Raw genomic sequence first — 71569 nt, 5'->3', positions numbered from 1 at the left:
AGCCCCATGGCTGATGCTAAAATAAATCATTTTCTCTGCTGCCACTGCCACTTACAACTGGACGTCTGCAACAGCCTCCTGGTGAGTCTCCTCATTTGTAAGCTGGAGTCAATAGATGTGCTGTGAAAATTAAGTGAGAAAATACACATACAGAACCTGCATTTAATTAGGCCTTAGGAAATGGTAGCAGTTCTTTTTTCACTACATAAGCGGCACCATTGGAAACACCCACCCTTAGCAGCTGCTTCTCGTGAGTTGGGAGCTGGGGCAGAGAGAAGGCAGATGCTGTGAGAATTGAGAGAGCCAGAGGGGAGACAGCCGTGCCCAGGCAGCCAGCAGTGTGTCTGCTCTCTGCCGGGCCCTGCCTGCTGTTTGCATTTGCTGCACCCATCAGTTCCCACACCTGTTCTCTGAGGCAGGGAGCACGAGGACAGCTTGTCCTGATTGAGCAGAGAGTGCAGCACACACCCACGGCAGTATCCCTCAAAGTCAGCAGGTGAAGGCCCCGTAAGCTCCAGGTCAGTGAGGCCCTCCAGGTTAGCTACTTGGAAATAGCCAGCTCAGGGGCCTGCCAAGGTCAGTCCCTCCTTTCTGCAGTAAATCAGACTTTATAGGGTACTGAAGAAAAGAAAATCGGCATGCCTTTATTCCACTGTCCAAAGGAAAGACGTTTCACTTGCCTTTAAAGTGAACTGTAGTACCAGCTACTTTCATAGAACCCTTTCTCTTTGTAGTCATTGTACTAAGTGCTCTGTAATCTCATTTAACTCTCATAACCACCCTCACAATGTCCTATCCAGTTTACATATTGGAAAACTAAGACTCAGAGATTGAGAGACTTGTTGAAGGTCGCAGCTGGCAAATAGCAGAGCCAGAATGTGAATTGGGCTGATTTATAAACAGTACGCTCTTAACAACTACACTACTCTAAATGTATACCCATATTCTCCACTTTAAATAAAATGCTTTCGGTATCTTCATTTTCAGGCCTCTAATAAAGTCTTTTGCAGAACACATTTTCTAGATTCTCCTTCACCCGCTGAAACCAGGCTTCCTTCGCTAACCTTTTATTCATTGTAAGCACATAATACACGCATGCTGAATTGGTGAGCCTAGCACCATGATTGATCACCCATGCTAAGCAGAGTTTGGTTAGGGAATTCAGCTGCAAACCACCGGCTGCCCAGCCGAGTCCTCAGAGCGAAATCCGGGGGTACAAGGCCCCTCGGCTCTGCAGTTGCAACGACACCCTGATATGGCCTCCCTGGGTCCTGCCTCAGAGGTCCCTCCGTCCACCTGTTAAGTGAATGCACTTCCCCTTCCCCACCAGTTATTGGGACAAAATGTCCTATGCTTTCACCTTTATGGGGCTCCAGATGTTGGATTTAATTTTTTAAAAAATTCTGCAGCAGAAATGTGGCGGTGAGTCTGGGATGCGTGCGTATGTGTGTGCTCCTCTGTGTGTGAAGCCAGTCTCTCAGCAGCAGCTAAAAATGTGAAGCAGCCAGTCTGTGCTGGGAATTGAGGACACCGTATGCGTGCATTTCTAGGTCTTCCTAAGGGTTATATAACTACCCCCGAAGCCAGGGGGCAGGAGCAGGGCCAGCTGTGGGAGATGTCTCCAAAGAGGAATGCTGAGGAAGGACTGACCTTGCGAAGATGGGGAGTTGGCCAAGCCATGGAATGTTCCCAGCCTTGGGGCTTAAACAAAAACTGTATTCAGAGAGTGAGGGCTCTGTTGAGAACAAACCCTGTCTGTCTCCCTGCTTTGTCTTGGGGGCTTATCAAGGTGAACCCTTACCCTGTGGGGCACTGGATATTGAATTTAGATCTGGGCACAGCTGCCAGAGCAGAGCCCTGGTAATCCTCCCAGCCATCTCTAATTAGCAGACTTTAGGGCATCTCGAGGGCCCAGCAGAAGTGAGATAAGAGCTCCAGCCTCATCTATTCACAGAATTCTTGGGGGAGGAGAGCCGTGGGAGGGAACACAGCTAATCAGCAAAGGCTTATCAAGGGCTCACTCTGTGATCATCCTTCGGGGAGGGAGGTATCTGATTGGCCCCTTCCCCTTGGGGGCCTTGTAGAAAAAACTCTGTTTGCCACTCTCCCTGCCCACTGTCTTACTTGACGAATGCTTATTTTTCAGGCCTCAGCTCAGAGGGCTGAGACCTAGAGCAGCGTTTTTCAATCTGTGGGTCATGACCCATTAGTCGCTTGTATAATCAATTTAGTGGGTCACACCCAGCATTGAAAAGAATAGCATAGACCATCTGAGCACATCAGATGTAATAAAGATACCTGTTGTTTCAGTTACGTGTATGAAATGAATTCTCATTGGTCATTTCAAAAAATTGAAAGCCTTTGGCTTAGAGCTATATCTGTCCGTATCCTTCTCACCACAGACATCAGAAACCCTGGCTCAATCTAGTTTGGACAAGAAGGATATTTATTATTTCACTTAAAAGGAAGTCCAAAGGTGGGGCAGGCCTCAGGATACAGGATCCACTTTGATTCAGGCTCCTCTATGCCACCAAGGATGGCAAGCCTTCATGAGGGGTTGGTTGTCCTCAGGCTGGTAGCAACATGGCTACGGAAGCTTCATGTCACATCACGAGAACATCACGGAAAGCAGAGACTGGCTCTCGTGGCTCTGAAGAGTGAGGAAGTCTGGCTGACTTCTCTAGCTCAGTGGGGAATTGGTCACAACCGTATTCCTAAATGTATCACTGGCAAGAAGTATATGACTCCCATGAAGAGAGAGACTGAGCAGGATATCACCCTGGAGCTGGAGATGGGAGGGAAGGGGGGCTACCTAATCAAAGTAGCATTCTGACCATGGACCAGAGGACAGAATGGGTGAAGATGCTTGCAATATCGAAGCTGATTTCTAGGATATACAAGAAATTCCTACACACCCAGGAAAAAAGAGAGCAACCCCAAGAGAAAAATGGGCAAAAGATATGAACAGGGCTTCCCTGGTGGCACAGTGGTTGAGAGTCCGCCTGCCGATGCATGGGACACGGGTTCGTGTCCCGGTCCGGGAAGATCCCACATGCCGCGGAGCGGCTGGGCCCGTGAGTCATGGCCACTGAGCCTGCGCGTCCAGAGCCTATGCTCCGCAGCAGGAGAGGCCACAGCAGTGAGAGGCCCGTGTACCGCAAAAAAAAAAAAAAAGATATGAACATGCAATTTTCAGAAGAGGTAACACTAAAAGCTAAGAAACAGATGACAAAATATTCAAAATCATTGCTAATCACCAAAGAAATGAATTCAAATGAATTTTTATATACATTAGATTAACAATTAAAAAGCTGGGCAATTCTAGTTGTTGATGTGGGGACATGGGAACCCATACACGCTGCCTGTAGGAGTGTGGACCGGTGCAGCCATTCTGGAGGGCAGTCTGGTCTTCTTGGTCAAATTATGTAAATGCACGTACCACGTGACCAGCAATTCCACTTGCAGGCAAGTTCTCACAAAGGCCACTTTGTGAGAGGGGACGTGTGAGGGTATTCCCTGCAGCTTTGCCTGTGGTGGAGGGACGTTGTCCACAACCCCATGTCCATCACTGAGAGAAGGAAGAGGTCAAATGTGGGTGCACCAACAAGGCCCTAGGCAGCAGTTAGAAGTGATGGATCAGAGGTACCCATGGAACATGTGTGGATCTTAAAAACAATGTATTTGGGGGAAAAGAATTCTACTTGGTGGCTGTGAGTTTTTTAAAAGGTCATTTTCTGTTTGAGATGCCTACTGAAGTATAGCTGGATGAAATGACATGATGTCTAGAATTTGTCTTAAAATACTCCTCAAAGAAAAAAGTGAGCATGGAGCGGGGTAAAGAGATGAAACAAACTTGGCAAAATGTTGGTAGTTGTTCAAACTAGGTCATGGCTATGTGGAGCTTTGTTATATTATCTCTACTTTTGTGTATCTTGGAGATTTTTCATAATTAAAATTTAAAACAACACACAAAAAACAATACCCATGTTGTGGGAAGACATTGAAATAAAAAGATACACATTAAAATGGTAGCTATAAGGCAGAAGAAAGGAATGGGGGTTGGAGATGGTGAATAAAAGGGAGAGGAAAATAGAGAAACTATTTGGTGTTCCATCAGGAAGGCCCAGAAAACTCAGGATGCCCCCAGTGGAGCCTGGGATGCATAAGGGCAAAAGGGGGGGGGGGCGGATGTGTGTTTGCAGGCAAACAGGATCTGCGCAGCGCCCATGTTGATTTCCTCACGGAGCCTTCTTCCAACCACCAAGGCTTGGTTAGGCTCCTCCTGTGAGTTTCTGCAGCAAGTGGGTCGGGTGGCAAGGGCGCAGGAGTGGGGAGGGGTCTTTGTTGGCACTTACTTCACAATATCTTAAGATCTGCTGACTGCATGGTCTTCCCCAGCAGACTGGGGGTTACAGGGTGTGGGGCTGTGTGTTGTGTTTTGCACAGCAGTGCATCCCTGGCACGTGGTACAGGGTCCACCACACCAGTGTACTCTACAACTTCCGTTTATTAAAAAACAATAGCCAGGGCTTGTTGAGCATTGTCTCATTTTTATGTTCACAAACAACGCTATGAAGTAGGAAATAGTACTTTCCCCATTTGGTCAACAAGAACATGGAGGCTCAGAGAGGTTAAGAAACGTGTTCAAAGTCACACAGCTAAAGCTCGGCAGAGCAGGGCCCAGTTAGACCATCTGCCATTGGAACCAATACCCTCAATCACTGTACCACACTGTCTTGAGGGAGAGAGTGAGGCCACTTGTGTTACAAGAAGCAAACACACTTGCAGCACTTTGCAAGCACCAGAAGACACTCCCAAACCAAGAGCTAAAGGTGGTGGTAAGGCTCTGGGGTACAGGCATGGTTGAGAAGGAAAGAGCCTGATTAGGGAGATGGGAAACCAAGGGAAAGAGCTTGCTAAAGACAGCGGTGGGAGACCAGCACATGATTGCAATTGAACCCAAGAGCATCTTCTTCAAATTGCTGTGGGGCTGAGATGGTAGGCTGAGCCCAGCCCTCCCCCTTGGTGTGTCTCTTCCCTTCTAGATAGTTCTTAATCAGCGCTTCTGAACTGGGAGTGGCTTTGCCTTCCAGGAGGCATTTGGCGATACCTAGGGGGAGAGTGTGTGACTAATGGCATCTAGCGGGTAGAGGCCAGGGGTGCTGCTAAACATGCAATGGTGCCCAGGGCAGAGGACAGTCCCCACAAGCAAGAATGACCTGACCCGACATGTCAACAGCGCCAAGGTTGGGAAACCCTGCCCTGAATCTATCAGTCACTCTTAACCTGTAAGAAAGTTCTGACAATTCACCCCCTCTGCTTCCTACAGTCCCCCTCTCTCAGCTTCCAGAAGCTCTAAATACAAGGACTTGGCCAAGACAGGGTTTGTCAGAAAAACCCGAGTGCGGGCTGGGTCTAGGGAGCTTCACACGTTGTTGGCATTTCTCTTGACGGTTCATTACAGCCCAGCGTTGGGGCACCGTGCTGCCTTCTCATGCTGATACTTGGGCCTAACAGTGTGCTGGTTAATGTTTAACAGCCGGCACTCTGCGAAAACAAGCCATGGTTTGCAGCATTTGACGACTTCCATGGTGTAAATATTCTAGCCTCCGCCAATTTCAAGCTACTGTTAGACTTGCAAAATTCCCGAAAATGGATCAATCAAGTGAGCTGGTAGGAGCCAGCTCTCACATGCCACTGCTTGGTCCCACCTTCAGATCTTCCATTTTCTCTATTAAGCTTCGCAAACACTGACCTACTGAACCAGTGGCTTAACAAATCGAAGTTTATTTCTCACTCAGACTCCAATACGGGTATTCCTGATACAGCAGCTCAGGACCCAGGCTCCTTCTGTCTTGCAGCTACCTTCCCCTAGGGCAGTGGCTCTCAAACTTCAGTGTGCATCAGAATCAGCTGCAGAGGTGAAAACGTGATTCCCCAGAGTTCTGACTCAGCAGGTCTAGGATGGGGCCTGAGGATGTGCATTTTCTTACAAGTTCCCAGGTGATGCTGATGCTGCCGGACAGGGTACACATGCTGAGAACCGCCGCTCTAGGGCAATACCTCTTAACCTTGGCTACAGAGAGGAATCACCCAACTCCTGATGGCTGGGTTCCACTTCCTGAGCTCCCGATGTAACGTGTCTAGGAGGCACCCTGGTCCTGGAGATCATTAAAGCTCTCCAGGTAATTTCACTGTGCCGCCAAGGAGGAGAACCACTGCTTTAGGGCCTTACTGTCACTTCCTCCATGCGCAGGTGGTTGTGGAAAGAGAGTGAGGACTTTACATGGAAGCGTTTATGGGCCAGGCCCGGAAGTGATCTATTGGAGCCTGGCTGCATCTCACATGGCAGGCTGGGAAGTGTGGTTTCACTGGGAGCTCAGGAGGAAAGGGGGCATGGTTTGCTGAAAAACTAGTGAGTTGCTGCCGTAGCTACTTCCTACCTGCTGCTTTGGAACACGTATACCTGGAGGGATGCCCACACATCTGGATCCAACGAGTCTCTGTGAGCCGAGATGAGCGTGTAGGAGCCCCTGGCTTTAGGGTACGTCCGGATAAAATCTACCAATGGCAACATGGGGCGCTTTTATGTCCTTTGAGGAAGGCAGCCTGATGTGGTAGAAAGAATCAAGGCTCACCCACCTGTGCTCCCTTCCTCCACCGCCCTTTACAATTGACAAATCTCCCCGAGCCTCAGAGTCCCTGCTCTGTAAAGTGGGAACAGTATCTATCCATCTGCTTCAGAGGATTAAGTGAAATTAGTATAAAGCCCAAAGAGTGCTGTAGGCATATAGTATCTGTCCCATAAACATCAGTCCCCTTTCCTTTAGAAAATACTGCCCTGTTAGCACCAGAGATAAGGGAACTGAAACAGGTGACCTGCCGAGACTCTGGGTCTCTCCCCCAGCACACGCATGTGTGGTGAAGCACTGGCTGTGAGTGTTTCGCTCTCTGTTCTTTGGGAGAGAAACCCTCACAGAACTCATTATAGTAAAGGATGAAACTATATTTCTGGGACAGTATTTTGTTGGCAATCATGTCCTCACATGTCTGTCATTTTAGGAAAAAATTAAAACCCTGCAACTAGTTTTAAAGGGAGCAATTATTTACACTACAAAAAGATTCTTTGCGTTACTCAACAACCCCTTCAAACAGCTTTGCTTTCCTGCGCACAAATTAAGCACACCAGGGCAGCCAGGAATGCTGGAAGGGAGGGATCCTTCCTTTCTCCAGAAGGCAGAGCTGGGAAGGGCAGTCATCAACGCAGAGCCTGCAGGACGTAAGGGACCCGCCATCCTTCAGCTCACAGTTCTGCCACAGCCTGGGAAGCAGATCTGCCACTAGCCTAACGGGAGAGGCAGCACAGAGCTGGCCGGGATTAGAGCTGCCTGCCTTCATGCTGCCCAGTTACGCAAACTGCAGGTTTAGTTACCCAGCACCTCCTGGGGGCAAATCCATTTGAGTAACTGTTCAACAGTGTGTGCTTAATTTCCAAGAAACTTTCCACGATCTTATGTTTTAGCACCAACTCTAACCTTCCCTATTCTTTGTTTTCCATAAAAACTGCCCTTCTCCAGTTCTTGGCCCTGGCACTAGCCTTCTGTCACAATGCCAACACATCCGTAGCACTTGCTAAATATGGGCCAGGTACAGAGTCTTAGGAGTCTGGGCTCCGAGCTCAACTGTCTGGGTTCAAGGCAGACTCGCCCACCTCTGCCACTTCTTAGCTGTGTGACTTCAGGCAAGTGACTCCACTTCTCTGAGGCTCAGTTTTCTCATTTGTAAAATGGTTGTAGTTTGAGCCATTGCCTAGCCCACGTAGCTATTTCTGTTCCGGGAACACCAAGTCTGCTCTCCTAGGTTTGTCTTCAGGGGACACTTGGAGCACAGCGCAGATGCGCTGGTGGGCGAGTGTGGGAAGTGAGTTACCCTTTAATGAACGCTGATGAAGAGTCGGGCTCTTTTCATTTAATCTTCACAGCACCCTCATATGGTAGGGGAGGCAGTTGCCTCCATTGTGCAGGCAGAAAGAGAGGTTTGGAGAAAGTCCGTTACTTGTCCAGATCTCCCATTTAACAAGCTGAGGAAACAGACTTCCCAAACCACTGCTGAGACCACTTCTCTCTAGGCACACAGGCTGAGAGGGACAAGGAATAAAAAAGAAACCCGGGCTTCCCTGGTGGCACAGTGGTTAAGAATTTGCCTGCCAATGCAGGGGACATGGGTTTGAGCCCTGGTCCGGGAAGATCCCACGTGCCGCGGAGCAACTAAGCCCGTGCGCCACAACTACTGAAACCTGCACTCTAGAGCCTGTGAGCCACAGCTACTGAGCCCGAGTGCCACAACTACTGAAGCCCACGTGCCTAGAGCCCGTGCTCCACAACAAGAAAAGCCACCGCTCGCCGCAACTGGAGAAAGACTACACGCAGCAACAAAGACCCAAACACAGCCAAAAATAAAATTAATTAAAAAAAAACCAAACAAACAAAACAGAAAAAAAGAAAAGAAACCCAGCTCCTGAAACTCTCTGAGCCCAGATGCCAGGCAGCCTCACAATCAAACGCAAGCCCACCCAGGAGGCTCTTCACCTCTGCAGCTCTGCGCGCCCGGGTCGGCCTCCCGGAGGGCAGGGAGCAGGAGACCCACCAGCTAAGCCTTACCGCCTCTTCTCAGCTACACGAGATCGTGGCAAGTCTCTCTGTCTCTCTGACCTTCTCTTTATTTATGATACATCAAATGATTTTATTTTATTTATTTTTTATTGAGGTATAATAAACATATTATTAGTTTCAGGTGTACAACATAATGGTTCAGTATTTGTATGTATTGTGAAACGATCACCACAGTAAGTCTAGTTTATTTAGACTTACATAGTTACAATTTTTTTTTCTTGTTATGAGAACTTTTAAGATATATGATTAGCAACTTTCAAATATGGTCTACAATATTACTGACTATAATTGCCATGACATTTCTTTTATAACTGGAAGTTCATATCTTTTGACCCCTTTCACCCATTTCACTGCCCCCCTCCCCCACCTCTGGCAACCACTAATCTATTCTCTATCTATGAGCTCTGTTCACTGTTTTGTTTTGGTTTGCAGATTCCACATTTAAATGAGATCATTTGTCTTTGAGTCATTTCATGTAGCATAATGCCCTCAAGGTCCATGTATGTTGTTTCAAATGTCAAGATTCCACTCTTCTTTATGTCTGAGTCGTATTCCATTTGTGTGTGTGTGTGTGTGTGTGTGTGTGTGTGTGTGTGTACGATCGTGCATGTGTATGTGTGTATATCAAAGGACGCTTAGGTTGTTTCCATATATTACCTACCAAGTTGATCCTTGAACAATATGGGTTTGAACTAACTGTGTGGGTCCACTGACATGTGGATTATTTTTGCTAAATATGTGTACAGTACTATACCATCTGTGGGTGGTTGAATCCATGGATGTAGAGCCTTGGATACAGAGGAGGAACTGTGAAGTTTTATTTGGGTTTTCAACTGTGTGGGGAGTTGTCACCCCAAACCCCATGTTGTTCAAGGGTCAAATGTGGTGCTGCAGTGAACAAGGTTATGCATTTATCTTTTCAAGTTAGTGTTTTCATTTTCTTTGGATAAATACCCAGGAGTGGAATTGCTGAATCATATGGTAGTTCTATTTTTAATTTTTCGAGGAAACTCCACACTGTTTTGCATAATGGCTACACTAATTTACATTCCCACCAACAATGCACAAGGGTTCCCTTTTCTCCACATCCTTGTCAACACTTGCTATTTCTTATCTTTTTGATAATAGCCATTCTAGCAGGTGTGAGGTGATAACTTATTGTGGTTTTGATTTGCATTTCCTTGATGATGTTTCAGTGATGTTGAGTACCTTTAATAGTACATATAGGCCATCTGTATGTCTTCTTTGGAAAAACGTCTAGTCAGGTCCTCTGTCCATTTTATGATTGGATCATTTGTGTTTTTGCTATTGAGTTCTTTTTTTATTTTGTATATTAGCTTCTTATCAGATATATGATTTGTGAATATTTTCTCATTCAGTAGTTTCCCTTTTCCATTTTGTTGATGGTTTCCTTCGCTGTGCAGAAGCTTTGATGTAGTCCCACTTGTTTATTTTGCTTTTGTTGCCTCTGCTTTTGGTGTCAAATCCAGTAAATCAGATTGATGTCAAGGAGCTTACCACCTATGCTTTCTTTTAGGAGTTTTATGGTTTCCGGTCTTTTTCAAATATTTAATCCATTTTTAGTTAATTTTTGTGTGTAGTATAAAATAGTAGTCCAGTTTCATTCTCTTGCACGTGACCATTCAGTTTTCCCAACACCATTTGTTGAAGAGACTGTCCTTTCCCTACTGTATACCATTGGCTCCTTTGTTGCAAATTAATTGACCATATATGCATGGATTTATTTCTGGGCTCTCTATTCTGTTTCATTGATCTATATGTCTGTTTTCAATGACAATACCATACTGGTTTTATTACTATAGTTTTGTAATGTAGTTTGAAATCAGGACACATGATTCCTCCAACTTTGTTCTTCTTTCTCAAGATTCCTTTGGATATACCAGGTCTTTTGTGGTTTCTTGCAAATTTTGGGATTATTTGTTCTATTTCTGCAAAAAATGCCATTGGAATTTTGATAGGGATTGCATTGAATCTATTCATTGCTTTGGGTACTATGGACATTTTAACAGTATTAATTCCTGCAGTCCATGAGCATGGAATATTTTTTCATTTATTTGTGTCTTCTTCAATCTCTTTCATCAGTGTCTTATAGTTTTCCATGTACAGGTCTTTTACCTTCTTAGTTAATTTTATTCCTAAGTATTTTATTCTTTTTGATGCCCTTGTAAATGGAACTGTTTTCTTAATTTCTATTTCTGATAGTTTATAAGTGCATATAAACACAACAAATTTTTTTTTTTTTTTTTTGCGGTACGCGGGCCTCTCGCTGTTGTGGCCTCTCCCGTTGTGGAGCACAGGCTCCGGACGTGCAGGCTTAGCAGCCATGGCTCATGGGTCTAGCTGCTCCGTGGCATGTGGGATCTTCCCGGACCGGGGCACGAACCCGTGTCCCCTGCATTGGCAGGCGGACTCTCAACCACTGCGCCACCAGGGAAGCCCAAACACGACAAATTTTTTTATGTTGATTTTGCATTCTGCAACTTTATTGAATTTGTTTATCAGTTCTAACAGTTTTTGGTGGCATTTTTAGGGTTTTCTATGTATAGTATCATGTCATCTGCAAATAGTGACAGTTTTACTTCTTCCTTTCCAATTTGGATGCCTTTTTTTTTTTCCTAATTGCTCTGTCTAGAACTTCCAATACTATATTGAATTAAAACGGCAAGAATGGGCATCCTTGTCTTGTACCTAATCTTAGAGGAAAAGCTTTCAGTTTTTCACTGTTGAGTATGATGTTAGCTGTGGGCTTGTCATATACAGCCTTTATTATGTTTAGATACGTTCCCTCTACACCCACTTAGAATTTTTATCATAAATTGATGTTGAATTTTGTCAGATGCCTTTTCTGCATCTATTGAGATGATCGTATGGTTTTAACTCCTCATTTTGTTAATGTGGTATATCACATTTATTGATTTGTGGATGTTGAATCATCCTTGAATCCCTGGAAGAAATCATCCTTGATCATGGTGTATGATCATTTTAGTATTGTTTAATTCAGTTTGCTAAAATTTTTTTGAGGACTTTTGCATCTATGTTCATCAGGGTTGTTGACCTGTACTTTTCTTGTGGCATCCTTGTCTGGTTTTGGTGTCATGGTAACACTGGCCTCATAAATTATGTTTGGAAGTATTCCTTCCTCTTCTGTTTTTTGGAAGAGTTTGAGAAGGATTGGTATTAATTCTTCTTTAAATGTTTTGTAGAATTCACCAGTGAAGCCGTTTGGTCCTGGACATTTATTGGGAGGTGTTTGATTACTGATTCAACGTCCCTACTAGTAATAGGTCTGTTCAGATTTTCTATTTCTTTATGAGTCAGTCGTGGTAGGTTTATATTTTTAGGAATTTATTAATTTCTTCTAGGTTGTCCAATTTGTTGGAGTATAATTGTTCATGTCTTTTATGATTCTTTGTATTTCTGTGGTATTGGTTGTAATATCTCCTCTTTTATTTCTGATTTTATTTATCCAAGTCCTCTCTTTTCTCTTGATGAGTCTAGTTAAAGGTATACCAATTTTTTTAATCTTTTCAAATAACCAGCTCTTATTTTCATTGATCGCTTTTTTTTTTTTTTTTAGTCTCTATTTCCTTTATTTCTGCTCTGATCTTTGTTATTTCCTTTCTTCTAATAACATCAGGCTTTGTTTGTTCTTGTTTTTGGGGTTTTTTTTGTGTTTTTTTTTTTTGGCTGCATTGGATCTTTGTTGCTGTGCACAGGCTTTTCTCTAGTTGCTGTGAGCAGGGCTATTCTTCATTGCAGTGCGCAGGCTTCTCATTGCAGTGGCTTCTCTTGTTGCAGAGCATGGACTCTAGGCATGAGGGCTTCAGTAGTCGCAGCACATTGGCTCAGTAGTTGTGGTGCGCAGGCTTAGTTGCTCTGCAGCATGTGGGATCTTCCTGGACCAGGGCTCAAACCCTTGTCCCCTGCATTGGCAGGCTGATTCTTAACCACTGTGCCACCAGAGAAGCCCTGTTATTCTTTTTCTAGTTCCTTGAGGTGTAGAGTTAGGTCATTTATTTGAGACTTTTCTTATTTCTTGATATAGTGATTTATTGCTATGAACTTCCCTTTTAAAACTGTTTTTGCTGCATCTCATAAGTTTTGGTATGTTGTATAGCCATTTTTATTTGTCTCAAGGTATTTTTAAATTTCTCTTGATTTCTTCTTTGTCCCATGGTTGTTCAGTGGCATGTTGTTTAATCTCCACATATTTGTGAATTTTCCAGTTTTCTTCTTATAATTGTTTTCTAGTTTCATACCACTGTGGCCAGAAAAAATGCTTGATATGACTTCAATCTTCATAAATTTATTAAGGCTTGTTTTGTGGCCTAACATATGATCTATCCTGGAGAATATTCCACGTGCACTTGAGAAGATAGTTGCTTTTGGATGGAATGTTCTGTGTGTATTTGTTAACTCTATCTGATCTAACATGTTGTTTAAGTCAGTCTTTCCATATTGATTTTCTGTCTGGATGATCTAGCCATTGATGAAAGTGGGGTATTTAAAGTTCCCTACTATTATTGTATTGCTGTCTATTTCTCCCTTTAGGTTTGTTAATATTTAGGTGCTCCTATGCTGGGTACCTAAATATTTACAAATGTGTTGTCCTTTTGTTGGATTGACCCCTTTATATAATGTCTTTCTTTGTCTCTTATTACAGTCTTTGTTTTTAAATCTGTTTTGTCTGATACAAGTATAGCTACCTAAACTTGCATGGAATATATTTTTCCATCACTTTACTTACAGTCACTTACATCTGAAGTGAGTCTCTTGTAGGCAGCATACAGATGGGTCTTGTTTTTGTTTTAAATCCATTCAGCCACTCAATGTCTTTTGATTGGAGCATTTAGTCCATTTGCATTTATAATAATTATTTATAGGTATGTACTTATTGCCATTTAGCTAATTGTTTTCTGGCTGTTTTGTAGTTTCTCTGTTCCTTCTTTGTTCTCTTCTTTTATAATTTGATGATTTCCTTTAGTGCTGTGCTTAAAGTCCTTTGTGTTTTGTGTACCTAGGGCAGGTTTTTGCTTTGTGGTTACCATGAAGCTTACATACAAAGATTATAACAGTCTATTTTAAGTTGATAATAATTTAAGTATGAATGCATTCTAAAGCTCTACATTTTTAGTCTCCTCCTCTTGTATTTTATGTTTTTGATGTCACATTTTACATCTTTTTATTTTGTATATCCCTTAACTAATTTTTGTATTTATAGTCATTTTTACTACTTTTAACCTTTATACTAGCTTTATAAGTGATTAATCCACCATTTTTACAACATTAGATTATTCTAACTTTTACTATATGTTTACCTTTACTAGTGAGATTTATACTTTTATATGTTTTCCTGTTATAATTAGTACCCTTTTCAGCTTAAAGAAGCTCCCTTAACATGTCTTGTAAGCCAGTTTTGTGATGATGAACTCCTTCAGCTTTTTCTTGTCTAAAGAACTCTTCATCTCTCCTTCAATTCTGAATGACAACTTTACTGGATAAGAGTATTCTTGTTTAGAAGTATTTCTTCCAGCAATTCAAATATATCATGCCACTCCCTTCTGGCCTGCAAAGTTTCTGCTGAAAAATCTGTTGGTAGCCTTATGGAGCTTCCCTTGTACCAACACATTGTTTTTCTCCTGCTGCTTTTAAATTCTCTCCCTGTCTTTAACTTGTGACATTTTAATTATAATGTGCCTTGGTGTGGGTCACTTTGGGTTCATCTTATTTAGAACTCTCTGGGCTTCCAGGATCTGGATGTCCATTTCCTTCCACAGGTTAGGGAAGTTTTCAGCCATTATTTCTTCAGATACATTCTCTGCCCCTTTCTCCCTTTCTTCTCCTTCTTGGACCTCTATAATGTGAATATTAGTCCACTGGATGTTTTCCTATAAGTCCCTTAAGCCATTGTTGTTTTTGTTTCCTGTTTTTTCTATTTGCTGCTCTGATTGGGTAGGTTCCACTGTCCTGTCTTTGAGTTCACTGATCCTTTCTTTACTTCGTCTAGTCTGCTGCTGAACCCCCCTAGTGTTTTTTTTCGGTTCAGTTATTGTATTCTTCAGCTCTGTGACTTCTATCTGGCACTTTCTTATATCTCTTTGTTGAAGTTCTCACTGTGCTCATCCATTCTTCTCCCAAGTTGGGTGAACATCTTTATGACCATTATTTTGAACTCTTTTCAGGTAAATCACTTATCTTTATTTCCTTAAGAACTTTTTCTGGGATTTTATCTTGTTCTTTCATTTGGAACATATTCCTCTGTTTCTTCATTTCCCTTGACTTTCTGTTGACTTTTATGCATTAGATAAAACAGCCACCTCTCCCAGTCTTGAAAGAGTGGCCTCGTGTAGGAGATGAACCTTATTGTTCAAACTTTCCCTAGCTCTCGGTTGTCTCTCAAACTTCTGTGATTGCCTAAGCAGTCTATCTTTAGTGGCTCCCAGTAGTTAAAGGTATGCCAAGACCTATCAGTGTCCCAAAGGAAAGTATCTCAGCACCTAGATTCAGGCTGACTGGGAGCCAGACCCTCAGGCAGCAGATTTTTTTTTTTTAATTTATTTATTTTTGGCTGCATTGGGTCTTCATTTCTGTGCGAGGGCTTTCTCTAGTTGTGGCAAGCGGGGGCCACTCTTCATCACAGTGCGCGGGCCTCTCACTATCGCGGCCTTTCTTGTTGCGGAGTACAGACTCCAGACGCGCAGGCTCAGTAGTCGTGGCTCACGGGCGTAGTTGCTCCGCGGCATGTGGGATCTTCCCAGACCAGGGCTCGAACCCGTGTCCCCTGCATTAGCAGGCAGATTCTCAACCACTGCGCCACCAGGGAAGCCCCAGGCAGCAGATTTTAAAGTATGCAAATACTATACAGTCCTGTGGGACTACAAACGTAAGTCCCACTGGCCATTAGAGCCAGGCGATGTGGATATGTCCTCTGGGTAGCCGTTGCAAAAATGGGGGTGCTAAATGATTGTATAAGTTCCTTTCTGGGAGAAACCAGTTACCTGGAACAAGGCAGAAGGAGAGCACAAAGATGGCCTCCATCGTCCCTCAAATGCACCTTAGTGGGCTCCTAGATGAGTGCCAGACCAGAAGTCTGCTCCTCAGGCTGAAGCTCCAGGACAAGAAAATAGGCCTCTTCCTCAGAGCGACTGGGTGTATATTTCAGTCTGCTGTTTGTGCTGTGCCGTGGGGTGGTAGCCAGCCAAACGCATTCTCTCTGATTGTCATAGGCCTGTGAAGCTCAAGGATGCAAGCCTTTCTGGCCATGAGAGCCAGGCCATCAAGGAGTGTCCCCTGGGCACCAGACCGAAAACCTGGGGCACCTGTCACATGCAGAAGCTCGCCTCCAGGAGATACTGATGCTCTGAAGTATGCAGATGGAGAATGTAAAGCCAGTGCCCGTCTCCTGAGATCTCTGGAAAGGATTTCTGTAGGACCTTAGATGTGTGTCTAATTAGCACCCTCAGGCCACAGCCTATAGGCCTCTTTCATAGGAAGACTGGGCTCCTTGGACTGTTGCCTCATGCCATGCCCTGGAGGTGATGGCTGTTTAAAAACTCTTTCTCCCTTGGTTAGAGTTTTGTGGGACCCTTGAGCATAAGTCTCAATGGCCACCAGAGCCAGGTGGTCTAAAGGTGTTCCTTGGGGGGCAGCCACAAAAATCAGGGTGTTGGAGGGGAGGGTACAGGTTCCTTCCCGGGAGATACTAGCAAGCTGGCAGAGGAAGAGCGCAGATGGTGCCTGCCAGCAGCCTTCATCCCTAGGAAGAACCCTGCGGGCCCTTAGGTGTGTGTTAAATTAGATGTCTGCCCTCAGGCTGATGCTTTAAGGCAAGCAAATACGCCTCTTTCACATAAGGTCTGGACGCCTCTCAGTCAGCTCCACGCTGTTCTCTGGGGTAAGTGAGTCCAAACATATGAGCCCTTTAAGAGCTGTTTCTCCATTCATTATAGCCTGTGAGTCTTGTGGACACAAGCCCCTTTGGCTTTCCAAGCTAGACGTTTTGCGGGCTTGTCTCTCAGATGCAGGTCTTAAAGTTGGGGTGCCTTTGCTCCTCAGGGAGAAGCTCTGGACTTTAGATTCCTTCCTGATTGTGGGTCATCACACTGAGGGTAGAGTTTACAGCCAGATTGTGTCTCAGCCTTTCCTCTCTGCTTCAATGTGCTTTGCCTGATGTGTAGGAGTTGCTCAGCTAGTTTTTAGGGGTTTTTTTTTCCAGAGGAAATTGTTCCATATGTAGCTGTAGGTTCGGCATGTCTGTGGGAGGAGGCGAATTCAGGATCTTCCTACGTCGTCCTCTTGAGCCGGAACCCGCCCTTCTCTTTAAATAGGGAGTGTTGGCCACTGTGCTAAGTGCCAACTTCTCTTTTTAAGGCGCTGAACTGAGCACCAGGGATAAAATGGAAAAGAACAGACCAGCTCCCAGACCTCATAGGGCTTATAGGTTAGCAGGCAAAAATGGATGTTAGATTATTACATAATTGAGTAATAAATAGTTAGAACTGTGAGTTCTATGAAGCAGCAGAGTACTAATCAACTACCTAATAGGAGATTCCAACCTAGCTGGAGGGTGGGAAGGGTTTCTTGTGAGATTATCTGAGGCTCAGGACAGGGATTTGAAAGCTCTGGAACCTAGGCAGGTCCGAGGGCCTGTGTCTCTTTCAGTGTCTGTGTGTAGATCTCCTCACCTTGTTTACCTTCTTGTGTCACTTGCCGTGGTCTCCTAGTCCATTTCTGGCCATCCTAATTCCCTCCATGACTAAGGGTTATGTCATGAGGGTTAAATGCCACTGACAAACAGTAATTGGTATACATTTAAGCACTCAATAAATTTGTCTATCAGGAGGAGTTTGGTCATAGGGGGAGATGGTAGATAGATTCAGAAGGGAAATGTGAGAATTCGTTTAGAATGAACAGTTTCGAGGAAGATAACAACTGAAAGGGGTGTCCTCCTTCCCATTCAGCTGCTAGAAAAAGAGGTTTTTTTTGTGTGTGTGTGGTACAGGGGCCTTTCACTGCTGTGGCCTCTCCCGTTGCGGAGCACAGGCTCCGGACGCGCAGGCTCAGCGGCCATGGCTCACGGGCCCAGCCGCTCCGCGGCATGTGGGATCTTCCCGGACCGGGGCACGAACCCGTGTCCCCTGCATCGGCAGGCAGACTCTCAACCACTGCGCCACCAGGGAAGCCCCATGACTCATTCTTAATACTCTCTGATTTCCAACTTCAGAGTCTTGAGAGATGGAGAGAGACCCTAACTCATAGATCTCTGGCAAGCCTGGGCATGGATTTCCTTTGGGTGGTATCAGTTCTGATCCAGAAACAGAGACTCAAGAGATGAGGGTGAAATGTTAAAAATATGGCTGCTTGGGCAGCAGAAAAAAAAAGCCTGGTAAAGAGCATGCTTTAATTCATTCAACAGGCACTGATTGTGCCAGATGTTGGGGTGGGTGTGGCCTGATCCACACACTCAGGAACTCTAGTTCCCTGATAAGGGAACAAACCAATAAACAGAGGCCTAGGGGCTAACAGTAAGGTGTGCAAAAACGAGGGCCCATTGAACCTTTCCCAGGGAACAAAGGCCTGAATAGTATCTGCAAAGGTGAGTCGGTTAGCCAGGAGAATGCAGGTTGGGCCAAGGTTGGGTTGGAAGGGGGATGCCAAGGGGACGTGTAGGATGGCAGGGGAAGCAGTGTGGAGCACATTTGTACTGCCCGGGAGTTTGGATGGCCGAGCAGAGATGGGTTTCTGTGCTGAGGTCAGGGATGAAGACATGCATTGGCGAGAGGCAGCCAAGGGGAGTTTGGAAGATGGCGTAGGGCAATGGTTCTTAGATTTTGACATGCATCAGAATCACCTGGAAGGCTTATTAAAACAGATCACTCGTTCTCTCCCCACCCCCCAGAGTTTCTGATTCAGGAGGTCTGAATTAGAATGCACTTTCTAGTAAGTTCCCAGGTGATGCTGGCCTAGAAATGACACTTTGAGAGCTGCTGAATTAGAGGAAGGCAGAAAGTAAGGAGACCAGTCAGGAAGCTGTTGCCGATGCCCAGATGTGAAAGGCAGCGGTGGCAGAGAAAAGGATTTATAGTGCCAGCCGCTGTGCTAATCCCTTTACATATAATCTCACATAATCCTTTTAACAACTCTGAAACACCACCCTTATTCTAGAGTAAGTGAAGCACAAAGAGACTAAATTCCGTGCCTGTGGTCGACGGGGCCACTGTGCCCAGGGTGTTAAGACACAAAGCCCAGGCTCTCAGCCACCACACTGGAACCAGCAGTGGTCGGTGACCGGCAGGGTGGCGGGGCCACAGCAAGGTAGGGGAGAGAAGCCTCCCGTGACTTCCAGGGTTCTAAAGGGGCAACAGGGCGACAGATGTCTTTGCCTAGAGCATGTTCATTGTGAGGGACCTCAGACTCGGGTTTGTTACTGGGGTTAAGACTCTATAGGGTGCTGTGCTCTTGCTGAAAAAATACAGATGTCCAGGAGACAACTGGATTTATGGGTCTGGGGCTCAGGAGGGAGGACCAGATTGGAGAGTTGGGAAGCATCATGGAGGTGGTCCGTTGTGAAACCCCAGGAAGAATAGGAGGCGGGAGTGGGTGAGGACCTCCCGAGCAGCCAAGGGGCAGGTGGAGATGAGGGGAAAGGTGAGCAGAGGGCAGAGGTGATGTCGGAGAGACACGGCGGCTGTTTCAGGAGGCGTGTGATGGAGTCACAGGTGCTGCAGAGGCCAAGGAAGGACCGGGGCGTGCCCAGTGGATTAACAGTCAGATCAGTGACGACCTCAACCAGGACAACTTCGGTGGACCAGTGTTAATGGGAGCTGGCAGGAGGCAGAGGGATGAAGTGATGGGCACTCTCCTTAGAAGCTTGTCCATCAAAGGAAGGAGGGTGAGAGCTAAAGCGATAAGGAAGCAGTAAGGATGTTGGAAATGGCAAGAGCTCAGATTATCGACGTGGCCAAAGGGGCAGGTGGTCGAAAGTGTTGGGAGGGCATCACAGAGGGTGACCAAGAGGGCATGACCCTGGGGATGTCTGGAGGGCATTGCAGGGGAGGGGAGGGGGGGAGTCAGGGGGCTCAGCTGCGTATTTGTGGGGTAGACCGCTTCCATTGTTCTGGAGCAAATTTTAGCTCCTCTGGACGGGGCTGAAGTTAGCGGGTGAATGTAAAGGCGTATGAGGAAGCCCGGGCACTTACTCTTGCTGCGAGTAGGAAGCCTGGAAAAATCTGGCCCTTTGGAAGGCCTGGCTTTGGTGCCAGCTTTGCCTGTTGCTTATCTGTGGCCTCTAGATCAAACGTTTGGCTTGTAAAACTTTTTATTCAAGGGATTGTCAAACAGAGAAAGGGCAGAGGTATTCTGGTGGAAAGACGGCGGGAGGTTCCGCTCTGCCCTTGTCCTGCTCTGCCTTGCCCGCCGTGTTCCCAGAAGTCCAGGGCTGCAGAGGCCTGGCCAGAAAGCTATCCGGGGTCACCTCCAGAGTCTATGGTCTCAGGCTGCTTCAAATGCCTCTAGGTAGGGAATACCCATGACCTTCATCTGGGGTGTGTTCACTGGTCAGCTGTCAGGCGTGCCAGGGAACAGACGCTCAGGGAGTAGAGGAGAGGCCAGCAAGCCTCTGACAAGGCTGCGCCAGTCTAAGCACGTGGGGCAGCCTCATTCTTGCCCTCAGAGCTATGTCCTCAGGGAGGACTCAGGAACCACCGGCCCTGAGCCTGAGCTCTCTGTTAGTTCTTAGCTTTATCCTAGGTTCCTTATGTTCGGCTGAACAAGTGTCTCTTTAAAAATGACTTGCCTACAGGCACAGAGATCATCCTGGAAGAAAGTGCCCCGGGAAAGACTGGTGGGTTGGACTAAGGCGGCACAGACCACCTGGCCCTCCCAGTGCCCCTAGCAGGAGAGGCTGGGGGTAATGACTGGCTGGGATGTGGGCGTCAGCCGTTCCCTTCCCATCTGCACAGCTTGGAAGTGAGCACAAGAGGCATGAGCAATGAATTAAGCTTTTCAGAGAAAAAATACTCGAACCCAATCTACGACCACCTGGCAGGCCATGATCATTGATGCCCGAAGTAAGGACTCCTCATTGCATTGGCTTGAAGCAAGGACAGCCTTCAAGTACAGGTAGTTAACAGCACGCAGGATGGATTACTGAGCGATGGGACTTGAGGGGGCCTTTTACACTCACTCTTTGAAAGCCGGAGGTATACTTGACCTTGAAGTAAACAGATCTTTCACCTTTTTTTCTTAAGTAGCTTCTGGAAAATAAGCACTCTCTGAAATGGAGCCATTCGATGCTAAATTAGGAACGAGTTACGTGGAAGGGAAGCTCTTTGTGATGTCCTAACAGACTGTGTATAATAGGTAGGTTTCTGCTTCTCAGACAGATCTTCGTCTAGAGACACTTGAGGCTGTCGTGGTGGCGGTGATGATCTAAGAGACCACAGGTGGGGCTGTGACCAGGACGGGAAGAGGAGGCCCTCCCCTGAGGGTCTGAAAATCCTTCTCGTGAAGGGTGTGTCCGTCAAGAAGCAGATGTGAAGGCAGCAGGGGGAGTTCCAGCCATACCACCCGCACTGGCCCACGGGAAAATGGGGAGGTAAGCTCACCTACTCAGACCACGAAAGCACGGGCAGAAAGTTTCCCCTTAATCTGTGGTCCTTAAACTTGAATGTGCAATCAGAATCACCTGGAGACTTATTAAACAGATTGTGGGTTAGCTTCCGGTTCAGTGGCCCCGGCTTTGCTGTGCTAGCAAGTTCCAATGATGCGGATGAAGCCCCTGGCCAGGGACTCGGGTGCTGGGAACCACGGCTCCAGACCGATCACATAAGACAATCTGGACCATGGAAGTGATGAGGGCATGAGACCAGTTCCATTATAATAGCCATCTTTATTTGTAAAAATCCAGATATAAAATGTATTCTTTCAGTCTTTCCGAGTTTTCCTTTTTACAAAAACAACAAGGCACATAAAAACCTTCCCCGATGTTGTTCCCACAGACGGATGTTTCTCGGGCAGCCCTCCCCCCTCCCCCCCATATAGCTACATGCTTCATTCCGGGACATCTCGCTTCTTCCCCCACATGCTTCGGTGCTTTCCTACCAGGGTAGAATTCCGAATTCCGAGACTGAAGTACACAAAGAGGGGGTGGGTGGTGGGTGCAGAGTGTGTGGCGTGATGCTCCCCGGCGTGCAGGAGGGGGTCTAGTAGTAGGTCTCCTTCTCTACCCAGCCTGGGGGGGCCACAGAAAGAGAGAGAGATAAGCGACAGTGAGTCTTCCTCCTCGGGAGGGGGCAGAGGGAAAGACAGACAGAATGGACCTCAGGGGAACAAAGCCAATGGCGGGGTGGGGAGTTTGACCCAAATTCAATCTGGGCCCTCAACTGTATTTATTTAAATGCTTTTAAGAGTAATACGTTAATTGGAAAGATGGTTTTGATTTCTGACCACGTTTCCACTGCATCCTATTCGGTTTGTATTTGGTCAGTTCTGAAACCTCAACTGAGATCTCCATCCTGAAGATGGGCTGTGACTCAAGTCAGTTTACAGTTGGCTTCCAATGGACTTAGCCAAGCAGACTGACGGTGGAGGAGCCCAAACACTTCAAAGGAAACAAAGCAAAAGCCAGCGGCCCCACAGGCACCCCTCCGCAGCCCGCACCCCCAACTACAAATGCCTGTTCTTACCGCCAGGGCGTCGCCTGATGATGAGCTTTCGGACTTCATCATACACGAAGATGAGAAGAGAGTAGGGGAAGGCACAGAACCACCAGGTAGGTCTGGAAGTAGAAGCAAGTGACAATTTATACGTGTACGCGCAACTCAAAGGAAAAAGAAACCGCACGCCAGTATGGTGATCATGAACTAATCGGCCTGAAAGGAGAAGCCAAGTACAGTCATGGGTAGCCGGCCGAGCACGGACACAGAACACGTGATGAAAACAGCCCGCTGCTGCGCGCTCAGGGCCCGGAGCGGCAGGAGAAAGCGGACTGCCACCTTCAGTTGGGTTTTCCATGAGAACTGGTTTGTAGGTCAGCTTAGATTTTTTTGTTGTTGACGATTCCAGAGCAACTGGACATTTTCTTTCTTCCGTTTCTAAAGTATTTAAGAAGCTCGCTCAAGTTTATCTGTCTGATGTCCTGGCACCTGAAGATAAAGAACTGCCGGTGTGGGTCACAACCAGTTGAATCATCCCCCGAATGTGGTCTCTGACAGTGGGGCAGTCAGGAGTGCGCTGAGTCCCAAACCTGGGGAACGAGAAGCTGAACCCTAGCAGAGATCCGAGGCCTTTGGGGGCCCAGGGGCTGCTGCCACAGCCCCCAGCCTGGAAACAGGCTCCCCAGGCGGCCTCCAAAGGAGGCTGACGCTTTCTTGACTACCAGCTTCCCGCAGCAACCACTGGAGGAAGACTGTCCCAAGACAGAGCTCTGGCATCTCCTCCTCCTCTTCCTGTCTCGTGTGTCCTCCACATGCTAGAAGATGACCTCGTTTGACTTGGGGACCCTTGTAATTAACTAAGCCACCTTCCACACTGGGCAGAACCTATTGGGAACAAGTTCTCTAGTCATAGCAAAAGATGCCCTGAGGCACCACCAGCCTGTTGTAGGCTGAGATTTTCCATTTGGGCCTTTTAGAGAGCTCTGATCCTCCTGGCCTCCTCTTAACAAACAATGGCCCAAGATGACAGGATTCACCTTGGATAAGACTTGCCCCTGTTTTGTGCCAGCTCTGTGCAGGGGGCTGGAGACACAAAGTCAAAACAGATGTTGTGGTCCATGCTCTGAAAATAACAATCTATGCGAGCAGAAGTGACAATAATGGCAAAGGAGGGCTGCTGCTGCACATGCCCAGGAGGGTGAGATCACATGCGGACAAGCCCTGAGAAAACCAACCTTGAAGAACGATCGGGATTGATGGGGTGAGAAGGGAACAGCCTTCCCAAACATGCAGGCAGAAGAGAAGTACTGAATTCACCTAACATAAGCCTGGATGGGTATAAGGCTAGGAAGACAGGCTGGCACAGTAACAAGACCCTGGATGCCAGGCTCCCCTTGCACCAGATAGGCAGTCAGGGAAGCCAACAGGGTTTGGTTACTTTTGGGATGAGATCAGTGAGAGGAGGTGAAGGGCAACAGGCTAGTCGGGAGTCCATATGGGTCTGAGTGAGCATGGGAAGACTGATGTTTAGATCAAAAGCTTGACTCGTAGGGTCCCATTTTCTGTGGTTTAGCATATTTTAATAGGTTGCAGCTGCCTAACCTTAACCAGCTGGCAGACACCACAAACGCACTCAATGCTTCAAAACACTACTAGAGTTTGTGGCAAATCCTGTATGTGAAAAGTCAGGCGTATCAAAAGTGCAGTCATTCACCATGTCTAAGGCCAGTCTGGTTCTGGCCAAAGACTAGTGGTCAGTCTCCTCCGATCCTCCACCCATGATCTCCTAACAACACTACCCGTGCTCGACTGTAAAGTAAAAGGACCTCGGACCTGCTCCACCATTGTCCTTCGAGAGCAGAAGAGTCAGAGGCCCACAGAGGTGAGGGACTTGCCAGGCGACGCAGTGACTGGGTGGGCCAATCAAGACTGGAACCTGTGCCCCCAAACTCCAGCATATCCCCCACTGGCCTCAAGACGACGGGGCTGTGGCCACGGGGGACCTGAGCGCTCAGTGCAGTTGGCTGGTGAGCAAGCCCAAGGGCCAGAGCCCGGCTGGCCCTAGTGACAGCAAATCCTAAGCACAGTCTGGGGATTTGCTGGTCTGCATTACTGAGTCAGCCTTTCCTCATTCTCCAATCCAGAGGAACTCTTGTACACATCACCCAAGAGTTCCCAAAATAACAGCTACTAACGTGTGTCATGAGAGGAAAAGCCACACTTACTATTTCCCACTTTCTGGAGCTAGAAGAGGATGGACTTACTTGAGGGGATACATCCTCAGGGCAACACCCATTCCAGGGCAGTAGGAAAGGAAAGCAGCAAGGGCCGTCTCTTCGAAGAGGCCAAATATTAAGATCTTGTTCCTAAAAAAACAAGAAGTGGGGAAAAGTTAAAAAACACGAACAGAAGTGTATCTTCTAATGCTACGTGTCAAATGGCAGGTCGATGTCTTTATGTATTATTAGTTGTACTTAGGAACCTGACTGAGGTCAGATGAAAAAACCTAGAATTTTGCTTCCTCAATTTGCTCCACAATAAGTTTCCAGAAACTCTGCCCTGGGTGTCAGGTGCTGGGCTTTTGGCAAAGGGTTTAGATGTCACCAGACCCCTTCTTTGAGCCAGAACCCCCTAACTGTGCCCTACTCACTTCATCCCCTGCTGGAAGACAGAATTCCTCCTGGTCTTGCAGATGACCAAGTCGGCCCACTGCACCACCACGATGCTGACAAAGAAGGCGGTGTGGCAGGTGAACTCCACGATCTTCCTCTGTTCGTAGGTCTGAAATGCATAAGGCAGACAGATGAGCATGCGTGTCCGGAGGCCATGTGGCCCCACCCCGTGGGGCTGGAGGAGCTCCGTCCAGCACTGGTCAGGCGGGCAGCCCTCACTCACCCACTGCTGCCCGTAGCTATCTTCCACGTCGTTGATCCAGCGGTCATCCCAGTCTACTCGGACGCCCAGCAGGTGAGTCGGGAGGAAGCCGTTCTCAGCCATAATCACAAAGTAAGTGAAGAAGCCCCCCAGGGCCTGGATCATACCTGAGAGGTTGGAAAGACAACTTGAATGCCAGGGCCTGGAGGAAGGTCTTGGTTACTCACAGGCTATGACCGGTGGGATGGACTACCCGGGACACACTCCTCGCTCACACCTGCTCCACTATGAGTCACTTTTTAGAGCTTAAAAGACGGTACCCGGGCCTTGCTCTTCAACACCCGTCTCTATTACTCGATCATCTGCTTCTATAAGGGCACGACCCTTGGGGGTAAAAATCCATTTCCCTACATTTTAATTTCTGAAACATTATGACTTTCCCTCCCATGTCTCAACACGTTTGCACACCGCCTTTTTCCCAGCCGCTGTGGAGATCATGAACGCGGCACTTTCTGACCTAATCTTCCCCCTCCCCCACTTTCAGGGTCGTTCTCCCCAGGACCCAATCCAATCACTATGCCCTCAACTTCCTGGGGTGGGATTTCATCCCACGCTCTGGACACAGTCTTCCTTCTGCTCAAAATTAGGCCTTTCTGGCCATCAGCCAATTACTTTGTTGTCAGCAACTGTCAAATTAATCTTTTCCACGTTTCCATAATGTACTAATCTGTCCCATTTTACCCGAGTGTTCGCAGTGATGTAACCCATGACTCCAGAAGAACAAGTTGCTAATGGTGGCTTCACCAAGTTTTCCTAAAGGCAGAGGATTTAGGATCAAAGGGTATTTTCACTGCCCACCGCCTAGACCACCTGTGAGCTGGTCATGCGCCACTGGTGGAACAGAAATCAAGCACTGGGGGTGGGGAGAGTGGGTGTGCGGAGTAGCCACTTGGCAGTGACCTATTAGCCAAACCTGCAAACTCTGGACAGTGAGTTAGGGTTTGCAGAGTCAAATGAGTGACAGATACTAGGCTTCCCCAGGAAAAGCCGCCTTTGAGTTAAGGAACTGTGCCTGGCACTGGACAGGCTCTGTGAGCAGGGGCATCCTCAGTCCTAGGGCAGATGAGCTCAGTCGCAGGTGCCCAGTCTAGAGAACTATGGGTTCTTGGCAGACGGCAAAAGATTTATTTTCACTTGGAAAGGAATCTAAAAAAAAAATCCCCAGTCTCACCCTAGGTCATGGCTCATCCTAGATTTGAAAGTCACCCAACACTTGAAGTCTCAGAAGGCAGACACCACCCCTCCAGATACTTTAAATCTGCCGGCTCACCAATCTGTCCGTAGGCCATGCTGATCAACCGCTCGTTCACGAGTTTGTCCGTCTGGGGGTTTCTGGGCTGTCTCTTCATGATGTCGCTCTCAGCCTGCTCGTAAGCCAGGGAGATGGCAGGAACCTGGGGAGGAGGGGCGAGAAGGGATTTAAAATGATCAGAAACCAGCAAGCTGATGTTGTGAACCTTTTGTTTTAAAATTCTTGCCCTCCCTTTAAAAAATGTTTTTCATGGGCTTCCCTGGTGGCGCAGTGGTTGAGAGTCTGCCTGCCGATGCGGGGGACACGGGTTCGTGCCCCGGTCCGGGAGGATCCCACATGCCGCGGAGCGGCTAGGCCCGTGAGCCACGGCCGCTGAGCCTGCGCGTCTGGAGCCTGTGCTCCGCAACGGGAGAGACCACAACAGGGAGAGGCCCGCGTACCGCAAAAAAAAAAAAAAAAAAATTTTTTCATAACATGAGATATTACGAGTCCCACTTTCAAAAACAAAAAAAGGGGCAAAATTATACAAAAGGGAAGATTTCTATCTGATAAATAGATGTCGTCAGCCGTCTTGAGGAATGATAACACTCAGTCTTTGATGCTGAGGCTGCCACACGTTGGAAATGTCACTACCGAGAATTTCTTTTCCTTACAGTGGCCACGGGGACCCAGAGAGCACAGCGGTGCATGCTAATGCCACACCTTAACACTATGATGTGTGGAAGCCGTGACAGTCACTCACCATGTCTGTTCCCAAGTCGATGCAGAGGATGGTGACAGTCCCCAGGGGTAGTGGAATGTTGGCAATAATAAATATCAGGAAGGGGGTGATCTCTGGAATGTTACTGGTGAGGGTGTAGGCAATGGATTTCTTCAAGTTATCAAAAATCAGACGACCTACGAAAGCAAAAGACTGTTTTTACTGTAGAGCTTAACGGGAGGGACCAGATCCTGCACACACCCCTTAAGCGCACAGACACGGACACGGCTCGGCAGCATCCGGGTGAGGTTTTGGTGGTCGCTTTACATGCAGCACGCTCACCTTCCTCTACTCCAGTCACAATTGAGGCAAAGTTGTCATCCAGGAGAATCATGTCGGCAGCTTGCTTGGACACATCTGAGCCAGCAATCCCCATGGCAACCCCGATGTCAGCCTTCTTCAAAGCCGGAGAGTCATTGACACCGTCGCCAGTTACAGCCACAATGGCGCCCTGCCGGAAAAAGGAGGGATGCGGGTTAGGAATCGTGTAGTCTAGCGATGGGTGTAAGGGAGGTGCAGCCTCCAGTCGCCTCTCAAGACAGACACTGCTCCTTTCCCACTGAGGCTCTACAGAGATGCAGAACCGTCTCAGCCAGGAATGCACACAGCCAGAGTCCAGGAGTGACAGCAGATGTGTCCCTCACCTTGTTCACAAGGGCTACTCCAAGTCATGACTTGGGTGAGTGGCGCTTTGGAAAGCCCCCCCACCCCCACCCCCAGGTCTTTCCCAGGTATGGGATGCGAGTCTCCTGGACGTTCACATCTCCAGTGTACACATTAGGACCCTGCTCTGCTACTCCAGGCGAGCGCCGAAGCTCCGGCCGTGGGCCACAGCGAAGACCTGCACAGTGGAGTCCGTGTCTCGGCTGAGCCGTGAGCCAGTCACCACCCTTCTCTCTACGCCTGGAGTGTCTCACTGGCACGTGTATACCGAGACCGAGAGAAACTGGCTCATGTTTCCACCACTGTTGCTTTGTTTTTTGTTTTTACTGGAACTGCCTTCACCGAGGTCAGTGGCGCCTGAAAGAGCCCGGCCCCGGCTGTGCGCTGACCTGTCTCTGGCAGCCTTCCACAATGATGAGCTTCTGCTGCGGAGAGGTCCTGGCAAACACGATCTCCGTGTGGTACTTCAGAATGTCATCCAGCTGCTCGGAAGTCATGTCCTTCAGATCACTCCCATGTACCACGCAGGCCTTGGCATCCCTACCATTAGGACCGAGAGACAAGTCACCTGTCACTTCACCAGCACGGTGCTCATCCCCAAGAAAGAACGTTGCCACACTACGCAGAACACTTTGTAAACACCACGAAGCCAGAGGGAACTGTCCCCATTGTGTATTATCTGTGCAGTGTTTTACAGGTTACAAAGCATTTTCATATATATTATCTCATTCAAGACTCACAATAATCACTGGGCAGGCCTGCCTCCCATCTTCCTTTCCCCATCTTTATAAGACGCATTGAAATAACATAACTAAGTTTTAGGCGGTGACAGAGCTGACGGAAAACCAAACCCAAAGTAGGGTTTGGCTGGGGGTGAGTGGGGGCGGCCCTAAACCTGAACAAAACATTAAAAACAAAGTTGTCTCAAGTTATCTATTCTACTTTATTACCAAAATCTCCCTTTCTGGCCTGAGCTACCTGGACAATTGTGCCTTGCCCATTTTATTTTGTTAGTGTGGCCCTGAAAATGACAAGGTGCTAGGTGCAGGGCCGTGTGCGCGGTGGTTAACAGTGTGAACGCAGAAGCTAGACTGCCGGGTGTACTGCGTGACTCGGCCTCGGCCTCCCTGCTCCGCAAGGTGGGAGTATCACCCACCTTCGCGGGTACCGCAGCAAGTGCTTAGAACGGCAGGCACCATCTAAGCGTTGCTTATGGTGACCGCTCTTATTGAAAACCCTCCCTAGGAACAAGGCTGTTTTCTGGCACTGGAGGGGCGTCCCTCACCCAGAGCAAGCCTAGAAGAAAACTGTGTAGAACCAAGCTGAAGATGCCCAACTTCCAGCACCTGCACGTTCAAGGCAACAGGGGTCTGACCTTCCTGCCTTACCTGGGGTTCACCTGGCTCACTGGAATGTTGAGGCGGGCAGCGATGTCTTCTACAGTCTCGTTTCCTTCCGAGATTATGCCCACACCTTTGGCAATGGCTTTGGCTGTGATTGGATGGTCTCCGGTGACCATGATGACCTGTGACAAGGAAGAGGACGATTTATTGAACGCAGCTGCCTAGCAAATGACCTTGAGAAGTCTTACGAGTACGCAAGAATAAATGTCAAGGATGATTCGGCTTGTAATATCAAAGGGAAAGAAAGGCAAATATAAAACCGATAAACACGAACTAGCCCGAAATATAGACGTGAGTTCACAGAAGACACAAAGCAATACCCAGCTTTTATCTTGGCGCACAATCACACAGAGTAAACAGTATCTTTGTCCTTTTACACCATCACAGAAAAATACTCAAATTTACTGAAACCAACAACAACAAAAAAAACGATAAAAATCTGATGCTGGTGAGTAAAGGGTCAGCATTCTGAAACTGGCCCAATTTGGAGGGAAAGCAGTAAGTAACAAGAATTCAAATCAGTCACTGCTCTTTCTGACCCCAGATTATATTTAGAATACAGTCGAGGTGGTAGGAGGATAATTTTTACAAAGCTTTTCAGGGCAGTAGTACTCATGAGAATGAGAAGGCGGAGAATCAAACAGCCAGCAACAAGACAGACCACACGAACTACACTGAACCACGCTGTATCAGCGCACCTGAACAATACTCTGCAACTTAAGACCAACACAGAGTACACCAAACATTCCTTCCAAAACCAGTTAACTGAAAACACACAACACATGCCATTCACTGCATGAAGTGTATTAATTTAGAACAAGGCAAATATTTCAAAATAACACTCTATGACATAAATCACAGCAAGATCCTTTTTGACCCACCTCTTAAAGAAATGGAAATAAAAACAAAAATAAACAAATGGGACCTAATAAAACTTAAAAAGCTTTTGCACAGCAAAGGAAATCGTAAGCAAGACGAAAAGACAACTCTCAGAATGGGAGAAAATATTTGCAAACGAAGCAACTGACAGAGGATTAATCTCCAAAATATACAGGCAGCTCATGCAGCTCGATATCAAAAAAACAAACAACCCGATCCAAAAATGGGCAGAAGACCTAAATAGACATTTCTCCAAAGAAGACATACAGACTGCCAACAAACACATGAAAGGATGAGCAACATCACTAATCATTAGAGACATGCAAATCAAAACTACAATGAGGTATCACCTCACACCGGTCAGAATGGCCATCATCAAAAAGTCTACAAACAATAAATGCTGGAGAGGGTGTGGAGAAAAGCGGAACCCTCTTGCACTGCTGGTGGGAATGTAAATTGATACAGCCACTATGGAGAACAGTGTGGAGGTTCCTTAAAAAACTACAAACAGAACTACCATACGACCCAGCAATCCCATTACTGGGCATATACCCTGAGAAAACCATAATTCAAAAAGAGTCATGTACCACAGTGTTCACTGCAGCTCTATTTACAATAGCCGGGACATGGAAGCAACCTAAGTGTCCATCGACAGATGAATGGATAAAGAAGATGTGGCACATATACACAATGGAATATTACTCAGCCATGAAAAGAAATGAAATTGAGTTATTTGTAGTGAGGTGGATGGACCTAGAGGCTAACACATATATATGGAATCTAAAAAAAAAAAAAAATGGTTATGAAGAACCTAGGGGCAGGACAGGAATAAAGATGCAGACGTACAGAATGGACTTGAGGACACGGGGAGGGGGAAGGGTACGCTGGGATGAAGTGAGAGAGTGGCATGGACATATATACACTACCAAATGTAAAATAGATAGCTAGTGGGAAGCAGCCGCATAGCACAGGGAGATCAGCTCCGTGCTTTGTGACCACCTAGAGGGGTGGGATAGGGAGGGTGGGAGGGAGATGCAAGAGGGAGGGGATATGGAGATATATGTATATGTATAGCTGATTCACTTTGTTATACAGCAAAAACTAACACAACACTGTTAAGCAATTACACTCCAATAAAGATGTTAAAGGAAAAAAAAAGTGCCTATGTAACTTTGTTGAATATGTTAAACCATACTACTTTTAAATTTATTTTATTAAAAAAAAAAAAAAACTTACCAAGTCTTCTGCTCTTTTTAATTTGCTACATTACATTTCCCTTAAAAAGCTAAATTTTTTTTTTTAATCCCTCTTCTGCAGTTTACACCAACATTTTAATACCACTTGGTCTTCTCTGGTGGTAACTAAAAAGCTTTGGAGATGAGAAATTGATACTCCAGGTGAGAAACACCAGCTGCCACATGGACCCCACAAGGCAACGTCACTAAGTAGGGTGCCCCGAGCTGCTGAGAGGTGATGCCAAAAAGGGGGGCGGGGCATTACCTTAATTCCAGCACTTCGACATTTGCCCACGGCATCAGGGACGGCAGCCCGTGGTGGGTCGATCATGGAGATGAGCCCCACGAAGCAGAGATTATCAACAGGGAAATTCACATCATCGGTGTCAAACTGGAAGCCTTCGGGAAACTGTTCATCTGGCAGGGAAAGGTGGCAGAAACCTGCAGGAGGGCAGGGAGCCTGTGAGGACTTCTAGTGGCAGAGGCAGCAGCAGGACAGCGGCTTATTATTCACTTAGTTTGGAAGGTTTTTTAAAGTCTACTTTTATAACCAAGTGAGTTTTAACGATCGTTTATGAATGACACAGAATGCCTAGAAGAAAAACTGTGCAAAAGACAGACTCCATCACTAAGCCTCAGAGGAAGAGGCTTTGTTCAATGTAGAGCAGACTGACTCTGGCACCAGGGTTTCCGGCTCCTAGACCTGCCCACTCAGTTACTGAGACGTGGCACGTCATGTCATTATTTGTCTCCACTTCGGTCTCTGGGAAAAATCAAGGCCACATCTCTGCTCACTGTTCATCTAACCAAAGTATACCGCTGAGCACCCACGTGGGCCATCGTGCCAGCTTCTTTGAGGATAAATGCAGATCAGACACGTTCTGCCCAAGGGGTTTATATCTAGTATTACTGTTCACACAAGAATCATGATATTCAGGATATTTCTTTCGATGTTGTGTGAAGGTTACAGTGTACTTTAAAGTGGTATCAAGTGGAGTTCATATAAGAGAGGCTGCTTCTACTCTGGGGTGGGAGGTGCAGAAACAAAAACCACTTAAGAGCGACCCTTCAGTTGGATAGAGACTTAAGACACCTCAAGTTAGATGAGAGCAGGTAAGAACATGAGTAAGGGACCAGTGCTAAGTTACCCAAACTAAGAACAGAAGAATTACATCAATATGAATTTTTATCTGTCAACCTACAAGATTATAAATGCCACTTTCTCAATGACACAGTGGGTGAATGTACTTCTAATCCGAGGTGGCTGACAGAGCAGGAAGGACAGGTGGCATCCTGGGCCCCGAGTTTACCGTTCATCTAATTTATGCGCTGGCGGCACAAGTGCCCGTGTAAATTCACAGCCATTCCGTGGCAGTCAGGAAGTGGCTTTATTCTAGATGCCCTAGGGAATTCCTTTTCATTTTGTTAAGTTTACAGATCACGGGCACAGCAACAAAAGCCAGATCATAAAACTCTTTTCCCCTCTTTTTTTGAGCAAACAGAACTGACCAGCACGAGACCAAAGGTCAAAGTCCGAGTCAGAAGCAAACCAGCAGCATTTTGCTGCCCAGTGTCTCCAGCGCTTATTGTTTTCAAAACAATAGGGGGCAAGTAAAGGGAAGTTAACGAGAAACAGAGGTTAACCCAGTAACTTGCAATCGTCTCCCAGACTTGTTTGCGGCCCTGTTGCCAGGCTATCTGCATACCCAGGACGCGCTCTCCAAGACCACCCAGCTCCAGGTAGGCGTTCTGAAAGGCGTCCTTCAGCTCCTCGTCCAGGGGCTGCTCCTTGCCGTGGATGAGGATGGAGCTGCAGCGGTCCAGGATCCTTTCCGGGGCACCTTTCATCACCAGCAGGTGCCGGGGCTCAGCTGTGTTGGGGTTCTTGTGGATGGACAACTGTGAAGGATGGTGGAGATGCAAACGATGGACGGCTGGGCCGGACAGCCCAGGGAGGGAATTTTTTTCTTTTTTTGGCCGCGTCGCGCAGCTTGTGGGATCTTAGTTCCCCGACCAGGGATGGAACCCAGGCCCCTGTTAGTGAAAGGGTGGAGTCCTAACCACTGGACCACCAGGTAAGTCCCTAGTAGTTGTTTTCAAAAATATCCAAGATGCCCTATTTCTGAACTTTGAAGTGCCTCGCACCTTGTAACACACTTTGAATGCTACAGAAGAAACAAACGTGGCGAGGTGCTCATACATCCCTGACACGTGTTCATGTACACGGTTTTTCCGAAGAAAATTCAGAAAAGGGACTGGCACACGTGTGTGCACCTGCAGCCCCACCCAGCCCCTCTCCAAACGCCCACACCCACTCCAAGCGACAAGTGAGAATTCAAAAGGGCCCGGACGACGTATTAGAAGAGGCTTCGTTTATCCTACTAATACTCAAATAGATTAGGATTTTCTATACGGAGGAGTCAGGGTAAGATGTAAAGTTAAAGCATTCATAAAGGCTGTGACTCATTCGTTTCTAGAAAGCAGTTCAGCGTGGAAAATTCCAAAAGGGATGATGGATCTTTTTCCAGCGTATGTCCTTCTCGTCTGTCCCCTCGGGCCCCCCACAAGCTCCCCAGACCCTCAGACCTGGTACTTGTTGGTGGAGTTGAAGGGTATCTCAACGATCTTGGTGTATCTCTCTCTCATCTCCTTCACAGAACCGCAGCACAGCTCAATGCACTTCAGGAGCGCGGACTCGGACGCATCGCCTGCAACAGCCCGCTGTGAACAGAGACGCCTCTGTTAGTCACCCTGAAAGCGCTCTACCCAGGCATCCCTGAAAGCCAGAGAAGACTCAGAATGTCTTCCCACCCGTCAGGAGGAGAGGGGAGCTGGCAAGGAGGAGCACAGTTGTGGCGAGTGACCACGGCGTCATAGCCCCTAAACTCCAACCTCCTCCTTGCCAGCCTCCTGGCCTCCCACCCCACCCAGAGGCCCCCCCCAAACCGGCGCAAGAAGGTGTCACCTACGCTTGGGAGAAGCACAACACACTCTTCCAGCCTACTCCGGCCTTTTTTTTACCTTCCCTGGGCCTGCTGAGAAGTCTCAAAGCCAACCATTCCCAACCACCTATTTCTAGTTATGAATCTGAAAATACAGAGTGAGAATGTAAATATTTACGGTACCCTTCACTGCCCTGCAATTTAAAAAAGAAAACGCCTTGGGTTCTCAGGACGGCGGGCAAGCTGTCTGTGTCAAGGGCAAAACAGGACTTCACATTCTAAACTAATTCAATTGTGCAGGATTGTCTGGGCCTGAACGATACGAACTGAAAGCTATTATTAGCTCCAACGGTAATGTAATCAGCCACCATTTTAGTTAATGCGTACATGTTCGGTAACACATATATTTTGTGAGATACACTGTAACACTTACGTTTTGACACACTAAAAACATTTTCGGCTACAGCAAACTTTTACACAGATAAACATTTTAGAACTCTGGCATGCCAGGCCGCACGTGCAAATAGCAAGTTTATGCTCATTTACAAATATAGTAGCCCTGTTTAACGAGAAATCTGGTGAAGTTTGGTAAGAAGCATGAAATAAGTGGGATCACTTTAATAAAGGCCAGTTACTAAAGCAGAATAGGGCTGCATGCCTTTTTTTTTTTTTTTTTTTTTTTTGATAATGCCACTAATGGCATTATCCCCCTGAAATAACTTAGAAATAACATCTCATGCTACCTTTCTGGAGCTTTGAAATGAGCAAGACTGGATATTTATGAGTCCCCGTGCTCAAAGACTAGAAAATTTCCACTTTGAGGTAAGAAAAACGATGAAGCTGGCATCTCAAGTTTTATCCCAAGATCAACAACATCCTCCTCAAAACAACATCAATTCAATGCCAAGAGAATCTCCTTTAAAGAATAAAGGAATCCTATCTTCACAACAGAAGCCATCTCGGTTCCGTCGGAGCCACATTCTCTTCGACAACCCAGTTTCGACCCAGAACCACCACAGGCAGCTTTGGGGAGAGGGAGCCGCCCAGAGGGCCCCATGCAGCTCCTCTTGTCCGCAAGGACCTTGTGCAGCTCGTGACCTTTCTGGGACCAAGTCTTTACTGGGCCACACAGAAAAATCTCTCAGTCATTTCAAATTTCATGCAAATTCCACCGGGTACGCTTAGCTTATTTCTGCAACATTAGTAGCCAGCTAAGAACAAATAAGATAAGAGAAATAACTGAGCTATTTTAAGAAAATAAATGGCTTAAGGGATTGACTGGAATCTGCTGTATCCTAATATGCAAATGCAATTCTTAAGTCACAAAAGTAGCCCTCACTGTCTGCTAGGTTAGGTGATCATCACATAAACTCAAAAGAGGAGTAAAGCTGGATTTTACTAATTAGGTTTTTCACCAGTAAAGATTGCCTCCCACCTCCTCCAACTCCTCTTTGGTCAGTTTTTACTGTATATTCCACTTTTACTGACCTATATTGACCGCAGGGTACTCAAAGTGTTTGGGGTCTACAGGCAACACAACTCAAGTTACACATAGCAAAGCAGCCCATGGACCATTCCAAGTGTCCCAATTACTCTACAGCCCCCAAAGGTCACGTGCTCTTCAAACAGAACCCTCAGGTGGTGGTTCTTGGGTGGCATCTGCACACCTCAAAGGCAACCTTAACAGAACTGCTGAGCCGACCTTCAGGATAGGCAGGTTCTCCTGGTTAGCCTGGAACACGGCCCTGTTACAAAGCCCTGCAATTCTGGACAGAGCGAGCCAGGTGGCCGAGGTCTTGTCGAATGAGACACCTGGTGGAAGCAAAAAGAGGAAAATAATGCACTGGCTTTGTACTAAGGGCCCACAGAAACGTGAGGTGACACGTCTCATTTCCCAATGAACAAAACTAGTCAGGTTTTAGGCATTTTCCAACCATGTTTGTACTGACATGCAAACAAAACCCCAAAAGACAAAAAACCTAAACCATCTAAAACCCTGACTCTTTACCAAATGATAAAAAGCAAGCAAGCAGGTAGGCTCAGGTGTGGGCCGGGCCCTGGTCTTACCACTCTGATTCTCCGTCGTGTCGGCCTCGTGGATCTGATTGTCGAACCACATGTGGGCCACCGTCATCCGGTTCTGGGTCAGGGTTCCGGTTTTGTCTGAGCAGATGGTGGACGTGGACCCCAAGGTCTCCACAGCCTCCAGGTTCTTCACTAAGCAGTTCTTCCTGGCCATGCGCTTGGCGGTCAGGGTCAGGCACACCTAAAGCGTTGGGGCCAGATTATTTCTAACTTGACCAGGCGGCCGTTCCATACTAACTCTGGTGACCCCCTAACATGGGAGAAATTTGCCTAAAACTAAATCTCTCCAAGCTTCCTCTGAAGTTGGAGGAAATAATAATGGTAACGTGTACGTGGGGCTTCCCCCACCCCTCTCCAAAAAGCAGACTATTAAGAAAAGTGAAAATATCCAGGATGTACCAGTCTGTTTTCCCTACTTACCCCCAAGTTCTTCTCCTTTCTGTGCTACACTGTTCTGGATCATGTGATAAAATTCAAGGGGAAAAAAAAGTATGCTTCTGGGTTACTATCTTCCGTATAAAAACATGCTGAGGTCTTTTCACTGTCTAACCCTACCAGGTGGCTCTGAAGAAAACCCACATACAAACACATGCAAAAAAAACCTAAGTCGGCAGCCCCCGCAGTCCCTGAGGAAAGCGTAGCGGATGACTCTCACACTCAGGCAGGCCGTCAGAGCGAGCAAGCATCGCCTTCCCCAAGCCTCTTACCGTGACGGTGGCCAGCAAACCTTCTGGCACATTGGCTACAATGATGCCGATGAGGAAGATGACGGCCTCAAGCCAGGTGTACTCAAGGATCAGAGAAAGGATGAAGAACGACACGCCCAGGAACACGGCCACACCCGTGATGATGTGGATAAAATGTTCAATTTCCGCGGCAATGGGAGTCTGGCCCCCTTCCAGCCCAGAAGCGAGCGTGGCGATTCTGCCCATCACGGTGCGATCCCCCGTGTACACGACAATGCCACGTGCAGTACCTTAAAAGGAGGAGGAGGGGGAATTGTACTAAATTTTACCAATGAAGCCGCAGAATCTGCACAATTACCTGGCAGGGTTTAAAAAAAAGAGACAGAAACACACATGTTTTTAAGGGCCGGCTCCTTGGTGGTACACGCCATCTGTTCTAAACTATAGGGACTGTAGCAAAGGGATTTCTCTCCATTAGCAGGACAGCGGCTCCGAACCCCATGCTAGCTTAGCACTGCCAACAGAAGAGGCACGCAGAGGTGGAGGGAAGAGGGAAAAAACAGCCCCGAGGCCTCCTGGGTCTTCCTGCCAGCAAGTCAACTGCTTCTGCTCTGTGCCTAACTGAAGTGGTCAGAAATGGGGCCAATAAGACAAAAAGAGAAATCGTGGCCGTGGGTTTATTTTGGTGGTGGTTGTTAATGCCCAAAATAAATGCCATGCCGTGCTGAAGAGTGCTTGAAAACGGTCTACCTTCAACGCAGTTGGTTGAAAAAAAGGCAATGTTCCGTGTCTCCAGGGGGTTTTCATTGGTGAAGTCCGGAGACCTGGTCTGCGGTTCTGATTCTCCAGTGAGTGAGGAGTTATCCACCTGCCCGTGAGAAAAGTAAGACGCGTCATGTGAGCAACACGAGCCTCATCCCGGGCTGCTGGCCCACTCAACTCACTCTGTCCGGAACTGTGGAGACTCTGTTTAAACCTACCTTGCAGCCGTTCGCAGAGATGATTCTGAGATCAGCAGGGATTCGATCCCCTCCTTTCACTTCCACCAGATCCCCAACGACAACTTCTTCTGCATTTATGCTCATTTTTTCACCATTTCGAATCACGAGGGCTTGCTTTTGGAAGGAGAATACAGTTTACACCATTCCATCAGATAAAAACCAATACCAGCAAGAAGGTAGTGTCAAAATTACAAAATGATCTGTAATCCTAATTATCTGAATGTACAGCAAAGATATCAGTCTGTTTACTTATACAAGTTACAGAAGCTTGCTCGAGTTATCTATGAGGCAGTCCGCACGTTGCCATCGTGCTGTGTACATTCAGAGGGAAGACACGCACTTTTTGGGGTATAAGAAAAACAGATCTGGTTTTGGGTGTGGGGAGAAGGCATCCCCCTCTCTCTGATGGAGCCACTGAATATTTGGAAAACCTTAACTTCACACCAGCTCACATTCTTGGGGCTGTCAAGTCACCTGATGGGGAAGGACAAAGCGGCAGGTACCTGAGGAACCATGTTTTTGAAGGACTCCATGATCTTTGAGCTTTTAGCTTCTTGATAATAGGAGAAACACCCAGTTATGATGACGACGGCAGACAGCACCACACCAAGATACAGCTGGGACAGAACAAACAAGTTAGGATGCATGGCTCTTGGTAAAGAATTGGGAACATTCAGTTAATTTTCGACTGAGTAAAAACCAGACTTTTAACAGAGATCAAGGCTTCAGAAATACAGAACTCATGTCTTCATGTTTATCTTCCGCGAGACGGTGTACAAGAGTGTCAGAAATGGAGTCACACTGACGCTTGGTCACTAGCTTGACAGACTTTGGGAAATATTCTCCATGAATCAGTTTCTCCTGCTTTATTAAAGAAAGATATTTTCAAAACAACTTGTGACTTCTGAAGAACGGCTACCAAACATTTCTGGACGTGTGTAATGTTCCAATATTAAAAGCTGTGCTCTTCCGCTCAGTGGCAGCAAGACCTGAGCCAGGGCCCGAGCAGAGCTGCTTGTTCACAGAAACAACATGCAGGGCAGAGGCCCAGCTTGGAAGAACATCTACACACAGGGCAGGAGATGGGAGAGAGAACTTGAAACGAAGAAGGAAGAACGGATGGGCCTTGAAGGCAATCGTTGCTGATGCTACTTTTCCCCAGTGTTTAAAACCATCAAGTAACCAGTGGTAACTGAAAATAAGTAGGTGGCAAAGACAGAGGATACTTTATGCATACCTAATAATCCAAATTAGAAACGACGGCACTCACATTATCATTTTGAGGTTCCTCTTCTGTAGCAGCTTGGATGCCATAGGCCAAGAAACAAAGAATTGCTCCAATCCACAGCAACATTGAGAACCCCCCAAACAGCTGCCGACAGAACTTGATCCACTCGGGGGTTGTGGGAGGAGGAGTGAGGGCGTTGGGACCGTCTCGGGCCAGGATCTCAGCAGCTCGGGCAGTTGTTAAGCCCTGAGAAATAGAGGAACATAAATAAGACAAACTGCTTCAGGACTTACAAGCTAATATAGCCACCTGACAGCTGGGAAGCTGCAATAAAAGAGTTGAGGAGAAAACTAAATGTCCCAGGGCAATGTAGAAGCTGGAAAATTCTGATGATTCCCCGCCTAACCCCCGCCCACGTCTGCAACGGTTCAGGCAGACAACAGCCCAAGTTTCCTGAGGAACCTACAACACCCAAACTAAAATTCTTTTAAAATTGATCCACGGACAGACTGGAATCCGGTCTCTTCCGAGTTTTAGATAAGGGATTCATGCCAAACTGCATTTTTACCAAAAAGATATCAATCTTAACTAATCGATTCAGTTTTGCAAATTAAGAGCTTAAGAGTTTCCTATGTATTGAATCTGTCAGGGACGGCGGGGCGGGGTGGGGGATCACTCTATTAATATCAAAGGAGGAAAAAAAAATATCTGTCAGAATCCAACCTGTTATTGGGTTAACTTGCCAAGCTTCAGTATAGAACTTTATTCTTTGGACGGCAATTAAAATACTTGTCTGGGGCTTCCCTGGTGGCGCAGCGGTTGAGTCCGCCTGCCGATGCAGGGGACGCGGGTTTGTGGCCCGGTCCGGGAAGATCCCACATGCCGCGGAGCGGCTGGGCCCGTGAGCCATGGCCGCTGAGCCTGCGCGTCTGGAGCCTGTGCTCCGCAACGGGAGAGGCCACAACAGCGAGAGGCCCGCGTACCGAAAAAAAAGAACTTGTCTGGCAGGGAAGGGTTCACACATGTGCGTATTTGAGCTAACCCCCCGGACACCTGTCAGTTGAAAAGTATTCACTGGAAGAAGCATCCACTGTACTGAGGCCCTGCTGTTTTCTAATGGGCCTTAAAACCAAGATGCAATGACAGCAGACAAGAGACATGAGGCTCCCGGCCATGAGGGGAAAATGTGATTACTTTCATCATAGGATACCAACTCATAAAAAAGACATAAAACACATTTTTGCCTGAAGTGTGTACATATATTTTGTTTTCATGTTATTTTTAATATTGGAGTTAACTAGGGAGTATAGGGAAAGGGATAAAGAACATGAAATGGTTCAAGGAAAACAAGGACTTATTTAGGACCCTCCCCTGCCTCAAGTTCGTGATGTGGTCCCTGGACGGAATAACCACCACCACCACCAGCCATCTGAGCTGTCTCTACTTGTCGAGCACTGAGTCAATCCAGTGCTTCCAATTAATTGCTTAATTCTCACCACAACCCATTTTACAAGTAAGAAAACAGACCCTAAGTAACTTAGGGTCCCAAAGAACATACTTCATAGGAATCTAATGAAAACTCCAGTGAGATGACCCGTGTGATGTGCGCAGAGAGGAACTGCCTGCTGGGTCTTAGAGTCAGGCCTCCTCTCAGAGCTTAAGGCCCCCAGACTTCTCAGAACTTCTTGATAATTTATTGAAACAATAGCTACATATTAGCTGGCGCTCTAGTCATTCCTCAGACTTTCTAGTGATTGTCTAGAAAATAACAAACTCCACCCCTGCGCCTGACTGTTTACTTTTATATTGTCTGTGGCAAAGTTAATATCAAAATCCCCTCGATAACAAGGATACACAATACATACTTTATTTAAAGGTTTCTTTGAGCTGTTCAAAAAACAAGTTTCAAATAAATGATAGAATAAACCAAAGGCTCTGACAAACAGCAATGAGCTAGCTGATAAAAGTGCAACAATCTGAATCGTTCAAGATTCAACTAGTTGAAATAACTCAATTTCACAAATGTAGAAGAGTAAAGAGAAGATGTGTAATCACAAGGTCAGGGGATGAGCATGGCTTTGGAGCTTTTCAGTTTCAAATCCTGGGACTCCCACCTAGTGGCTGTCACCTGCTATAAGATGGGGAAAGTAACATGCACTTCCAAAAAGTTTCAGGGGAAACAAAATAGTAAACAGCATATAAGAGCCCCGGTCCTGGGACTTCCCTGGTGGTCCAGTGGTTAAGACTTGGTCTTCCAATGCAGGGGGTATGGGTTTGAGCTCTGGTCAGAGAGCTAAGATCCTACATGCCTCGCAGCCAAAAAACCAAAACGTAAAACAGAAGCAATGTTGTAACAACAACAAAAAAGGGGCCCAAGCTTTGTGCACGTCATGTAGCAGACACTCAGATGGTGGCTGTCCTTGTTCTCCTTGAGTCCCTAAGGTTAGGCCTGTGATACTGGCGAAAACGGGACAGGCAAAAGCAGGATTCTATACAACCAATTAGAACATACTCGGCTCAAGTCCGTTCCGTATTTGCGATGAAGCTCATCAAGGCTAAGTTTATGGTCATCCTAAGAGAAAACAGAAGGAAAAGAATTAATCACTGTACCATTAAAACAAACAAACAAAAAGATTTTAAAACGCATCAATATCATCACTCCTCACTATCATTAGGCTCAGAAGACAAGTTTTTCTTCAGTGCACAAGTTAGTACACTTCCACCATTGCTGCCCAATGGCTTGGCAACCATACAGCTGCCTACTGAATAGTCTTCACTGGAGAATGGCCCAAGCTGTGTGATGGCAGCCCGACTGTCTGCCACCTGTCGTCAGAGAAACCCAACAGTCTTAGAGACCTACGAGACCTCATCTACCTTCTCTGATGACAAGGCAGATTATAGACAGGTCGCATCTGTGGACGCCTCCACGGCCTGCAGAGGTTGGAAGTTCTCCGTGTTCAGTATGATGCAGAAACACAAAAGCAAAGGCCCACGATAATATCATCCACAGTTCCTCTGTGGACCTTTGGTTATGCCGGAGTGTTGAGTAACTTGTCCAACCCTCTAACGGCTTTTATAATGAAATTTTTCCATAGCAACGTCTACAATTCAGTAAAATCTGTACAACTGCTGTAATCTCTTTACTCTGAAAATGAAGCAAGTCTCTGACTGAAGGATGACTCGGGGGAGGGGTACCATAACACTCAAAGGAGGTAAGACACAATTAATTTTTAAGACGAACAAAGAGCAGCCTTCCTCCTAGTACTTTACCATGGAAACTTCCTTCTTCAGCTCATCCATATCCCTCTCTTTCTTGGCCTTCTTTTTGTCGCCATGCTCTGAAACAGCTGCGGGTTCATATTTATCACGTCCAACCTACAGAGGAATGTGGGAAACGTGTGGTTGTGAATTCAGAACAGCATTTCGAAACTCAAGATTGTGGAGAAAGGATCTTCAGCAGTTTTAGGAGAGACATCATTTTGAAGAGTCACTGGGCTAATATCCATGGAAATACATGTTCTAAGGCTGCATACTCAACAGCAGTCTAGGATTAATACTGCCATCATTAGCTCAGGTCAGGCCATCTGCACCCTAGGGCATTAAGACCAATGGGAAAGTCCTGTCAGGCCTCAGAGTGGCCCTGCCAGTTGCTTCCATTTGGGGTAAATGGGGGGAGAGGGTTGTGCTGTCATTTCCATGCCATGGCCCTCCATCTTCCCCACTGAAAGAATGAAACTATCTTCACATCACTAACTTAGAGTACAGTATAGTACTTATGCACTTGGATTCTGAATCAGACAGGTTCATACCCTGGGCTCCACCACTTAATAGCTGTGTGTCCTTGGGCAAGTCACTCATTCTGAAATTCTTCTGTTCTCTTCCCTAGAATGGAGCTAATGGCGCCTACCTCCTTAGAGGTTTGAGAGGATTAACTGATACACACACCTAAATGCGAATGACTTTTATTATGACGTTTAAATTCTTATCTTTGCAAAGAAGTCATTTCGGATCAACTTTAAATATCTTTAGGGTTTGCCTTAAGAGCACTGACCTTTTCATCTTATTAAAAAAAGTCAGCCCAAGGATCCTTCAAATTCTTCAAGTGAAAGACAGAAAAAGGGAGTCCCCACCCCAATCTGCAGCCCGAGAATAAAGCCCCCAAATGCAAGTCCCTGGAAATATTTTGACACAACCAGGATGTAGGAAAAGCATGTGCATTATCTCACAGTTCGCAGGATCCACCTACGCCTCTTGAAAACTGGAACAATTTTTAGAGAAAACGTTGATTCCACAGTTTAAATTTAGATTGTTCCACTCCCCCACCTCCTGTTGAAAACGCCTGAGCTCAGCTACACAAAGCCTGAACTTGGTGCTCCCAAGGCTAGTAGTCCCTGGAGAGAAGGCGCCCCTCACTCCAGAGGCCCCCAGCCCACAAACTGATAATATCACCTAAGAAGGGCAAAGAAAGGCAGTTATAGTAGCAATTTTCTTACAATGGATGCTATGCGGTGCTGTCTGTATTCATTTGTGGCTCTCCCTTAATCATTTCTGATTTTCAGGAGTGCCTCACCAGCTACTAAAGCAACAAGTAGAAACACTGTCTAGATTAAAATTGTACTGTGCTGAATATAAAATAAATTTAAAAAAATCAAAGCATATAGGTGTCTTTCAGTCATAGCTGATATGGTTGCAAATAAATACAATATTCACTTGAATTTGAAAATACCTTCTTAAGACTCTAAAGAGATCCTGGCCCCAGGTTAGTTAGTGTTGCCAAAACACAGAGACATGTACAGTATTCACGTTGCTCAACTTGTGTGGTCACATTTACAGTGTTCCCTGCCCATTAACTCTTTCAGAGTGTTCTTTAGTTTCTGTATCTTATCTGTTAAGAATGAAGCAAGTCTAAAGATAGTCAACATTCTCCACATTCTCTCCACTACACAGCAACCACACGTTGCTGAGAGCCTCTCTGGGAGAGCTCTGGGGCCAGAGTTAAAATGAAACATCATCACACACACTGGAAGCAAACAGACAAACAAAACAAAGGACGGGGCTCCCACCAGAGAGGAACTAAAGTGGGACTTCCTTCATATATTTAATAAGGAAGCACGTCAAAGACATTGACTAGGGATCTCTAAAAGACTCACATGGCCCGTTTGTATTGATTTCTTAAATCCAGTTCACAAATTCTCATTGAGCAAGCTGAGTATCATTAAAACATATCTAACTTCAAGATATGAAAATCAGAGTTAAAAGCCCTCTGCCTCACCATCTGTAGGCTTTGGTTATTCTCCGACTTTCAATATTTTCCACTCCAAAAGAGGGGGAGAGAATTATTGGAGCAGCTAGACCTTGGACATGTTCCAGAGTTTTATCCCCATTTACAAAACAGATCTCCTGCCTGAAGCTTCTCAGTTATCAGTGGTTAAGGTAGCTGGAAATCAAGATTCCCTAATAACCCTCCCCATTCTTCATCCCTTCACGGCATATAAAGGGTGGTGGTTTAAAACAGGATATCTGTGAAAGAGACAGGGGAAGTGCTAACAAGCGATATTTCTTCTCCTTCAAGTTTTAATTGTTTCACTAGGCAATGTCCAGAAGACCAGGCAGCTTATGCAATTCAGTGCTTCCCTATAAGTAAAACAATACTACTAGCTTATCTTGATGGGAACCAAATATTACTCGAGTCCCTACCAATCTCAAATACTAGTTTCAAAGCAGAAAAAAATCTTGTGTGTGTGTGTTTGGGGTGGGGTGCAGTGGTGCAGGGTAGGACAGGGAACAACCTAAAATTGGGTAGACAGCATTTACTTTATTATTTCTTTTAAAAGCATTTGGGAAAAACAAAGGTCATGAAAAGGGGAATGATAATATGGTCTCCCGCATCTACTGCGATGACCTGCCCACTCCTCTGGGCACTGGGCACACAATTCCCACTGTTTCCATTAGGAAATGCAGGTCAGTTCTCCTTCCTCCACGGAAGACAGGCAGTGACCGGGCTCCCTGCAACAGCACCCTTGGGCACCGCTGTGCGGTCTCTGAGAAAGGGTAAGGGTACACAATGGAGGCTCAAGGCCACTGTCATACCACCCCCCCAAAAGGGCCACTTGTGAACATTTGTTTATCCCTTTCTAATTTAGGAAGTGGGAGGTCACAACAAGGGCAGGGGCTTGCCCAGTGTGACACAGCCTAAAATAAAGTGTCATTACTTCACCCTGTGCTTCCTGGGGATTTCATCCTCTCAACGGTTCACTATGAGTTTTGCCACCAGTTGATCTGGGTAGAGGGCAAGGGTGCTCAGGAGATGGAGTGAGAAAATTCTTCACAGGAGGAACCAAGGTTGAAACCTGGAGCAAGGTGCGCTTGTTTATTATTATTATTTGTTTTAGTTGTTTCAAACTAGTTTCTTTAGGGGTTCCATTTTCACTCCTCAATGGATTTTATGCATTTCTCAGATGCTTCTTCACTCATTAGTTCATCTAGTTCTGAAGGGTTACTGAGTGTCACCTTGATCAGCCAACCATCTTCATAACAAGATCTGTTGACAAGCCCTGGATTTTCTGCAAAAGCTTCATTAATTTCAGTTACTTCTCCTGATAGAGGAGAAGAGAGTTCACTAGCAGCTTTTTCACTTTGCAAAGCACCAAACTCCTCATTTGTTCAATTCTGCCCCAGCTTCAGGGAGACTACAGTCAGTAAACATCTCCCAAAAGCTTCCTGTGCAAAATTGCTGATTCCCACCATTCTAACACTATTTTCTGTTGTCATCCATTCACGTCTGTCTGTGAATTTACGCACAGAGTGGGGCTGGTGTGCAACGCTGGGAAGGTGCCCACCCTCAGCCACCAGGGCTGAGGCCCCAACGTTCACTTTTTTAAAAACACAGACCAAATCCTTACAATGAGCAAGGCCTGCTAGGGCTGGAGATGCTCCTTCCTCTTCTTCAGTAATTAACAATTTAAAGGGGGTGGCGTGGGAAGCGGATATGACAGGTGCAGAGAAACATCCCAAAAATTTTTACAAAGGCGCACAAAGAAGGTGCAATGAGTTTAGGAGACAAGTTTCCATCCTGGACGTGAGTCACCTGACGTCTTCGTCAGCTGAAGCTGCCCCGAGGCCTTCGGACCCATCTCAACCGGCCCCCATCAGGCCTTAGAGGCTTTCTCAACTGTGCCCTGTGATGTCTGGCCACGGCTCCCACCACATCAGCACAATGCCCTGTGGCCAGCCGGGAGGTCAGAGGTCTTCAGACTTCCGAAACTGCTGCTGATAAAGTCTGGAGGGTACCTGGAAGCAGAGATGTCCACACCCTTTGGACAGGACTATGGATGGTACTTTTAAGTCAGTCCCAAGTCACTCTAGCTCTGCCATGTGCCAGCTACACGACCCTGAACAGTCAGCCTCAGGTTCCTCGTTGCCTAAAATGGGAATAACACTCGGTGTAACTACTAAAGACTCTAGAGAGGCATCTCTGATAGATGAATCAAGGGGCTGCCGTCAAAGCCAAAGACAAAACACCTAAAAACAGCACTGTTTCCAAAACCGACAAAGCTTTGGACTATCAAGAGGGGCCAGAGGAGGGTAAAAGTAATTGCCCCAATGCAGCGCATTTCAAAGCTGGCCAAGAGGGTTGTAGAAAGGATACCTCTGAACCCAATTTGGCAAATTCCACCTTAGCAGGAAGTTGAAGGGATGGTCTCCGATCCTCACTGGTTACCTAGAGGCACTGCCTAGTCTGGGCTACATCTTTCCTTTATGTAAAAAGGGGGGCGCGGGTAGGCTTTCCAGTCTCCCCGGGATGATATATGATTAATCATTATCAAATACAAACGTGTATGTGAAGGTACTCTGCAAGGCACTACACAAAGGTTATTATAACTTGGTTTTAATGAACATGTAAATCACTGCCACTCGTCACTTACTATGAAAAGTCTTTATGAATTAAAAAAAAAACACCTCATTTGGGGCATTTTTTATTTCATCGTCAGTTGAAACTTATAAAGATATAAGACATGACCAATCGCAGTTCCTCACACCTCCGATGGCTCCTAAATGATTAAGTAGTTTAGTTTATGCACAAGGATTTTCCATCCAGGGAGCTGAGGGTGGAGACGGCTGGGGCTGAAAGAGGGTGGCACTGCAGGGCTCTGCAGCCCAGAGCAGCGTTTAGGGCAGAGAAGGAAGAGGACGTGATCCGAGGGACACCTGGCCTTCACAGTCCTTCTCTCACTCACCTAAACCTGCTGCGAGGTGGGGAATATCAAGTAGCCAGGCCAAAGCAGTGGGTCTCTTTGTGAGCCCAGCTCAGTCCCTCCAAACTTGGGCTGCAGCCCATCAGCCAGCAGGGGGCAAAGAAAACAGCTCCAGTTCTAGCCAGCGGGTTCCCTCAGCCCAAAATGAACAAGACTTAACCTTCCTCCCCAATCTGCCTGCATGTGAAATTTCAACGAGACTGCCAGTCCACCCTACCTGCAATAGTTAGTATACATCCATGATCATTCAAAACGATTCTATGGGACTTCCCTGGTGGCTCAGTGGTTGAGAGTCCGCCTGCCGATGCAGGGGACACGGGTTCGTGCCCCGGTCCGGGAGGATCCCACGCGCTGAGGAGCGGCTGGGCCCGTGAGCCATGGCCGCTGAGCCTGCGCGTCTGGAGCCTGTGCTCCGCAACGGGAGAGGCCACAACAGTGAGAGGCCCGCATACCAAAAAAAAAAAAAAAAAACATTCTAAACATCTAAATAATCAATATACTTTAGATTTATGACCTCTTTAAAAATGTGCTTTTTCAGTTAACTAAAATTAAAAAAACTTGTTTTTTCAATGGGGTTTTCTACCTCTACATTAGGTACCTGGGTAATGAAGAGTTAAAATGTTCTGCCTGTTTCCACCCATTTGCTGCCCTCCTCATGCCTTTTTTCATTTTGTCAGGCCACTCTTTAGCTGATGCTACTCAAAAGAAGTTGTTGGTTTGAGAGACCCTGGCTTAATAACCAGCACAAGCATTAAAAGGGGACTGAATCAATTTCCAGTAAGTCCTGATCACTCCTCAACTGGTACCTTGAAGCCTAGGGTGGGAAGTAAAACAGCTGCTGGGCTGAAGAGGACAAAGGCAGTGACAGGCCCTAGAGAAATAGGGAAATAGAACTCTCAAGAAATAACTTGAGAGTTCTGCGTATCACGCAATGTTAGGGAGTGAGTGAGTGTTCAGGCTGGGAGACCACCGGCTGCTCACGAATCAGGAACGTCTGGTGGGTCACTAGAGAAATGCCACCTGAGTTGAAACCAATAAAACCAACATGGCACCTTAGCAAGCATCTAAGCATCATGTGGAGGATAAAGGAAGAACACCAGAAGATAACACCCCAAGTGCGTGAGGCCCTGCCCTCACCACGATGACAAACCGGCAGGATAAACCAAGCACTAAGTGTCAACGATCCACAAAACCGTAACACGCTGATCATCAGGCCCCCAAACAATCCAGGTCCCAAAGACAAAAACACAAGCCATCAAGGGTCAACTTTTCAGATCACCAACCAAAAACGTCTACCAGCCGTTACTGGACAGGGTTGGAATAAAACCAGGTACAGAGATAATTAATGCTCAGATATAATCCACTGTAAAGTCACAAAGGAACTAAGGAATGGGGCCCACTGGCCAAAATCCCCTTGGCTCAGGATCCAAATGAAACCAGAGAGAAAAACTGCAGGGTGGGTTGGGGGGTAGAGTGGGGTGCTTCTATTCTCACTGACAGAATCTGCTATCTGAAACATTAGTCAAATAAATGTGAAGAACTGCTTGTGGATTCCTGACGACAGATTTAAACACAACTAAGGAGGTGACTCATAGGCAAAGAACAGTCTCTCTGTGACTACAGCCAAAGAACACACTTCCTCTCACACACATTCGATTCATAGCAACGTGAGAAAGTTCAGACCTGACTTGGTTATGGCTCCTTTTCCAAAAATATATAAACGAAGGAGAGTTTTAAAAAAAGTAGTGGATTTTAAAATTCTCTGTCCTTCACATTATCACTTACTGGACACGTAATTTCAGCGGAATCCAAAATTGGACAGCTCTGGCAGGGATGGGGAAACATTCTGCCCTGTGCTTTGCTGGCCAAAAGCAGCAACTCTGATTACTGTGAGCCCATCTGATCTGACACTCGTGTTTCTTCTTCTGGCCTGCTGGCTGGCAGAGCGCCCTGGGCGTCTAGAAGAAGGTACCACAGCACAAATGTTCACCCTCCTGTCCCTCACAGAGGGCTGAAAAGCCCATTTCATTTCACAAGACTTTGACCAAGACTCTAAAAATGCCTTTTACTTGGAAAGTGAAAGTAAACGAGAACTCGAAGATGCCGTTAATAGCATCCCAGCAGTGTCCAATGACACTTCCCCTCAGCTTCCCTTTGGAGGGTAATTCATAGTATTCAATATTTCCCATTCTTTTCAATCTTCAGTAGTTTTTTTTCAGCTGAAAGAAAAATCATTTTCTAGTTTTGAAAAGACTTAAGACTGACGAACAGCAAAAACCCATAGTTTATAAAGATTAGATCTCTCAACGCCAAATGCTTTAAAATCCCAACAACAGCTGCCGCTCACACTTCCCCTGTACCCTCTCTAAACGGAACACAGGTGACTTTCACTTGGGTGAGTACTCTACCTAAGAGCCAGATGAGAAACTGACACTTCAGGGCTTTAAAAAACTTTGTTTTAAATAAAGAAACTAATTTTACTTACTTTTCCATACAAAATCCTTCGAAAACTATTTTCCTTAAAGCCTCTTTCACTCTTAAGTTTGGATATGCTATGTGAAAGAACATAGCCTGGACTTCGCTGGTGGCGCAGGAGTTAAGAATCCGCCTGGGGACACGGGTTCAAGCCCTGGTCCGGGAAGATCCCACATGCCACGGAGCAACTAAGCCCCATGCACCACAACAACTGAGCCTGTGCTCTATAGAGCCCGCGAGCCACAACTACTGAGCCTGTGCGCCACAACTACTGAAGCCCGCATGCCTAGAGCCCGTGCTCCACAAGAGAAGCCACTGCAGTGAGAAGCCCACGCACTGCAACAAAGAGTAGCCCCCACTCGCCGCAACTAGAGAAAGCCTGCGCGCAGCAACGAAGACCCAATGCAACCTCCCAAAAAAAGGAACATAGCCTGACTGAACAGAAAGTCACTTATCTGTTCATTTGTTGCTAAAATAATCAGAAAACAATGCTTTAGAAGGGTTCTGGGATGGAGAATGGATGGGTACCCAGTCTATTGGGCTTTATAATGTTGAATTCACTTTTTTTTTTTTTTGCGGTACGCGGGCCTCTCACTGTTGTGGCCTCTCCCGTGCTCCGGACGCGCAGGCTCAGCGGCCATGGCTCATGGGCCCAGCTGCTCCGCGGCATGTGGGATCTTCCCGGACCGGGACGCGAACCCGTGTCCCCTGCATCGGCAGGCAGACTCTGAACCACTGAGCCACCAGGGAAGCCCGAATTCACTTTTTTTAAGTGCAATTTAGGAATAACACTTCCAGGGGTCTGGATATTTTAAGTTTTATTCCTCCCCTAAATAAACATTTTACTGGATTTTAAAAAATTCCTCGCCCCCTTTTGGGGACGGGGGTTGTCAGGCTTAGCCTACTCTCAATCTCCTCAGACTTATGATGCAGACCTCCCCCTTTCCTACCCTCCCACCCAAAGGCGAGTCACCAGAGTGTTACAAACTTCCTGGCAGAGAAGACTACAAATTAACAAACAGTAAGTTACCCGAAGAGAATACACCCTCAGAGCAGGGTACAGAAAGGCGAGGGGGGTGGGGGCTGTTTGTCACTTATACACTGAACACTTGACAGGGGCAAACGGTGTGATGCATCCCCAACCTTCTTCTCTGTCCCTAGGGCTAGTTAACCAGTTCCTCCCGTAACCACTCCACTTGCTCGGGCCAGGCCTGGGCAACCTTCCACTCTGAGGACTCTGCCGTGCGATGTTTTCAGTCTAAAGTACTAGCTTTATAGCAGCCAGAGGGAATTTAGTCACACTTTCAAGCTGAGCTCCCAAAGGGCAGCTGATAGTGCTACCGTACAACCAGGATTTCTGCTGACATCTGTATCCCTTGTGCAACCTTCACCTGCACCTTTTCCCAGGCTCCTCTTTAAATCACTACCCATAAACCATGGTTTCTTTTCTAGGTAACTAAGTTAATGTTCAAACGATGGAGAACTGCAGTGAAGGAGCAGGTGACATCTCTCCTCCCCTCATTTTTTGTAAACTTGAGAAAAAAGAAAGTTTCTTGCGTACCTTTGGTGAGCTAAAGGATTGTGGGTGGTAGGCCTAGCTGTGGATTTAAGCCAAGTGACTGGCAGAAACACCCAGTATGAAAAAAAGGACAAAATCCTATTTCATCCAGGAATGATTCAGCAGGAGCTGTTCTTCCATTTCTTTACCAAAAGCTTAGGAGATCGATTTTTAAGGAGAAATAAAATCACCTGAAATATCACCAAAACCTGGGCTCCCAACAGTAATGGGAAGGGGAGGGGAAGAAATTAACAATGACCTTAAAAATTAGCTGCCAGCACTGGCTTCCTAGTTAACCAATTATCAGCAGGGCTTCAGTCACCACTCCACCCACATTCTAATCCCCATGTGGAAAAATCCCAACATTTGAGCATAAAATATCCTTCTGAACATTTGGACTATCACCGTAAGTCATTGGGGACAAAGGGGTAACTTTATCCCAGGGGAATCACCCCCCCCCACACACACACACCACCCCCCCTTGTTTAATTTATCAGAGTACCCAAAATACTAACTACAACCCAGCAGATAAGCAGCATATCAGCCTGTGTTAACCAGTTACAATTCAATTTTGTGTTTGCCAGCCACTAGGCATTTTATTAAAAATCCATAAGACATCTAGGTTGAACCTCCACGACCCAGGTATGTTGCTTTCTTTACCACCACTGTGCATGTGTGTGGTTACGAAAGGGACATATAGATCTATGGACATAACTTAGTTATTCAAATATCTCTCTGGTCCATTAATCCAGCCTCACAAACACCCAGTTTCATCTGAAAAATAACTTGAGAGTTCTGCGTATCAGGCAATGTTAAGGAGTGAGTGAGTTTTCAGGCTGGGAGACCACAGGCTGTTCACGAATCAGGAACGTCTGGTGTGTCACTAACCAACCATTTGACCTTGAGCAAATCACTTCACCTTCCTAGGCCCCGGGTACATATCTACGATCTCTACAGCCCCCCAGTCAGTAATGTGAGGCTCAAGAAATAAACTTTTTTTTGAGGGGAAAGAGACAAAGAAATGAGCCTTAAAAAGCTTGTTTACTGGAATGACTTAGGGTTTGATAGTGTGGTACAAGCACAGGCCACTAACCCAGTTTTCATCCTGGAAGTACAGAGGCTGGCACTCAGCTCTTTTCAGCTACTTGACCTGAGCCAGCCCTCCACATTTTGTGCTTTTAGAAGATGCCAGTTGTGCATTCCCACCTCTCCTTACTTTCTCGACCAGGTCCAAGCCTTTCAATGACCTCCTTCAAAATCTATTTAGAGTCCCCAAAGAATGCACCGTCCCTCTTCGCCCATCACTCACTGCACACCGAGGAGCCCTCAGAACCTTCAAAGACCTACTAACCGCCAAGGCACTGAGCAAGCCCTGGACACAATGGAGTGGATTCTCTCCTACCAGTATTCTCTTGACCTGGTCATTTTATCTCATCAACTTCTTTTGTATAAACTTTTCTCGACTGGACTTTGGCCCCGTTGGGGTCTGCCACCCAGTCTCTTGCCGTGGCTACGGGTTATCACAGCTCCAAGTTACAGAAATGCAGGAACCAGCCGTCGTTCTGGTATCCCCACAGCGCTCGCCTCTCCTGCCCAGGGGACCTCCCTCGTTCCTTCGGGAACACCCGTCTTCCGCAGGTCGGCACTCCTACTGCGTACTGCCCCGACTTTCCGTCCTTTTTCGTGTTTATAGTACCCGGAGACCCTGGTGGATCAGCCTGTGCTCCTTCCTGGATCATCCCTCAAAAAAATCTACACACACCCTCCCCACCATTAAGATAACCATTCCAGTTGCTCCAGCTGCCCCGGGCGCATCCCATGTTTATGGAAAGGGGCCCATTAAAGCTCTCAAAAGTATACCTTAAAGGCCATCCTAGGGCAAAGACACACCCTTTCTGGCACCAGCCTGCCCGACCGGCTCCACAGTAAGGGGAAGCCAGTTTTTTCCTTTAGGGGAGGGCGGCCGCCTCTGCGGGCAACTGGCTAAGACCAAAGCCTCCAGAAGGAGCCTGGGACCCTAAGGCCGCCCCCGCGTCGCAAGCCCCCCAGCGCCGGGCAGGAGCCGCGGCGGGAACGGCAGTCCGGGAAGTGGCCGAGCAGAGCGCCCCAGGATAAGGGGAGGAGCACGCCTTTCCTCGGGGCAAGAAAGGCGGAGAAAAAAAGGAAGGCGAGAGACGCGAGGTGAGGGCGGGCGGAGGGAGGGAGGGAGGGAGGGAAGGAGCGGGTTGGGGATGCCGCCGGCGGCCCGCTCCTTGCCGGGGCCGCCCAGCAGCCGTCCTCCCTCCTCCTCCTGGGCCCGCGGCTCCCGAGCGCCGCCTCCAGGAGCCCGGACCCCGGGCGCGCTCGGACTCGAGGGCCCGCAGCCCCTCTCCAGGGTGTGAGCGCTGCCCGGCGCTGCCGCCCTCCGTCCCCCCAGCGCTCCCTTCCCCCGCCCGCCCCTCATTACTGCGCTTCCTCCATTTCCAAAGTGCGTCGTCTTTTAAGCCTCACCGCTCTGCCAACCCATTCCGCGCCCCGCCGCTTCCTCCTCCTCCGCCTCCCGCTGGCTGTGGTCGCCCTCCTGACTTCCTCCTCTTCCTCCTCCTCCCCTCCAGGGCTCCCCGTGCCCCTCCCCTGGCTCCCCGGACACTCACCCCCTTCCCCATACTGGCGGTGGTCTGTGCCCCGCGCCGGGTCCTGTTGCTTGAGAATCAGAAAGAAACGAAGAGAGCGGCTCCCGGCCGAGCAAGCGCGACCGGGGGAGCGGAGAGAAGGGAGCTAGGGCTGCCGCGGGGCGGGAAGGAGGGAAGACGGCCGGCGGCTCGGGCCGATGCCTTTTCTGCCGCCGCTGCCGGGGCTGCTACCGCTGCTGCTGCCACGTGTCCGCCTCCTCCCGCCGCAGCTCTGCGCCCCAGACCCAGCCGCAGCTCAAGCCCGCGCCTCCTCCTCACTTCCTAAAATATGCAACCTGCGTGCTAGCCCCGCCCACGCCGCGACACGTCACCGTTACCGGAGCAACCTGACACCGGCCGCGGGCCTGGCTCCGCCCCCGCCCCAAGCCCCACCCCCCAGGCCGGGGCCGCTCCGGCTGCGGCCGGTCCCGGCTCCCGGCAGGAGGGCGCCGGGCCCTGGGGCGCGTGTGCCCACGTCCCGGGAGGCCGCGGCCGCGCCAGTCCCGGGCGCGCCGGCTGGCTGGGCAGCGGGAACTCGGCGGCCATGCAGCTCCCGCGCCCCCCTCCCGCCGCCCTGCATGACGGGCCTGCTTTGGAGGGCACGCAAGGTCCTCGGTGGGTGCGGGGACGTCCACGGAACTGGGTCCCCGAATCTCCGCGGACCGGGGCAGAAACCTTGCGCGGAGGGGCCTTTCTGGGCATCGGGAAGCTCCTCTGGGATTAAGGGAAGTACCGGGATGGGGGTGAGGGGTCGGATGTGCCTGCAGCCAGCGCCCGCAGGAGGGACTGCGCCCCCCCCTGCGGAGTCCAGGCCCCCGCGCCCACCTGCGATGGCCTCCCCGGCCAGCCTCTTGGTGCCCTCCCGAATGCCTCCCGTGGTCTTGGTATCCCCGTTATCCATATTCCCCCAGGGCCTGAGCTGGCCTTGCCGGAGGTCCCAAGTGCCTTCTCCCTCCTTTGCTTCAAGACCCCCAAATGATAATCCAAAGGGCCTGCTGTGAATTCATTCACGCTACTGTGTGAATGAAAGCTGCTTTTCCAGTTTGGGGATTCATTTTGCGGGGGAGGAATAACTGAAACCTAAGGGAATGCATATCCTTAGCAAAAGGGGCTCCTCCGAGGAGGAGATGTTTGAGGGCCTGTCTCATGCCTCTCCTTGCCCCCAACCTGGCACAGCAGGGCCTTTGGTGCTGTGAAGGACCTGGGCCTGGAGTGTGGTGAGGAGTCCAGGAACCCCCCAGAGGGCCCTGGCCTGGCTGCACTGTGTGGCTTTCTCCCATTACAGCTTCTGCAGAGGCTGCAATGGCTGAAGGTCTCCTACAGTTAAAAAGCGAAGTATTATTAACAATGTTTTGGGGAAGTCAAGCATACTCTGGGAAAGCACGATTTGCAGGAGAAAGTCACTCCATGTCTCTGGGAATTCCGACTAGAAACAAGGAAAACATTAACTTCCTAAGCAAGTTAAAACCGGCCCTATCAACTCCAAGTATTAATTTAACGTGAGTAAAGATGTGAAACTTGAAAGAAACGGGGAAGGGGGGAAGGAAGAAAGAAAAACAAAGGGGGAAAAAGTAGCAACTGTGTTATCAGTTAGACCATTAGCCTAAGTCTTGTTCCTTCTTAGAAGAAACTGTTTCTTTCCTCTTGCCCAAGAATGCATTAAGGGCTGGTGCCTCCTCCAGCGACCTTCAACCTTGGTTAAATCAGTGCGGGCCCTGAAGAGCAGAGGAATGGCCAACTGAATTCAAATTCGTGACTGCTGGGGAAAGAACCCCCAAATCCAGAACAGAGTTCCCAATGCTGCTGATTCAACAGAAGGAATTTATGAAGAGTTATCAGGGCTCTGTCTCCAAGGGTCTAGGAAATGCTTTATTGACATGCCCTACATCCACCATTACCGCTAACCTGTAGGAAGCTTTTGCTTGCTAAAGATCTCTCAGCTTGTTTGAGATTCATTATCCCTTGGGCCCTGGTCTGCATGGAAAAAACACAGCAAGAACAACAACAAAATGTAGAAAGCAAAAGTCTGAACAATGGAGGTTTCTCCTGCTAGCGGATCACCTTTTCCTCCCTTCATAAGTAAAATTATCAATTTTTTTTCCCCATTCAACAACATAAACCTGATAAATCAAGGCATTTCCCTTGGTCTCTACAGCTGTTCATTTGGTAGCTGAAGATTACCGAAGGTCCTTTCCGGAGGACCTCAAAGTTCTAGCTATATGCCAGAGAGGGGAAAAGGCATAAAAATAAATATTAAAATCCAAAATTTGTCATCACCTCCACATAGCACTTTTACATATAAAATCCGCTAGAATTCTCACAAGTCCAAAAGGTAAAGGGCTTTAGCCGCACTTTCCAGCGTGGGAAACTGGAGGTTTGAGGACTTCCTTCTAACAAGGCCACTCAGCTAGCAATGGGGGAGCCTGGCCTCAAAATTGCAAGATGGGAACCCATCTTCCTGCTTGTAAAATGTGGTCTCTGAGCATAGCACCAAGGAAGTTTTGGTGGAAGAATACTAATTGCTTTCAACATGGCTGTCCTCACAAATACAGAGAGAGGGTTTTCACGTGCCTCTCCTCTCGGCAAGAGCCTTTTCTGCTAATTTCTGCTCTTCATCAGTCTACTGTGTGCATCATCGTGAGGCAGAGAACCATTTCTTTTATAAAAATGACTGATATAGATCAACAAACACTCCTCCACCACTGTTCTGACCCACCTGATCCCACCTCTAGAGGCAAATCCCATTCCATTTTCAAGTCATTTGATAATCCATTTTTCATTGCAGTCCCGTTGAAAGAAACATAATTCGACAAAAACAGGTCAGAATATCAGAAAGGGCCTTGCTATTACTCCTCTAAAGTTGATGTTTCTACAAATGCTACAGCCAAGTGTTATGGTCTCGGCACTTATGGGCAATTTTCAGGGGTGTTTTTAGGGGTAAAGTTTATTGCCAGGTGTTGAGGACAGATTTTAAGAGGTGAAGGGAAAAAACGTGATAAGGAAGCAGGAGCTGAAAACTTTTTATGGGAAAGAATGTTGTAAAGAACGCCTGCCAGGTTGTACTATGGAGCCCTGAACACGCCTATAAAATTAAGACAAAGGGACATTGTGGCCAGAATTGAGGTGCAGACATCTCAGATGTGAGAGAGATGCTTTGGAACATAGGTGACCAAAGGGGGAAATATCCTTTTTGGGGGACAGGCTTCTTTCCTCCTCTTGGGAGAGGTTTCTGAATGGAACCTTGGAGAGTAAACATTCCCGTCATTTTACATGAAGAAACTGAGGCCCAGGGAGTGATTGGCACTGGATAGTCCCAGGACACTGGCAGCACTACTGTGCATCTTTTCAAACTCCCAGAGCAATGCTGAGGATAAAAGAAACTTCCAGAAGAGAAGGTAGGGCAAATTCTGCCTCTCTATTCTATCTACCTCTTACTCTATCAGCTCTTATTAAACTCCTAGCTTGGGAAACAATTAAACTGATTGGTCCAGAGACTCAGCACTTACAGCCCTCAAGGCTGCCAAGTGTGGATGGGTTTGAGGAGGATTTGACACACCATGGAGGGCTGGCCCAGTCATTGTGAATAGTCAGCAGATGTCTGAAAAATATGATGCAAGTCAGTATTTTGAGCCAAGTGTGCTAGCACTTTGAGTAAGTACTTGCTGAAATGAATAAACATGCCATTGCAATTAAGGGCTTTAGAATAAGAGTTGGAACCTACGCGAAGTTAGCATTTTTCCATTGGAAGCAAACATTTGCGAGATCAATGAGCTGGGGATCTGGAAGGACAGAAGTCTCTTTGGCCCAGCTTGCACTAAAGGTTGCATGGAAACAATCTTAAGCATGCATCTTTATCTTTTACCATTCCCTTGGTACCCCAGAAAGCCACTTAGCTGCCACTATCACTGTATTAAAGCCAACCCTTGACACCATTCCAAAGTTCCTCCTAGCCAATGTCTATCTCGCCATTGCAAATCTCTTTTTTCCTGTCTAGCAGCAGACATCTTACCTCCTGCTTTAAAAGCACAGTTCTAGGCAGACCACTGACCATCAGAAATCTGTCAGCTAAAGAATTCTGACCCCTGAAACTTTTCCTCCCTGACTGTGTTTTCCAGTCATCTCTTAACTCCCTATCAGAGCTCTTTAGTATGCTTGTAAACATATTTTCTTCTGTTAATGATTTTTGAAGCCCTTAGGTTTTGCCTCTGGTTATTTAGAAAAGTCAACGTTTTCTTGGTCCCTGTCTTGGAGGCTGTTATTAAACACACAGAGTCAAGTCCTCATCCGTCTTTTCCTCAGCATTCCTTTAATACAACTGCCACTTAAATAATTTGCTCTTAATAATAGCAGTCTTTGTAAATGAAACAATTATGAAGTTGTTCCCCAGGTGTTCTACACTGAGTCCTGAAATTCAGAGTCACGTTGAGTCTTCTTTTCTAGACTAGTGTACTCTAGTGTACTCTCCCCACAGTACACTGCTACTCCCCTCACCCCAGTTCAAAACATTATTAAATTTTACAATATCCTGGAATGTAAAAACTCATCCCTTGTAAAACCCATGTAAAAACTCATCCCTTGTTCTCTATAAATCAACAACCACTGGGGCATTGCAAACAAAAATTAAATGGCAACAAACAAGGGATCTGGAGCTTAAAATAGTCTATTGCCAGAGTCCTATCTGTGTCCAGGCAGTAGAGACGTGGCTTCAGGCAGGCTTACAAGCCAGCACGGGCAAGCCGAAGGCAGAGAAGAGGCAGCAGATAAGTGTCATCGAACCCTTCTTGTTCTCAGGGGAATACAGCATGAGCACTAAGGAAATGAGTGCTACCATTGGGGTAGATAGATTTGCTATTCTTGGCCTTTAAATCCTGCATGGAAAAACAATCGAGAAAGTTCTGTGAAAGCTGGTTCCACTGAGAACAGCACTCTTCCCTAGATGACTTTGCACTAAAATTGGGTTTCAGGGACTGTGCAGGTTTTCCCTTCAGCGGAGTGAAAAGCCACCATAATAGGAGAGAATACAAAACCATCCAAAAGTGGTTTGGTTCATTTACAAGAGTCTGGGAGTTTTTGTAGAAAGTAACCCAAAAATAGGTCAGGTACAAAAATAGTAACCAGCTCAATTCATTTCTAACAGCTTAGGTTTTACTCTGGAGTCTGCCATTTGGTTGATGGGTAACCTCTACATGTGAACTCTTACTGATAAGCCCCTAAGAAAGTCCCCTCTCTTTCTTCCCTTCTCCCGCCCCTACCTCTGGCACTCTACACTGTTTAACAGAAGTAAGAGCTAGTTCGTGCAAAAAAACAAACAAAACAAAAAACAAAACAAAACAGAAAAACCCCAAGAATAGCCATTACTGGGCATCTACTCTGAGCCTAACATGGTGTTTGCTGCTGGCATAAAACGACAACGAAGACGCATTCTCTACCCTCATAGAGTTCACCATTTGGCATAGAGAAAGACACGCAAAGAGATATTAGCAGCACAGTGAGAGGTGCTATATCTATGCAGCGTATCATGGGGGCATAAAGGAAGAAGTGGTCAGTTCTGCCTGCGGAGCTGGAAAGGCTCCCTTGGCTGGATCTTGAAAGATGGGTGGGAGTCCATTAAGTGGAGCCTCGTGCGGGTGCACGTGTGTATGTGTTTGTGTAGCAGGGGTTGGTTGCAAGCAAAAGCAGCAGCATGGGTTAAGACCCTCAGCACCTAAGCAAACTTAGTCTGTTGGAAGACTGGCCGGTAGTTTAAAATCGCTAGAGCGTAGGCTGTGAGAGAGAATGCAGCAGGAGATGAGCCTGGAGAGGCGAGCAGGGTCCAGATTGTGGAGGACTTGGGTGCCCATTCTGAGGGCTTGGACTTTATCCTGTAGCCCACAGGGAGACACTGCAGGATCTTAAGCAGGGAGGTGGCATGATCAGATTTGCGCTTTGGAAATATTCCGCTGGTAGTACCAGAACCGTGGGATAAGCTTTCACAATCAGTGCATTTACCCAAGCTCTTCTGATGGTATTACTGAATTCAGAATCTCAAGACATCCGCGTTTCCCCATATAGCTTTGAGATGGCATGTTAATTTTATTTTCTTCCTTTTTTGTGTACACACATGCATGTCTTGATCCCCATTATAATCCCAATCATTCACTGCTTCTCCCAAACAGAGGATTTCAAGTTGCTGGACACAGTGGAGAACTGGGATTTGGACATAATTTTAACAATCTGTTAGTATACAAGTCTCTGACCTTAGAAGATGGTTCAATCTGCAGGGATGGTACGAGCAGTTTACCCAGTTTTCCTAATATTTTTTTGCTATGCCGAATTCCAAATAGACCAAGGACTTGGTTGGCTTCCACTTCTCCCAGAGGCCAGTTCTTTTTTTTTTTTTAACATCTTTATTGGAGTATAATTGCTTTACAATGGTGTGTTAGTTTCTGCTTTATAACAAAGTGAATCAGTTATACATATAAATATGTTCCCATATCTCGTCCCTCTTGCGTCTCCCTGAGAGACCAGTTCTTGATGCAGTTCCACTGACTAAAGAAAATTTAAGCTGCCTGGCTCCCCATCTCACATATAAGAACCAGCAATCTAAAGGATAGTGATGATAGAGTAAGAGGCCAAATGAATGAATAATTTGGCTTCCGTGGTCGAGACAGTTCAAATAAAAGATGTCCCCATGTCAACAAATTTCAGCTCTTTACTTCTTTGACAACTCTCTGTCGCTTTGACACTTCGCATCTGGTAGTGGGCATGGCAGTAGAGACAGGGTGGAGATGCTGGTGGGGTGGTGATGACGGAGGTGGTGGGTAGGGGCAGCAATGATGCTAAAGGGGGTGGACCCAAAACAGCTGATCCAATAACAGGCTCCCAATCGAATAATTCCTTCAAGCAATTGCATCTTCCTCCTCACATGAAGCTTTTGAGTCTATTTTATCTGTAACCATATCACCGGGCTGCCGTGAGAGTCAACTGACATGATACTCTTAAGGAAACATCAGGCCTGTTGCATAGTAACTGTTCAAAAAGTGTAAGGAATGATCTTGTCTTGATTTCAAATTCCTATTCAGCCTGGGAGAAACAAGGTTCAAGGAAGGATGAAAGCATCCATGAAAATTTGTCTAGAGGAGGAGGGAGTGAGAACAGAATCTGCTTTTTGCTGGCTTTTCTCTGCCCCCACCAACCTCCTGTATCCAACAGCGGGCCTGTCTGCGGACACACAGCCAGCTTGTAGCAGAAACCAGAGTACAGAGTGCAGGAGCTAGGTAAGCAAGGTTAGGGCAACACTCCACCTATCTGGATTGGTCTAGTTATCACCAAACCACAGATGAGGACCAGGGAACTAAGCCCTGCACTAAAGCATTGCAGCACTGGCCTCATGGAGAAATTTTCACCTTCAGAATAAGAAGCTTGACTATCCATGTTCTGGACTGCAGGGGCTGATACAGCACAACCTCCTTGGGAAAAAGAAAGCATTTAAGAAAGCACTTGGAAGTGCAACTTAAAACCATCAAAGCCTTTTCTTATTTTCTCCTTTTTACTTAAAAAAACAAAAAACAAAAGAAAGAAAGAAAGGAAGGAAGGAAGAAAGAAAGAAAGAAAGATAGATACCATCTGCTAATGCAGTTGCTAATCGGCAAGGGAGAGTTCTTCCTCTTCCTAAGAACAGGCCCAAGAGAATGCTGTGTTTCGGGGCCATCACTCCCGATCCTGGAAAAAGCAGCTGAGTCTTCCAGGCACCATGCTGCAGACTGGAGCTGCAGGGAGCTAGGTGGGCCCAGGGATCCACTTCTCTCTCATGCCTTTAACCTTATCAACCAGAGTGCGCAAACTCAATGTATTCTCTTTCCCCTTTGCTTTTTTCATAATGGAAGGAAAAAAAAAAAAAAAGGTGATGTTAAAGTTTTGAATTAAGAAACAGTTGCCATCTGGGTAATTGACTTCTGCTTGAAGCAGCCCACCGGGTTCTCATCAGTGGCTCCTGACAGGTATGCAAGTGTCAGCCGAAGTCTTGCATTGACTTCTAAACGCAAGCTCGTGGTCCATGCACAATACAGAAACCTTAATTCCTGAATAGCGAAAGCAGTTTTCTCTCAGGTTACCTCAACGCATGGTAGATTTCTTAGGTAGATTCTAAATGCAGACATTTAGAATGAAAGCAGTCATGTTGGTCTCATCCATTCCTGGTCATATGCTGCCTTAAGAAAACAAAAAATGAAAAGCCAGGTTTCTTTGTCTTCCTGTTTGGACATCCACATGATAGAAATATGTACGACTGAAATCACCTTGCTCTCTTAGAGGATTCAGGAGTCTGAGTGTTTCCAACTCCTCAAATAGTGGAAAGAGGGGTGGGCAGCCTGGGAGGAATATCAGGTGTCCATCTATGGGTTGGATGCCATGTCCTGCCCTTCTCAGCAGGCTTCACGGTTGCCAGCCACTCCTGTTCCCCAAAGGGAGGAACCATCAAGCAGCACGAATGGGGTTGCAGTCCCATTCCCTGACCTGAGATGCCCGCATGGCAGGAAAAGGGTCACTAGCTTTGCATACAACTCGCAGCCTCACCTTCTGTTTTCGTGCACAGCAGAGCTGATGTCAAGCAGGACGGTTGGCGAGGACAAGATATAAAAGGAAACAGAATGCTGGGAACTTGGGTGGTCTTGAGCAAGTCCTTGTACTTTCCTTCAAGTCTGTTTCCCTGGATCTGAAATGTCTAGAACTGAGTACAATTAGGAGCCTGTGCTCAGGCAACATGGGATGCTTGAGTTGGGAGGGGAGCTCTGCATTGGACAGAAATCTCACTCGCAGGCAGTTTGGGTTTTACAAGGGACACTGAGCTTATGAAATGAGAATTCTACACCACAGATAACCTGGTCTGCTCTCCTCTTTTACAGAGGAATTGAGCCTGTGAGGCTGCATGTGCTTTTCCCAGGGTCACAAACCACCTGCTTAATGTCAAATCGAGACCCCAGCCGCTTCTCTTTCCACTACATCGTGCCGTTTCCTTAGCTTTAGGACAACTCGGAAACATCTACTTAAGGACAGAGATGTTTCGCTTCCAAACCAAGAACTGAGGGTTATCCAAAACATGCAATTTAAAGGATCAACTTTTTGAAAATAGAATTTTCCATGTTGCTCTGGGTACTCATATAGGTTCATCTTAAAAATCTCGCTCGACCTCTTTTCACTCATGTCTCAATGGAGCTATGTCTGAATACACACACACACACACACACACACACACAGACAAATACACACATTATTGTTTTGAATTTGAGAAAATTCAAGGAAGCCTTGAACGGTGTCAAGGTAAAATTAAATTAAAATCTCTTGCAGGGGTCCCAGGCTCAGGACGAGACTCCTCAAACTCCTTTCCTGGGAAGCCCGCTCTGTGTCCGATGACAGTTTCCTGGACTCTGCATCACACCTGTATGGGGTTTCCTCGAGCTGCTGGGTGACCAGCTCCACTCCATGGCCCTCTTGGCTCCAACATCCGCAGACTTTTCTCTTCCTTCTGCCAACTGATGGAGGAGCATGCTGAAAAGAACATGGAGGGCAGTAGCATGGGGGCAAGGGCCTGGGAGTGGAGCTGGGGTAAGGCTTGGGCAGACAGTGGAGGCCGAGGGGGGAGTCCGAGGCAGCCAGAGCAGCCTCCAGTAGCCTGGTCCAACTCCCAGCAGGCTCCGTTCTGCTCCCTTGGCCTGGCTTAGATCTCTTTTCTTAATCCAATAAAGGGGCACTTGCCTAAATTTGAAAAGCTGCCATAAGATTATTTCATCCACCATATCCTGTCCTGAAGCAGCTAAGCTCCAATTTCCTCTTCAAAACTGGCTTCTGTCTGATAGGGCTCTTTTGATATCGATCTAGAATCACTAACATTTTATAGCCTCTAAGGCATTATTGTCTCTTTACTCTCCTGTTTCTTGCCAAATGGACAGTGTCTCAGATCTCCTTGTTCCTTCGCCCACTCTTGTTTCTCTCTCTGCTGCTACAACAGCCAGCTACCCACAGCCCTGCCTTTCCACAGAGCAGCCTCTCCTCCTGGCTCCTCTGAAAATTCTAATCAGAAGAACTCCATCTACCTGCATCTGGATCATGCTTAATGTACAGGAAATCAGATCCCCACACTTTAGAATAGTGGTGGTGGATGGTGAAGTACTGATTCTAGATCCTGTTGCAGGGGGGCTGGTGGGACCTATGAGCCCCAGTGCCCTGGGGGCAAGAGTTGCTGGTATAGCAGCAAAATTCCTACCATTTTCAATGCATGGATCAGAGATTTCTTTGGTAACCTTATTTTCCTATTTAAAGCTGCCCTTCTTACCATAAATCATACCCCACCGATGATAAAAGGTTGGCTTTTTGTGGTAGAAACATATTGTGATTTTGCCTGGGTGTTGCCCACAGCCTCTAAAAACATCAAGAAAACAGATCTGGTGAAATATTGAACATTTTCACCCTAAGGTTGGGAATGAGTGACTGTTACCCATTACCACCACTTCTACCATCATAACAGAAGTCCTGAGACCAGCTGTTCAGCCCACGCCTCTAGCAACTTTCCCCTCCACTCAGTGGCAGGCTATTCCTAAAACTCAGCTGTAGCTCAGACCCTCCTGTTTTTCCATCACTGCTGGACTGCAGGTTTCTATGGCAGCCACACCTCCAAAGAAGTCTGAATCTCAGCCTCTTTTAAGGGGGTCCTTTTTTTTTTTTTTTTGGCGGTACGCGGGCCTCTCACTGTTGTGGCCTCTCCCGTTGCGGAGCACAGGCTCCGGACACGCAGGCTCAGCGGCCATGGCTCACGGGCCCAGCCGCTCCGTGGTATGTGGGATCCTCCCGGACCAGGGCACGAACCTGCGTCCCCTGCATCGGCAGGCGGACCCTCAACCACTGCGCCACCAGGGAAGCCCTTAAGGGGGTCCTTTTAAGTTTCCAAGTATCTTCACATTCGCGATCCCTCTGCCCCAGAGGTCACAGCTGCTCTCTGCAGTGGCTCCTTCTGTACCCCTTAGATGCATCTTCTACCCTTTTGAGTAGTTATTCACCTTTTTACTAGCTGTAAGAGATTTTTTATATTAAAATGTTTCTGTTCAAAGTACTGGTCTGGTTTTCAGCAATTCACTGGACTCTGACTGATACAAGACCTAAATAAATGCAGGAATAAATAATGTCCATGGATTGGAAGACTCACTATTGCAAAGAAGTCATTCTCCCTAAACTCAGCTACAGGTTTAAGAAAACACGCCTCTCCCAGGTGCTTCTTTTGAAGGTACCAGGGTGTTAGACAAATATAAAATATCCAAAATTACTTGGTTGTTGCTGCAGTACATTTCTGGAAACCACATGGAAAGTCCTAAATCTGATCTTACCCATGGAATCTGTGTTCTAATTGGATGTTGAATTCTTGACCAAAGACTTGGCATCAGATAAATCAGAGATACTAAATATATCATAGAGAAAAAAATTCAGAGTTTAAATTAGTAGTGCTCAACCCTGGATGAGCATTAGAATTATCAAGGAAGATTTAAAAAAACAAACAAACCAGTGCCTGTGCCCTGCTGGCACCCAGCTGAAGCCAAATCTTTATAGGTGAGCCCAGGTAATCAATATATTTCGTTTCTTCATCAATATCAATAACCAAAGGAGGGGCTTCCCTGGTGGCGCAGTGGTTGAGAGTCCGCCTGCCAATGCAGGGGACATGGGTTCGTGCCCCGGTCCGGGAGGATCCCACATGCCGCGGAGCGGCTGGGCCCGTGATCCATGTCCGGAGCCTGTGCTCCGCAACGGGAGAGGCCACAACTGTGAGAGGCCCGCGTACAGCAAAAAAAAAAAAAAAACAATAACCAAAGGAAAGAAATAGCTGTCATTTGGCACTTCAGGGAAAAAAAAAAAAAAAAAAAAAGAGCCACCTGAAAGCAAATCATAAGATTTATTGCTTCTCCAAGGGGAAATTTAGAGATCCCACACTGATGAATGAGTCATCGCACATGGTAATAAGACATTGCGTATTGCACCTACGGTCCACCAAGTCTGAATGTGATCTCGTGCCCTCAAGGTACAATGTTCTAAGGCTGATGGTCAACGAGTTAATGAGTATTTAGAAAGATTCCACGGCAAGTGTAATATCACTGTATGAGGAATTTGCCTAGGAGACTCTGGAAGAGAATACACACAGTCCCTGTTCTTAAGAGGTGTTCAAGGTGACAAGAGCACAATGATTCTAAAGTTAGGCTTCCAGGAATTTAAAACATGGAATGTTGGCCTTTGCTGATGATAGCATTTATATCTGAAATGATCTCAACCAGGTAGATCCAGTTATTTGGAAATTGTGGTAATCCAGAGATACATTTCAGGATTCTTCCCTTCCCTTGGCAAAAGGCTGGAGAGGGCTGACCCAGGGAAGGGGAGCCTCTGCTCAGCTTCGGGGTCTCCTCCAGGTGCTGTCATTGCAGAGAGGAAGGCAGTCCCCGAGAGCCAGCCACCAAGAGACTCCGAGGAGAGACCAGCCCTGGAGCTTATACAAACTGAAGAGATTGGCTTCTCTGTTATTTTTTTAATTAAAGAAATTTTTTTGGCTGCGTTGGGTCTTCGTGGCTGAGTGCAGGCTTTCTCTAGTTGCAGCGAGCGGGGGCTACTCTTCGCTGCGGTGAGTGCGCTTCTCACTTGCAGTGGCTTCTCTTTTTTTGGCGCTCAGGCTCTAGGCGTGCGGGCTTCAGTAGTTGTGGTCCACGGGCTTAGATGCTCTGCGGCATGTGGAATCCTCCCGGACAATGGATCAATCCTGTGTCCCCTGCATTGGCAGGCGGATTCTTGAACACTGCACCACCAGGGAAGTCCTGGCTTCTCTTTTAGATTCCGGTTCTCTGTCATGAATTATGTGATCTGAAGCAGGGCACTTCATGACACCTCAGTATATCCACTTTAAAATAGAAAAATTGTGTCTATTCCTTACCTACCTCTAAAGATACTTTAAAGACAAATTAAATTCTATTGAAAAGATATCTGAGCATTTTAATAATTTTTTTTCTGATTATAAGAGTGACATTTATTGAACAGAATATGGACATTACAGAGAAATATTTATATAATTAAGAAAATAAAACTCACCCATAATCACACTCATAATCCCACCATCACTATTTTAAACAAAACACAAATGAAGAACATTCTCTATATGCAGTTTTCTATCCTGTTTTTTAATATAAGATTATATAATGAACATTACCATAATCTTAAAATTTTCTTTAAAAGTACTATTTAATGGCTGCATAATATTCCATTTTATGGCAATAGCATGATTTGCTTATTCATGGTGAGATATACAACATGAATATTTTGAAAATATAAGGGAAAGTTAATAATCCAAGAAATTTTGGTTACTATTATTTATAACAGTATATTTGGAGATTTAAAAAATATCCAGATAACAGTTGGAAACAATCTCAGAAGCACAGAAAATGAGATTTATAAAACACAATCAAGAGCAATTTTATTTTTAAAGGTCAATTCACTTACAAAGGACACAGAGAACACGCAATAATTTCCTATAACTACATTTCCATTGACTTCTGAGTGGTAATTTTATCTTTAATACCCCCTACTGGTTTGCCTTATGGTTGTAGTGTTATCATTTTCTTTTAGAAAAATATTGTGATTTCATTAGAAATCTGCCATCTTTCCAGTCCTATGCTCTTCCTTCTTTCTCTCAAAAAATAAAGTGAGAGGGGTAGGAACAAAGGAAAAAAAGAATAACTGATTATTGCTTTATATAAATCCCTCCTCCCCCCACCCCCAACCCCCACCATATGCAATGAATAGAGGCTGGAGAAGCCCAAGAGAATAAGGACATAGCCTCAAACTTTCTTTTAAGAACTTTGTAACTTGTTGCATTACTCATTCATTCAAGACCATTGCCATAGGCTCTGCATTTCAGATTACTGAAAGATAAACTCAGGAATGTGTGGATTCCCAGGAACCCAGGGGTTAAAGTCAAGTCAGGGCCAACGTGTGTTCATCCTTCTTAATGCTAGAATTCCAGGCAGAGCAATTCAAAGTGCTTCTTGAGATAGCACTTAACTGAGTAGTTGCTTATTATAGCAAGTTCCATCCAGCAACTCCACTTCCTGCCACAAAGGTCAGCTGATGCCCGTGTGTGATGTGAGGAAACAAGAAGGAGCTATCGCTCCATTTCTGATAGATCTGGGCTCCCTTCATTCATTCAAAAAGCATTCATTGAGAGTCCACTCTGCATGGCACCAGGTCTAAGCACACTAACAAGACAGACCAGGTCCCTGCTCTTGTGGAGTTTCTAGCCTAGTGGAAAAGATGAACAATAACAAAGCAAAAAGAGGGATTCCTATTTGTTTCAACTATGCTCTAAACACCTGCAACATCTGCATTTGAATACAGATAACTCTAGGTATTTGGGATTCTGCTCAAACTATCTCTTTGCAGAAGAGTATCTCATCACCCACAGCAGCTTCCTCCTACACCTAAAAGATCAGATTTTCAGAGCGAGTGTTTTCTGGACTTCTTTAGAAAGCCCAGGGCCAGTGGTTGTCTTCATGGGATGGAAGCTTCTCCTTTTAGCCACAAATTTTAAAAACCTCTGATGAAAGCATTTGGTTTCTGGAGACACAATTATAAATTGTCATTGATGTCCTTGGCTGGTGTAAATGTGGTAGGAATTTTTAATTGTTGGGAACAGTTTTTGGAGTTCATAATTCTTTCCTGTCATTGCTCTCCTTTTGGCTGCAGCTGATTTAAGTATTTTTTGCCTTCAGATTCAAATAGCAGGTATTGCCTCTACATGCCAAATTCTGTGCAAGATACATCTATTTCTTCTTTGAATTTTTGTAATAACTTCATTAGTCCTGTGCTAGGAATGGGGAAGGAGAGACTCAGAGGGATTAGGGACTACTTCAAAGTCAGAGATAGAGGAAGGATTACACTCAAGCCTTTGGATTCCAAGTCCACTGTGTGCCCCTCAGGCTGAAGCTGTCTCCTTCTGTCTATGTGCATATATACACAGCACTGAGCTAGATCTTGAGGAAAGTAATGTGAAATGCAATGGGCAGGTATCCATCTTAATGAAGATTATGATCTCATTGGGACCACTGGCCACCAATGAAACATTAGGTTAGAGACATTTAATGTATATTTGAATATATTAAATATTCCCTCAGCTATTGGCTGCCTCTCCTCAAATACAACCTTGAAGAGACCACAGGAGTATAAATAGAAAATATAATATTAATTTATAAAATTATATCTATCAATATATGATATAATTTACATATACTGTAAGTCCAATCAAAATCACAGCAGGAATTTCTGGGATTATGATAAACTGATTTTAAATTTTATATTGAAGAGTAAGGATCTTGAGTAACTAAGCAACTTTGGAAAAGAAGGACAAAGGGAAGGAACAATTCTACTTGAAAATGAGACATTTGAGAAAGACACAGTAACTAAAGTTATAAGATTTATAAGACCTAAATCTTATAGCTCCTAGAACAAGCTGATCTGTTTCTTGCAGAACAAGAAAATAGATCAATGGAAAGAATAAAGAGTCTCAAAATGAAACTATGCATCTATGAGAAATATATGATAAAGACAAGTGTGTGGTAAAAGCATAGACTATTTAGAAAATTTGGGAGAAAATGGTCTTACTATATGGAGAAAAATAAACGTGAATCCATAACTTGACCCATTTTAAAAAGCCCTCAAAATGTGAAAGTAAAACTATAAAGCTAATAGAAGAAAATATTGGGGAATATCTGTTAGCCCTTGGATGGTAGAGACATTGCTAAAGAAAACCTCATACGTTTGAGGTGACAAGAAATAAATTGATGAATATGACAATAATAAAAAATGAAAGACGAGTTCAATGAAGGACTTCATAGACAAAGTTAACAGTGACAGGTGGCTGGTGACAGCGTAGAAGATATTTGCAATACCTAAAATCTTTAAGGTATTAACGGCCAGCATGTACAGGGAATTAGTGCAAGTCAGCAAACAAAAGGTAGAAAAAAAGGACAATGGATATGCAAAGGCATGTCACAGAAGAGGAATCCTGAGTGGCTAATAACCATACAAGGAGATAAATGTTCAACCTGACCAGCAATCAGAGAAGAACGAGACTGACCATCACTGAGATGTTACTTCACATCATCAGACTGGCAAAAACTCTAAAGTCTGACAATACCAAGTGCTGGTGAGAATGACTTGAAACAAACCTTTGCACCACTGGTGTGGGAAGGTCAACCACTGCAGCTCTTGTAAGGAACAATCTGGCAATTGTTATTGAAGTTATGTAGGCATGATCCTATGACTCAGCAATCTCCCTCCTGGGTACATACCTCAGAGAAACAGTCCATGAGGAGAAACTGCAACTTTCTCTCTATGGACAGTTTCTCTGACCAGCATAGAGACCACTGCAAGTACAGTCAATTTACATAGATGTTCATGGAAGTGTTTTGGAGGCAACCTGAGGGTCCATCATGAAGAATACAGGTAAGTACACTTTGTATGTGCATTTGATAGAATAGTATGCAACAGGCAGAAGTGTTATACTAGATTTACATGTAGCACATGGATATCTCTCAGAAACATGTTCGAGGATTAAAGTAAGAACTAAAATAAGATTTGTAGCACAATATTATTTATGTAATTTTAAAACAGACATATAAACAGTTTTTGATGGATGCATATTTATCTAAACAAACATATACGAGTCAGACTGGAAGGACACACATTAAATGCACCAGAGGGGTGCTGGAGAAGGGAAGGAAGTGGAAATTGAAGACGAGAGTGAAAGGGAGAAAATAAACAAAGATAAACCATGAAGGATATGCTTTGGACTGAGGAGAATGAGGAATTCTATTCTGCATAGGAACTGCAGAGAGGGGAAAGATCAGAGTGGTTTGGGAAGACCCAAAAGACTTTTCAAGGAAGATGCGAGATGTGAGTGGGTTAGGGGTAAAGCAATTAATGCATAAAGTGGCAACAAATTACTTCCAGCATTTCCAGAAAAAAAATTCCCACTAAAAATGAAATCAGAAAGACTCAACATATAATAGAATACCCTATATATGAAATGTTTGCACTTCAGTGACGTTATATATCTTTCTCTTCTCATCAATCTCATTTTTAAAAACATAAATTCAGGTACTTCCCTGGTGGTCCAGTGGTAAAGAAACCACATCCCAATGCAGGGGACGCGGGTTC

The 71569-nt window shown here is 46.3% G+C and overlaps 1 protein-coding gene across 1 annotated transcript; it reads right to left on the bottom strand.

Moving 5' to 3' along the window:
- Window positions 1–21744: 21744 nt before the first annotated feature.
- Window positions 21745–54617, bottom strand: ATP1A1 (ATPase Na+/K+ transporting subunit alpha 1). The gene is made up of 23 exons (XM_060027764.2): window positions 54338–54617; window positions 42687–42791; window positions 41929–41988; window positions 39459–39662; window positions 38692–38805; window positions 38168–38302; window positions 37938–38055; window positions 37209–37477; window positions 36484–36682; window positions 36119–36228; window positions 34061–34195; window positions 33181–33373; window positions 31740–31915; window positions 29346–29482; window positions 28347–28497; window positions 27577–27745; window positions 27277–27431; window positions 26553–26676; window positions 25244–25389; window positions 24999–25129; window positions 24613–24714; window positions 22379–22470; window positions 21745–21924 (listed from the first exon to the last, which is right to left on the bottom strand). The coding sequence occupies exons 1-23, from the start codon at window positions 54347–54349 to the stop codon at window positions 21896–21898; spliced, it is 3066 nt and encodes a 1021-aa protein (XP_059883747.1). The 5' UTR covers window positions 54350–54617; the 3' UTR covers window positions 21745–21895.
- Window positions 54618–71569: the final 16952 nt, after the last annotated feature.

This window comes from Delphinus delphis, chromosome 1, assembly GCF_949987515.2.
Source record: "Delphinus delphis chromosome 1, mDelDel1.2, whole genome shotgun sequence".
Classification (NCBI taxonomy): domain Eukaryota; kingdom Metazoa; phylum Chordata; class Mammalia; order Artiodactyla; family Delphinidae; genus Delphinus; species Delphinus delphis.
The sequence above is the reverse complement of the archived record's forward strand: the minus strand, read 5'-3'. Positions and strand labels throughout refer to the sequence as shown.

Bases quoted from the DNA above. Each gene is read 5' to 3' on its own strand.
- ATP1A1 (XM_060027764.2), bottom strand. The intron at 41,989-42,686 runs GTAAAGTACTAG...GTTTTCTCTTAG, and splicing joins TGAAGAAGGAAGTTTCCATG to GATGACCATAAACTTAGCCT. The intron at 31,916-33,180 runs GTATGCAGATAG...GCCCTCCTGCAG, and splicing joins TCTTGGAGAGCGCGTCCTGG to GTTTCTGCCACCTTTCCCTG.